Source organism: Coloeus monedula, assembly GCF_965178545.1.
Source record: "Coloeus monedula genome assembly, chromosome: 3".
NCBI classification, from domain to species: Eukaryota; Metazoa; Chordata; class Aves; order Passeriformes; family Corvidae; genus Coloeus; species Coloeus monedula.
In genome coordinates, this window is record NC_138783.1 from 58,603,929 (window position 1) to 58,676,017 (window position 72,089).

The 72,089-nt window shown below is 41.2% G+C and overlaps 1 protein-coding gene across 1 annotated transcript; it reads left to right on the forward strand.

Annotated features, from left to right (window-relative positions):
- Nucleotides 1-14,948: 14,948 nt before the first annotated feature.
- Nucleotides 14,949-37,339, forward strand: OLFM4 (olfactomedin 4; the record flags this gene model as incomplete). The annotated part of the gene is made up of 6 exons (XM_082279504.1): nucleotides 14,949-15,122; nucleotides 17,350-17,427; nucleotides 21,054-21,206; nucleotides 27,622-27,834; nucleotides 28,760-28,913; nucleotides 36,546-37,339. The coding sequence occupies exons 1-6, from the start codon at nucleotides 15,039-15,041 to the stop codon at nucleotides 37,337-37,339; spliced, it is 1,476 nt and encodes a 491-aa protein (XP_082135630.1). The 5' UTR covers nucleotides 14,949-15,038.
- Between the last annotated feature and the right edge of the window lie 34,750 nt (nucleotides 37,340-72,089).

Genomic DNA, 72,089 nt, shown 5'->3' on the forward strand with positions numbered 1-72,089 from the left:
TCTCTATGCTCTCTGTCATAGAGTTACTGTAAAAATATAATACAATTTTGGAACAATGTTTTCTGTTTGTAAGATCAGTTGTTTATCACATTGATTTTATCGTGGAGAGGATGCTTTGCCTAATCCAACACAAAATATTTGTCCTAGGCCTAGATTAGCTGGACCCAAATAATGAGATTTATGGAGATGACAGATGCAAAACTATTTTTTATGTTTGCTCCAGACCAGACCTAAGAAAAGTGATATTCACTACATCAGATTTATTCAGTCTCACTACTGCTATTTCACCCTGCTGCAAGAAGGGCCTGAGTGGGAAAGACTCTGAGGTTGTGAGAGTTTAATAATTCTCATCAAAGATGTGCAAGACAATGGAAGGAAGAGTGGGACCTCTGCCAGAGGTGTCAGTTGGAGAAAGTGGGTCATTGATGCCTTCTATCAAAATGACAACTCCCGGTAGGAGGTCCTCATCAGAGACTGCTTGGGAGCACTGGAAAGGTAGTCAATTTTTTTGGTGACAGGGGTGATCAGGAGCTGGCATTGTATCCATTGCACCCTCCCAACTGTACTGCTGTATGACCTGCTGGTGGGAAATGCACTGTACAAAGACAGGCACTGCAGGCATGGGAGGAGTCGTGCAGAAGCTGAGAGTTGTCAGGAAAGCACTGACAGCTTGTGCTTTTCAGATTTGGTAACCAGCTGATGCATGGCTTGTTTAGCTGTACTCTGAGGGTAGCAGGCCTTTACATGCTGTTTTGTGGTGGTGTACTAAGTGAGTGCTTCTGGTTTGCTCTGCTACTGCTTGAGGTTTGCTTGTAGTTTTATCACTTTCCTTGCTTCGGGAAGAAGATTATAAGAATTACTCTTGTTTCAGCAAAACATACCCTTAATATACCCTAATCTTCAACTTAAAGATGCTGTAGGCTATTTCCTGCATTGGTCTTACCTAAATATTAATGTCTAAAAATTAGGCGTCTAGCCTATAATTAGATGGCTTGGCTCTAGACTCCACTGCCAGTGGGGGGAGCGAGAGAGTTGATCTAGCTATCCTGTTTTGTACAGACTTGACCCTCTCTGAACCAGCTCATGCTTCTACCCTTTAGGAAAGGATTTGGTGGCTACATCATTGATAGTTAACAGATTCCTGAGCCTCAGCTTTGCCATATGTCCTGACTGAAAGTGCGTACTGTCCATCACTGCAACACTCCACAAGAAATAGAGTGTCACTGCTGAAGGTAGACTTAGGAGGTGGTTTGCTGCCATTGTCATCTCAGGGAGTGGTAACACGGGTGAACTTGAATCTGTAAACATTTCTTCTTATCTGTAATCCAGGTGAGCACATTTAAAGTGCTTTCCAGGTTCTGGCCTCATTACTGTCTTCACGGGAAATTTTTACATGGCAACTGTTTTGTCCCCAGACACAAAAGGAACGAGTTCTCTGTAACACATGGTGACACGTTTCACTAGAAGGATAGAAATGAAATGTTTTACTGACAAAAGGACCCCGTTAAACAACATCCATCTTCCTCTTTACAAAATGGGCAGTTATTATTAAGTTATTTATGTGAATGCCCCTGCTACAATGCATTTTCTTTTGCATTTAGTCATGTTCAGTACCTCTTCATTAGTGCTGTTAGATCCTTAGGAAGAGCAATCCATTGTACTCACTGGCTGGGGTGCCAGACTCAGAAGTTGGCACAGAGTGAAACTCAAATGGTCACTATCTGCTTACTGCACTGCCTGCCAGGAGTAGGATTCAGCAGGAAAACATGAGTGGTTTAACACATCTTTGAGAAGGAGCAGATCTTTTCTTGGTGCTCATACCTGTTCCCCTCTGTTCAAGTGAACACTTGCTTTTTGCTTTGTCAAGAGTGTGACTGCTCCCTCTGAAAAGGTTTTTTGGCACTTTTAAAGTCTCTGCTAAAATACTTCATTCTTGGCCATGAGAGATCATGAATTTTTACACAAAGCCATAGGATTTTTAAATGCTGAATGTCCCTAATTTTTGGCATCTAGCAATGCTGGGATTTTTGCATGCTTCAATCCAAAAGAAATAAATCTTTGTAAAAGAAAACCAACTTTGATGTAGGCACCAATAAAAGGATTTATTTCACCTCTGAAAGTCAGATGTCCAGTTGAAACTAGCTGTCTTCCTCTCTAATTAACAGAAGGAGAGCAATATCATAAATCTTTCCAAGATACTTAGCTTGGTGTGATGTATGCCATTCCTTGGAATTACTTTGCTGTCTACTTATTTTAGAGATGAATCCCATCCCTGTTTCCCATTGTTTATTCCTTGATATCAATGTGAAACTGGATGCTGACTAGAAATTAAGCATCTAAATATCTTAATGGATATAGGTCAAAGCTGGAAAATTTTGTTTTATGGAGTTTAAGTTCACAAGTATTATCTTACCTTTTCACAGGGCAGAGGAGAAAAATCTCTGTTTAAATCCTTTCCTTTGAAAAATAATACAATCAGCTGAACACCAGCAATTGTGTTCTAAATCTTTATAGCCTTAGTTCTAGCCTTTAAAGTATATTTAGAATAACATATTTAGCTGTATTTCTTCTCTTGCCTTTAGAATGCCAGGCACACCAATAGAACTATATGAATAATAAATTATAATGCTGTTTATCATCTAAATTGTTATCGTTTAGAATTTTTTTCTCAAGTGTTTCTTCTAGAAATCTATTCAACCCTCCCTGATGACACATTTGGATGAACATTTTTCAACTGTGAATGCCTAAAGTTAATAATCTAGGTCTATATTTAGGCACAAAAATGAGTGACCTGATTTTCAGAGTTGCTGATTACTTATTTTGACGCATTAGTATGAATTTAATAGCTTTGCTGTAGGTGCCAAAGTCTTAAGAATGTTGTTTTTTTTCCCATGCACAACTTGTCTATCAAACTGCAGAACACATGCAGAATTAGATTACTAATGAACGATGACAGTATGCCATATACAAACAATGTTACATTGATTCATTTATTTGTTTACTTGGTTGGGCAGGCTAATTTTATGTAGAAAGTTCACTATGAAAGCTGATTTATAGTGATTTGAACAGAAAAGCATGCATTTCTCCCATTTCATATTGAGACAATGGTGAATTCTATGTGAAGAAAGCGCATCCTCTGGTTGTTCTTTGTTGTATGCCAAAGAGAAATATAATCTGAACACATTTTGCTCATTCTATAGAAAAGCAAACTTAGTTTTTCCTGATGACTTTCATTATGCTAAAAATTGTGGAAAACTGGATACTGCACAATAAATTGATGCATATTGTAAAGCAAAAACCTTTCAGAAAACATTAGGAGCCATATGCTCATTTTAGAGGTACTTGGTGCCACTTTGAAATGTGGCTTCCTTGCTGTTTGAAGATGTGAATCACCAAAGCTCTTGGCTACTTACATTAAGAGGTCATAAGGATTTGCTTAAACACGTTGCTGAATAGGGGTGTAATAGCCTGATTTGCTGTATCTTGTCTGCCTGAGTTTGAGAAGGTCCCCAAACTACTTTGAGAATGCCCAGGACTCCACAGAGAGTAAGCACTGTTGAACTGCAGTGTGAGTGGCAGGATCTAGACTTCAAAGATAAAGGTAAAAAATACCCTTTGTTCAGCGTGTTATCTGTTTTTTCATTGAACTATTTCTTGATGTGCACAAGAGCGTTTTGCAAAGAAAGTGAAATGAGGACCAGATGCTAGTTTTCCTCATCTTTAAGATCTGGTCTTTGGGCCCTGATCAAACCAGTAGGGAGATTCTTACAAGTCACAGGGGAAGTGGGTGCAGGATTCCAGCTACTGCACTTAATTTGCTTGCAAAAGCCTTAAGGACAATGTCTTGAATAGAAGTAAGCTTAGTGAGAGCTGCACAGCTCCACCTGATGTTATATTGACAGCAGGTGGCAAATGTGGATGGAAGTGCCTGACTATCGCTGAATAAAACACACAGTCCCTTCAGCATCAGCAGCTGTGTGATCACTGGGGAGTTGTTTGGTTACATGTGTTTTTTTCACATCTGTCAATTTAACTAAATTGGTGGTCTAAATGAATAGTGTCATACACAGGAACATTACATGGATTTATGACAGCTGAAATGTATAGCACCTAGAGGATTTGGGGTCCGTGAAGCAGTGAATGGATTTCAGAAAAAGCATGATTTTCATCTGTGGTAGACATAAGCCTGATCCATTATTCAACATACTATGCAAAAGAGAATTGCACATTGGGTTCGCAGGGCAGTCTTCTGGCATTTCAAAAAAGAAGAAAAAGGAATTTAAGAGAAAGATTTATATGTTTATGTTGCCTCTGTTTATGATGCTAGCACAGGAAGTCCAATTTCCTCCTAATTAGATTATAACAGGTGCAAGCAAATCCAACAGAAGGGAGGCTGCTTATATAATATCTATAGCACATTTGGTGTGAGTGTAGCAGGGAAACAGGAAGCATCTCTCAGCTATGGTTTTCCCATGTTGTGGTCTGAGACCTGTCACTTGCTCTGCCATCAGATAGCAGTGTTACTGGGCTTGGAGAGGTGACCTCACCCTAGCTCAGGTTGGGCAGCTGTGTTCAGCTGAACCAGATGGGGAAGTGAGTCCCCTTCTGAGACTCGTTTCACACCATGCTTTGTTCTTCTGAGAGCTGTGTTGCCTCAGGTGCTTCCGTTCCATCTCGCACACCCTGTTTCTTGAAATCTTGGGGCCGTTGCTTTCAGCCATGTGGGAGGTGTTGCAGTCCTCGCCAGTCCTTCACTGCTGATCCTGCCTCATGTTCTCCTTTGCCCCTCCCAGCCAAAGAGACAGCAAGAAAAGGATAATACATCCTGCACGCAGACTTTGCCTCCTCCAGCCACTTAAGCTGAGGTGCTGAGGTGTGAGCAGAGAAGGCTTGGAGAGTGTCACACCTTCTGCTGCGTTACCATGTGGTACTGACAGCACAGTGGTGCGGGGGACAGTCGGAGGCAGAAACCGCTAAAAGTGCCATGCCAAGAATGGCCACAACTTGCCTCTCAGAGATTTCAGGTTGTCTTGGTGTGTAAAGATGGCAGAGTTTTTTGTCTTTCTCCTCAGACTTGCACTGAGGAAGCTCTTTTGATATGTCTCTGATAATGAGAATAGAGTCCAGATGGGCAGAAACTGAACAAGTGGTATAACAAGATGGATGGATGTTTCACTCCAGTTTTTCAGCAACCCAGGGAGCAGTGTTACTTCAATTAAAATGAAATCTAATGAGTTGAGAAAATTTAATTGCATTTTAAAGGAGGGGCAGTCTTTCTACTTTCATTTTGAGTCTATAACGTAATATATAAGAAGGGTGAAGATCTACTTTTTAATTAAACAACTGAAGAGATCAGAACTGAGATCCTAGTTGACTAGGATGCTAATGCTGTTCTTTAAAAACTGCTAATGAAAAATAGAGAGGATTAATTTATGATTATTTTAAAGGAATGCACAGAGTCATTCATGATAGAGGATTTAATAGTTTTCTTGTGGGCAAATGGAACTATTCTGATATAACATTGTGTAATTTTGAGGAAACAAGGTAAACTCTGTTTGTGTGTAAATACATTTTACCATTGCTTCAGACTCCTGGTGAGATCATAATGATAAAGCTTCACAAATACTGTCACAAACTGGCAGAAACCAGCCTGGCAGGAAATTTCAAACCCAATGGCAAACTTCCGCAGGCTATTGGAAATTAGTTGCTAAAACAGTCATTGGGAGTCTTATGAGAAGAGGACTGAGTTTTTAATACATAGACATGCAGATGGGTCCTTGTCAAGTTTATGATGTGACACTCATTTACCTTCAGGGAGAAGCTGAAATCCAGACTGTAAAGAAAAACAGGTTCCAGAGGCAGGATCTGTGGAAAAAACCCCAGCATTTTTTTTTGCAGATATTGCTCTTGACTATTCAGAAATGCATGTGAAGAAGTGCATTTCCAGAACTTAATGGCTAAATAAGTGAACATTATAATTACTTTTTACTTTTTTATTTTTTTTTAAACTTGGATTTTCTCCCTACTTCTCTTTCCTTTTGGCCATAGCTTCATCTGGTGCTACACTCTTACCTGTTTTTGATACATGTTTTCAGAATTTTTTTTGGACTTGTCTACATAGGGATCTCTTAACAGCGATTCATTTTCTCAGCAGATGCACTGATTGAGTGTCTTCTTTTTGAGTTAGCTTAACTCCAGTCGGTGTGGATTTAAACTATTTCAGACTAAGCCTATTTTGATATAAGAGAGCGTATCCAAAAATTGAGGAAAACCTTATTTTTCTTTAAAGTTGACACTATCTCAGTTTAAACACATTTTGTGGTGTAAACAAGCCCGGGAGAGCATACCATGTGTTTTGGATTACATTTGCAAGCTCTTGTGAGTACTCCAACTCATGTTCATGTGCAATTCAACCTACAGCAATTCAAGATGTTATCACTTCCCCACCTTCTCTGCTATTTATCACAGTCGGTCTGTTAGAAGTTCCTGCCAGGGTGGCAGATAGCAGACTGGAACATCAGCTCATTCAAGTTCCAGTGAGAAGTGCACCGTCTTAGCACAAACCTGGATTCACTCATGAGTTGCACTGGACTGTGAACTGGAATGTGATTAAGGGTGCAGTTCTGTTTCTTTGGCTCTTGTTATGGGGTTGCTAAGCTGTTGCAGCAGATGGAAGCAACACAGCAGTGCTGGAGTGAGATTAACAAGATGCAGTGCTTTGTCAGAAGATGCCTGAGAGGTGGTATGGCTCGGCACCTCACATGGGGTCTGGGCATTATAGACTCATGTTCTTTTCCCCATCCTTGTAGAAGTGATCTTTCACAATGTCTTTGATATTTTTGTATAAAGGAATCACGTTTTTCTTGGGGTCAACAAGCAAGGTTTTTCAGCCCCTCCTCTAGGTTCATTTGAATATCAGATTCCTCTGAATGCCAGTGAGGCTGTTCAGAATTCTGCCAAAAAAATAGCTTTCAGAAGAACTGCCTGTTCTCCTTTAACCTTGTTCTCAAAGCAACAGCAACAAAAAATTGTTCTGGTCCCCTGGAGTCTTAAAAAAACATTAAGGCCGTCACTGAGCTCAGACACTTGAAATTTGGCTGTATTACAAAGGACTGAAAATGAGACATTTGCCCTAGTAAATGTCTTAATAGAGGGGTCATTACCTGTGCTCTCTCTGTGACTGGATTAAGCCCACTGCAGCTGAGGATGGATTGGACTAATAAACTCTGGAACCTATAGAAAGTCTGCAGAAGTCAACAGTGGAGAAAGCAATCAGGGTGTGCGTTATAGTGTGAGCATTATTGGAGGAAAGCTTGCCTTGCTCAAGGGTCCCCAGGGCTGCTTGGGCAACTCTATTTACTTCAGTTGTCTGAAAAGTTGAGACCTGGTATGTTAATTTGTTCTGAGAAGCAGTCTGAGCTGCATAATAGCAGCTGCAGGTGATGCAGTGCCTATCCCATCCTGAGGTTTGCAGAAATCTGGCATGCCACTATATTTACAGTTCAGGTCAATCAGCTGCAGAGAATGTCTCTGAGCATGACTCCCCTCTCTGCTGCCCAATAAGCACATTCTTGTGTGGTCCATCTATTTATTTGTGGGAGACCAGGGCTGCTTTGGCATTGCTGGCAGTTACCATTATGCAAATTATGTATCTGGTCAGAATGGATCATTGTGTCCATTGCAAAGCCCAAAGCACACCTGTCCATGTCTACAGATACTGCAAAATAAAACATTTGAATAGGTTATAAAACCAGATGATGACTTTCTTTTCCAGGGTCAAGTGTTATCTGGGTGTGAGTTTTCTTTTCCCTGAGTGATGAATGTGGCTGAAATGAAGGGACTACTCAAGTGAATAGCTGCTGGTCTGGTCTATTTGATCACAGCCAAGCCCTTGTACAGCCTGTGTGACATGAGTGGATCAGGCCTGTGCCACACAGTGTTGGGCAGTTCAAAGATACAATGGCCACACTTTGATCCTGGATGTAATAATGCTGTGATGATGCAATGCTCCAAGGAGGCTGAGTGAGTAGGTGTAGGATAGGTTTAACTTTTGTGTGCATGCCATAGGAAAGGGACGAGAATATTCTCCTTGCCTGGGATCAATGAGGCCTTTGAAATACAGGCTACAGGCCTCTTTAGGGATATCTAATATTAATGTGAAAATATTCACAATGCTGAAGGCTAAATAAAGCTGCAGCTGTATCCTGCTGATAGTCTATAGGTTTCCTCATCTCTTATTCCAGCTCAGAGCTTTTCCATGTGCTCTTCACTGTGACATATGGTTGAAGATGAACACCTGAAGGAGGACCTTTTTTTGCATCTGTGCCAAGCCCAGAAAATTTTGTCAATTGAAGAGAAAGTGGTCATCAGTGTTTTTGGTGTGATTGAACACTTTGCATTGTTTGGCCCACAAAGAGGGAAGAGATTCTCTTTGCATCTGTGAGAAAGAAAGTATTCATAAAACTATAATGAAAACACATTTCTCTCATTACCTCCTTATGCTGGTCAAGACAACCCTGATCTGAGATTCAAAACATGTAGAAAGAGGAAGAAGGAGAGGGCCACAACTTTCCAACGTGGCATTATTGTGGGGAAGAAGATCCTTTTTCTTTCTTGTCCCTTAACTCTGCAGATCGAGGTGTGTGCACTTTTAATCAAGGGATTAGTAAACACTTGCTATCTATAGGCTCGGCTAGCCACATTCTTTGTTCACAGAGCAGCCAGCACTGCTGGTGCATAAGGCTGCTTCTCTGCAACTTGAGAGAGGCAGCAAGCAGTTTGTCTGCAATGTACAAAGCCATGAAAAGCATCTGGGAGCCTTTTCCCTCTGGCCAAGTGGCTGCATTTATATTCACCAGCCACGGGCATGTGCAGGCATTAGAGAAATGGTTTTTGCTATTTTAATAAAGATCTTATTTTTGTTGGGAGTTGTGATATGGTGGTATGTGGAACAGATGTTTCAAGGACCTTTTCGTATTGTTTATTATACAGGTGTCTGTAAGTGTTTGTGTTCATATTAATGACTCAGACCATATCCAGGCCATGTTCCTCTGTTCCTTGGGACTGGGACATGTGTATGAAGGACAAGTTTTTCTGAGGGAGTAAGTATTCTCATCATTGGATACACTTTTAGGGGGAAATGACAGAAATAAATGCAAGACTCTGAGAGTTCAAACTGCAGTGTACTGAAGTGCTAAACAAACAGCTGCTCAGATGAGAAGACACCCATTATTAGTTTGAGGTCTTTCCTAATTGTGCATCAACTTTTACTTCTGAAAATTATTTATCCACAATATAGTACCAAAGTAAATAATTTCTTTCAGTGTCATGCTGGCTTGGTTTCCAAGATGCCTTTTGAAGGAGAAGTTTTCTCTTGTTAGCAATGACATGTCCCCTGCCTTGTCATTGCCCCAGGTTATTGTTAAGCAATTATTCCTTCTTCTTTAAAAAAATTTGCATGCAGGTTTCTCCTGCCTTTATACATGTGGCTAGCTGTCCATGAAAATCTGTCATAATCCCAAGGCAGCAGTGTACTTCTTTCGTAACCAAACTGTCCTCTAACGCTCCTTCTCCTGGATGTTTTCTTCTGCCTTCCTTTGCCATGCTGTATGAATATACACTGTTCTCTGTGTTTGCTCTTGTTTCTTTTAAGGAAGTAGTTATTTCTTAAGTGTCCTTGAATGGGAATTGATTCTCACTCACCACCCCAGCATATTTTCATAGTGCTGTCAGTGTTTCATATATACACCCTTGTGCTTCTCTTCTAGATCTTGCTTTTTGTGCATTTTTGATGTTCTCTAACAAAATGTTCCAGTTTTCATGTATGCTCTTATAATTTTGCCATCCACTCTCCCTTCCACCTGTTTTCTTCCTGTTCTTCCAGACCAGGACTATTCTTTCTTGATATCTCTTGGCTTTGAACTCAGGCAGATTACAGTTAGACTCAATTCATTTATCCAAGAGTCTCTGGATTGCTTTGTTTCAGGGTAACAAGCTCTTCTGCCAAGCCATGGAATATGTGACTAATAATCTCTCATCCTTCTGGCTGGTGGTACCTCAGCTGCTGTCGTCTTGGTCTTATGTCTTCCTTAGTGAAGGTCTTTCTTTTCTGACATTACAGATAATTTTTTTTTCTTTCATTTTTGGTGGCTGAATCAGTCGAGTTAGTGGCATTTTTAAAGGTGTAAAGGAAATTTCACCCTTTCTGCAAATTCTACTCAGTTTCTCATTCTGCTCCAGGAAGATGCCGCTTTCCTACAGTATCAGAAAATTGAAGCTCACCCTTACTAACATAATTTTTAAACTAGGTGTTAATATTTCCCATACACTTTCTTATTTTGAACATGGCCCAGAGGGATGTTTTTTAAAACACTAACCTGACATTCTACTGATAAAGGGATTAAATGAAAGTATTTGCATAATATCTTCCAAATAGATGAGCTTTATGATAGATGACACCAAAATGTATTGCATAAGAATGTGAATCACTTGGAGAGGGAAAAAGTGCAAGCAATTTGTAAAGGGATTAGCAGAGTAGAACAGGTCTATGTTGAACATTGGTATCATGAAATAGATGGATTTCATGATGACAGTTGTTCCACAGCACCTTACCAAAGAAAGCTGACCCTCCTAACCTCCTTATTTCACTACAGGATGATCCTATAATCAAAGAAGACCAGACTCATTATTTTCAGAAAGAAACATCTTCAGAAAATAAAAAGGAATATTAGCTGCTATGTTCTTGTATCGTAGGATGAATATGAATTAATGTTTTCTCCATATTTTTGGCTTTACTTCAGGAATATGTAGTTTGGTGGGAGGAGGGATTTAACAAGCTTTAGGCAAGCTTTGCTAAATCCACAGTATAGAGGGTACTGGACGACATGCACTGAAATGCTGATTCCACCAGGCTCGGAGTCTTATCGCGTCTGCAGGCAAACAGCAGAAATGCTTTTACATTAGACTTGCAAAATGTAGTGTGCAGTGCAGTACTTTCTGTCTGAACCATTCTGTCAAGTTAGCATGGTGAGGTACTATATCCTACTTTGGATCCACTGATTTTTATTTTCTTCTTGTAAGAAAGTGCAGGTTATACACCTGTCTTGGGACTGTATGGAACAATTCAGAGAGAATTTGAGATTGTGACATCAGCTAGGATAAATATATTTGTGTATGATTACTTGATAGATAGAACCACATAACCTACATTCATCCTGTTGTTCGCCTACTAAACTGAGACAAGTTCTATATTTTTTCTTGTTTGTATTTTTGCACGTTTAATGTGGTCCCTGTTCTCCCATAGTTGAATGCCTCTTATTCTTGTTAATGCATACAATTGCAAAACATGGCTCTGAGGCAGTGCAATACTATATTTTCCAAATGTTGGTGGGAAACTGAGATGTAAAAGGTTATGTTCATACCACCATGCATGATCAAGTTATATTTGACTCCCGTGACTTTGGATCAAACCACCAGCTTTAGAGAGCAGATTATATGAATCACCTATCTCTCTGTTGAATAATAATCATGATAATCTCTGCTGTGATAAAACCAGTCATTAAGTTAGGCTGGGTTTGAGAAGGGCTCTGCTGAACAGGTGTCTGAGAGACATTAGTGTGCTTTTTGCAAAGGCACTTTGTTGTATAGGTCCCACTGAAATCAAAGACAAGGTCTGTTGCAAAAGAAGGGACTTTGCCCTGAATTGCCCACTAGGACTGCTGCAAACGAGGAAGTACTGATGAAAGTGAAGCTCTACAAAAAGAATCCTTGTATTTCCCTGTTTTCCCAAGAGGAAATTCTTAAATAAGTGCAACTTTCCTGTATGACATATAAATAAAGTTTCTCGCCTCTAAAATGTAGAAAATGCATCTATTTTATTTTTTCAGATTAAGAGTTCTACATAGATCCAGAGAAAGTACTTTTATTTAGCATTAATTACGCTTCGATTAGGAAAAATATAGATCCCCATTGTCTCTGTGAGGTCATGTGCAAACACAAATACTGCGGAAAATGCCAAAGCAACTGATCAACTATGATTACTGAGCTATGCCAAAGCAAGTGATTAACTATCGTTACTTGGCTAATATTTGCTTCCTATCTCGGAACTGCTTTTTAAACATAAAAGAAAAACCGTTGAGAAACTTTTATGCTTCGTGGGTGATTTGCAAACCCAGCCTCTGGAAGGAACAGAGACTCACTGTTATGCTCAGAAAACAGGTTTTTCTTCTGATTAGACATCAGGCTCCAAACTCAGAGGCTGTCTGTGCTGACAGCACAAAGCTGCCTACAAAATTTCACTTTCTTGCTACACAGGGGAGCATGTGAGTGTGGCCACATGTGCTGCAGAGTTGCCCTCTCTGTAGCCAGCAGGACTTGTGGTGCCTTAGCAAGGCCAGTGGGTCTGTAGGTGCCCTGGGCAGCTGCCTTCTGGCAGTTTTCAGGCTGCCAAGGAGTGGTTGCATGCATGGGGCATGGAGCATGCTACTCATCTGGAGTCTTCATATATACAGATGCATCTGTGCTATCAGCTCAATTTACCTGTATCTCTGTGTCATGCTTTCCCTTGCTGCTTCATCCATCCAGCTAAATGCATTCCCCTTGCGAATAATGCCTGGTCCTCAGGAAAAGTGGCCTGTTTGTATGCTGCTCGGAGCTTGTTCCCTTAAAACAGCCTGGTGGTTTCCCATGTATTCACATGATGAAACACTTGTCCTTTTAGATCTTTTCTGGGGCCTTTGATGCTAAGATGTGACCATTACTTTTCTATGTGAGTTTGTGTAGGTCTTTTTGGTGTTCGGCTTTCTTTTTGTTTGGAGCATCAGAAATAACCTGAGGCATGGATTGAAGCCTACCAGGGTGGTATTTCCATAACAAGAGATGTGATAGAAGGGCTTATGTCTGGAATTGGAGGGCTAGTTAGGACTAGGCTGGGCTGATAAGGAACAAACCTTCATCCATGACACATTTTGGGAGTGATTTGTTTCCAGGATTTCCCTCAGTTTTGTATGGAGATCATTTGGTTCACTCAAAAAAAAAAAAAAAAAAAAAAAAAGTCTGGGAAGGAAGTGACAATTATGCAATATCAGGATATCACAGTCTGAGAGTAGAGATCACTTGGCCAGCATAGGCTTACCAGTTGTCTGCAACATGTATGTGCTGGTTTGTACCTGAAGTCTGCTCTGGTGTGGCCAAAGAGTTTTTCTTATACTGCAAAGGATATTTCACAGCTGTCAGCTGCTCTGACAGGGGCCAGTCTGCTTCTCTTGGAGCTCAGGGCTTTAGCCCTGGCTGTACTTAACAGCATCAGTCTCTCCATTCCCTTGACAGCACTGTGGTTTACCTGGGAAAGCACACCACTGTAACCTGAGAGGAAGAAGCCTGGATTCATTTTCTTGCTGTACCAGCATGGCTCTGGTTCTTTTTGCTTACACATTATCACATGCCTTCCAGGTCTTGTCTATCTTACATTGAATTATTAGCCATGAAATCCTCCAGTAGAGATGCAGCTTCTGCTGTGAAAAAATATCTTTGCAAGAAAGTATTATATCCTTACCCTGCAAGATGCTGCTGCCAGCCTTGTGAATATGTCTGGAAGCTTATGCTTATGCAAAGCTGTGGTTAAAAACATGTTACCCCAATGGACATGACTTCTCTCAAGAGTTTTCTAGTTTGGATTTGCCCTAAGCCTCGGCTTTCCCTTTGCCACCTGGAGCTGACAGTGCTATGGTAATACAAGGAAGCCTTAAGAGTTCCTCACCAGGGAGATGAGTTTCATATGCGGCAGCACTGCTGCTCAGAAGTACTGCTGCTCCTGCCCTGACCTCTGCCCACCAACACCAGAAAGGAATAAGGGTCTCCTGACCGCTTTCTTCACTTAGGCACAGCGACAGCCTTTTGTTGCTGACTCAGTAGAAGAATTAAGCCTGACAGAATGAAGGAGAAAAAGGAAAAGAATGTTTTCATCATGGTCATGTTTTGGTCTAGGGACTTCTTGACTTTTACAAGTGCATAGATATAGCCATTCCCTTAGTCCCTACTAGAACCTTCCTTCCAAACACCAAGCTCATTTTCCCAGTGATCCAAAGAACTTGGGAGAGAATTTAAATTTCTTCTGTACAAGTGGAGGCTTGCAGCTGACTCTACCAAGGCAGTAGCTTGTTGGGAGTAGAGAATTCCCATGGTGGGTTGGGTGCTGTGGGAACTGCAGGCAGCTCACTGCCTCTCACACGGTGGTGTGGCACAGCTGGGGAGTGTGGGGGCCACACTAATTACATGTGACCTTTTTTCATTTCTCTGGATCAGTGCTCTAGAGACAGGACAGTCAATCATTGTGGTCAGGTGGAATGCAGCTCCATGAAAAGAGAGCAGGTGAGTAAGCCTTGATGGGTACACAGTGTTAATGCAACAGTAAGCATTAATGGGCACATAGTATTAATATATGACACACAAAGCTGCTGGGAATGAAATGGGAGGTAGTCTGTGTCCCACCTGTGCTATGTGAGAATCAAGGGAACTGAAAAACTGTAGAGACCTCTGTGTATTTTTCTCACTGGCAAAGGTCCACTGGCCTTTGGGAAAAGGGAAACGTGGTTCTGGTGTGTGAGCAGTCTAGCCTCATCTGCTCTTCTCTGTATGTATAAGAAGTAATAAATACCACAAAGACCTGTATTGTCTGCATAACTTTGATGGAATCTTCAAAGAATCTACAAGAATTTTTATGATTGAGTCACTGTAAGAAAAATGCCTGTTTGCCTCTCATAGCAAATAAGCACCTGATGTTCTGTAGAAGATTAAGATCAGACACTGTACCCCATGGGAAAGGTTTCCTGTTAGAAAACTGGACACAGTTAATTTATGATGGTAACTTATGTTTTCTTTGTGTGTTAGTAATTTGGTTATTATATGAGTTTATGACATCACTTACCCAAAACCTGTAAAAATATCATGCAAGTTCCTTAAGGGTTGGTTGGGGAAATCCCCAGACTCTACTATAAAATACATCCTTTCTCCCTTTGCTGTCACATCTGCTGGCTGAGAAGATGAAGCACACACAGGTGGCTGTGCTTCTCCTCATGCAGAGCATGAGTGCTGTGGCTGGGACGACGACAGCAGCTGTAGAAGAGGTAAGATGGGGGTCTCATAACCTGAGCTTTGGTGCCTTCTTGTCATCTCACATAGTTTAGATTGCTGAAAATTCTTTTAAGGTTACTGGAAAATGATTAGACAAATGTTGAGATCTCTGCATGGAGAAAGTTTAAAGAATTCCTCCATCCTCCCCCCAACCAATGTATAGGGACTGGGTAATAAATGTAAAATTGAGGCACAGGTTTAAAGTCAGAGTCAAATTCTGCCTTTGGTTAGATGAGTGCAACTCCCAGTGAGGATCTGAGTAGATATTAAATGCTCTGTGTAGCTTCTAATTAATTAGCAAGGGCTTATAGCAGGAACAGATCCACATCTTTGATGTGGAAGGAGTTGGGAGGCGGGAGCTTTCCCAGCTGCGTGATTGCTGTCATACTCTGTGACCAGGCACATGAAAGCCATATTGGTTGGTTATTGGTGGATGCTCTCCCTCTTCCCTAAAAAACTGTATCTGGCTGGGCAAGAGAGAAATTCAAAGCAAAACAAATCAATCAGAAGAAAACCCACAATAACCCCCAAACGAAAGCTACATCAAATTCAGGGGGGAAGGGAGAAAACTTTGAAAAATACTTCTTTTAAGCAAAAAATTTTATTAGTAAAAGATAGTTTTGATTTTGTACTGTCTTTTAAAATTTTTTTTTAATTAAAAATGGGGGTTCAAATTTTTAGAAAAAAAGTTTGTTAATAGGTTAAGAGCTTTTTCAAATGAAGCAAAGCATTTTGGTTTTGTTTGACTGAAAATGACTGCCTTTTGGTATTTATTAATTAAAATTTGGGAAAAAACCATTTTGGCTCCCAATAATACTTTCTGATTTATCTGGTTTAGTCACCAACCAGAGAATTCCTGTGTGCCCTTAGTTACATTTTTTGGAGTTTAGGAGTGTTGTGGATACAGGCAGTGAAGTTAACACCTCCTGGGAAGCTGCCTTTATCTGCTCAAGGAATGAAAAGTTGCAAAATTCAAGATGGAGGTGTAAATATATATTGATAAGCTGAGGGTAGAAAGCTCAATAGGGGAGAAATTCCTCCTTAGTCTGCTTAGCTTTAAGCTAGTCTCTTCAGTCTGTGTAATTTGCACAATTTGTGATGCTCTCTGCCCTAACACTGTTAATTGCTACCAGCTGCCCATCACGATCAGTGTAATTGTATGAGCACACAAGTGCCTGTTCAAGAGGGTTTATTTGACAAATTGTCCCACAAAGCTTGTTTATACTGTGCCACTTAACAGACCTGCCCTTTGCTGGCCATTTGGATTTCCCCACCATTCCCTGGCTCAGGAATAGGATTCCAGCTGGGATTTGGGAAATGCAGGAAGACCCAGCTGTGAGTGTCCTGTTGCAGGGGAAGTCCATTTGATGCTCCGTCTGTTGCACCATTTGACATTGAGGGTGTCTTGCTCCAGTTCCCAGTTTGCCACTGGTTTTGGTGAGATCCCATTATGGGTGACTGTGCTGCATCATGGGAAAGCACCGTGCTCTTCACACTGTGTGGGAATGTGGTAACCCCCAGTACAGTGCCAGGGTTACAGTCACTGTCCTTGCTGTGGCAGGAAGGCACAGTCACTGTAACAGTGCAGCCACAGATGAAAGTTAAAGGGGTGTATATAGTCTTACTACATAAAAGGCTCCCGCGGTGGATCTGGCTGTATCCTTGGCAGTGTGGTGTCTTCTCCCAGTGCTCCCTCTCCACAGTTGGATGCTGTCACTTCCATGGTGCTAGTAGCAGAGTGGGACATGTTCCCCAGCCATCACAGCTCACAGCCTGACAGCTTGGTGTGAAAGGGGCAGCAAGTCCTCTGCTTAGAGGCTGGAGCATGAGCTGGGTGGTGAGGAGGGGACATCCCTGCTGGGAGGGCAGTATTCTCTGGATTTAGGGCAGAGGGGCATGGCACTGTCCTTTTAGAATGCCGTGTAATCTGCCAGGGCTGCCTGTCACAGCCTCAGCTCACACCTCCTGGACAGGCTGAGTGTCCCCTGCCTTGCTCTGGTCACACAGAGCCTTTCTTCAACAAGAGGTGTCTGTGAAGTGACATTGTGCCCAGGGAAACTGTCACCTCAGCAGCAGACCAGAAATTTTACAGTTGCTCAGGATTGCACCCATAATAAAATCAAAGTGCTTTGGAGCTGCAGGATGGGGGCTAACTGGTGGGGAAGGGATGGTGCCTTATGCAGGAAATCACACTAAAAAAGTCTTTCCTTTGCTTTTCAGACTGCTCATCTCAGTACAATGCTTCCGTATCTGACACAACCTAGGAATACGAATGGCAAACTGCAGACTACTCCAAAGGTATAAACATTACTAGCCTTCAATATTGTCCAGAAAAGATCAAATTTAGGAACTTCTGTCCCATTCTTTAGATGCTACACAATCACTTAGTGACTTGACTCTGACACAGGTAAACCAGTTGTGCTCCCTGGAAAAAGCATTTATGTGTTGTGTATCCGGTACTTTAGGAAGTAGTGAATTTCCAAATTCATCACTACTGTTACCATGTCATTCAGTGCCTTAAGTCAGATCCAAAACTTTAGGATTAACCTTGTAACTACTGAACTGGACCCCAGACATGAAACAGATGGGACCCTGGGGATTTGTTGCCAGTATGACAAACAGTTTGGTGATTCCAGCCTTCCTGGAGGAAGTCTTCTGTCATAAACTATAACAGGGCCTTGAAAGTATCTTCTGAGGAGAGTCCACTTGTGGTTGCTGGGAGTGAGAATATCTTGATTCTCCCTGTTCTACCTAGTTAAAACATTATCAGCTATTTGATGGTAGAAGGACATGAATCTTATTTCTGTGCCTTCTGGTAGAGTGCTTAAGTCCATAGTCTGCAGATTTTAGGGTTTGGTTTCCTTCCCTCTCTCTATCAGTGACTGTTTAATAACATATTTGCTTTGGAGCAGATTCAACGGGTCACACTTGCTCTGTATGGTCTTCCAAATTATAGTCAAAAACAGAGTTCATCCAAAGCACAGGTCCAGATTAGGTTGGCAGTGGTAGACAGCTTCACAGCAGACCTTTTGTGTGTCCAGGCAAGCCCAGTGGGGCATATGGGATGTGTGAAGGGACCTCTTCTGAGACGGAGTTGAGTCTCTGGCTCCAGTAGAGCATTTCAAAAGTGAAATGGAGTCAAGATTCTTTCTGAGAGTCTGATGAGGAGGACCCAAACTTTATCCATCTCCTTGCCCAGCTGAGGTGGCTTCTGCCCCTGCTGTGGCCCTGTCGTGTGCCTTCTGTGGATCTCTGTCTTAGGATGAGCAAATAGCTGATTCAGACCTGTGAATGTCACTAGGCTACAGTGACAAATTTCCTGGTTTTCAGAAAATTGAGTAACTGCTCGCTCCTATTCCCTTTCTTAATTTGAAGGGATGTGGAAAAAGAGCATTTCTCATAGCTTCAAATATGTATATGTAACAGCTTAATTTTGCAGAGTGAAATGTTGCTGTCAAGTCCTTGCTGTAGGCTAGGACAATTTGCTCTCTTTTAAGCATTCTGTATAAATTATTAAACTTTAAGAACCATACAACTCCATCAAAAGTAGCAGTCCATCTCATGCATTTTTCTACAGGATGACAGAAGACATTTTTGTAACATGGTTGTAATTTGGCTGGTATTATATTTTGATTGAAGCACTTATTGACCCAAGGGGCTTTTAACTAAACAATGCTTATTGGTCTTGTCAACATCCTGATCCCAATATTTGTAATGTCAATGGAAGAATGGAAGCAGTCCTGTCTGCCCAGGCTGTCTACTCTTTTGGGGAAACTGTCTGTTGGCTTCAATATCAGCTGTCTTACTGCAGTGAATCTCTTCCTTCAACTCAAAGCTCCTTCCTAACTCAAATGTTAAAATATAATGATTGTTTTTCATAGGGAGGTTAAAAGCACAAGTTGCAGGTTTTTTGGGAGATACCTGAATACATTTATGAATTTTTTTTAGCACAATAGGCATGGTAAGTCTAGAAAACTGATTGGTATATACAGTCAAGACTGTAGCTTACAGCAGAGTGTATAATGCATACAAAGGTATAGCAGACACTATGCTGTACAATGTATAGCATACTCTCTCTTGTATACATGCACTCATATTTGTGTTATGCACAGAAAGAGCAGAACACAATACCTTCCACACAAAAATTAGCATGCCAGTGTGCAACAGTCTCAGAGAAGCTCCCATATACTCATTAAGCCACATTTATTTATTCTTTTGGTCTCTCCCATCCATTTGTATTTTATTGCTGAGCAACTTGACTTGCCATCCCAACCATGCCCATGTGCTGAGGACTCGGAGGTGTAGAAAATATCTAAGTGACTTAGGAACTTATTTTTCATAGTAATTTACGTACTGATAGCCATATCTTCAAAAATACTTGGAAACTTAGACATAATGTGTTCTCAGTGGGATTTTCAAAAGTGCTTTGGTAACCTGCCTGGCAGAGAAATCAATGGAAGTTATGTGCTGGGACGTTCTGGAATGCCATGAGATACTTCTCTGCTTCCTTTCATGTTAAATGTCTTCAGCAGTCTGAGTGAAGTTTTAAGGCCCATGGTACTTGAACAACACAGATAAAATGACTTTCCACGCTTTCTTCCAAAATGAGATGCATGCTGTTTGTTGTGGCTGCAGTAAAGAGGTTGCCAGAAGTGTGAACTGGGATCATTCCTGCTTGCTGCTCCTTTTTTTGGGCTCACAGATCAAGACAGTTTTGCTGCTGGCCATCACTGTGTGTCCTGGGCTGGTTTTTCAGTGAGGACATTAGTTGAATCCACTGTGGAAAAGCAAGGGAAGAAGTGCTGAAATGCCAGCTCTCAGGACATTGTTTTGTTGTTTGCTTGTTTATTTTCAAGAGGGGGAGAAAAAGAGATAACACATGAATAACACTGGGATTTCTGCAAGGCAGGAAAAGAGATTATAGAAAGAAGTGAGTTTAAAGAGCAAGTCTGCAGTTTTAAAATATGCAGCTGCATTGAAGTGTGTGCCAGAATATTTTAAAGTAACACCAAATATCTTTATTAATAAATTCCTGATAGGTTTATGAATTGGAAACATTTTGTGTACAAACAGAAAAGAACTGCTCCGAACACACTCAGTATTCAGCCTGGTGTTTATAGAATGCAGTGTGCCTTGGCTGTAAATTATGGTGAGATCAGGAGGTGCCAGCCCTGACCTTTCTGTACCTCATGCACATTGCTCAGTGATGGTGCTGTGAGCATGCAGACAACTGGGACAGGCAATTCATGGGCAAGAGCTTTGCCAAATATCCACAAGGATGGATGGGCGGGCTGTTATGTGTGGGTCTTATGAGCAATATTTTGTAGCAAAATAAGAATCTCTACCCTAGGCCAAACCTGCCTATTTAATTTATCACCTTTCAGTGGTGTATAATTAAATGCACATGTCTGTTTGCTGTGGCTGGCTGCAAATCTTCAAATGAAAGATTTTTCTTTTCAAAACCTTCCCTGTTACTAGTTCTATTTCAGTGCTTTCCTCTCTTTGGATGTAAATGACTAAATGATTTGACCAATTTAGATGAACAGAATAGTAGCTGTAAGACCTAACTTACTACATTATTATTTTCCTGCTATTGCCTGCTTTTCTATCTGCTGGAAAAGCTATTTCATTATCTTAGGAACATTGTCCACAAGACTGGGAAAGTAAGGACTATTATATGCCTCTGTTTTTCCAATGGTAAAATCTTTAAAGCAATATTTAACTATTTTTAGAGAGATTTGTAAGGATGAGTCATAGAAATTGCTAGATATTTTGACTTCCTTGGAAGAAGAAGGTGGAAGATGACTAGTAAAGAAATTGTTGATTTTGTGATTGGCACAACTCCTATTATTTCCAGAAATTATTAGGTGCTGATTCTAGAGAAGAATGTTAACACTTTTTTTCTTACCAATTTATTTTTGCAGCTGTTTGCCAATGTGTCTGGCTCTGTGAATGATGAGGGAACCTGTCAGTGCTCCGTGTACTTGCCGGATACCACCTTTCCAGTGCAGAAGGCTGAGCAATTGGAAATTCTAGTGACAACTCTCTCGGAGAAGTTTGAGACAGAGCTTTCTAAAGTAAGGTGTTCTTTTGTCTTATAAACAACACTTGCATCTTTTCGGATAAATGGTTGCCTATGAAAAAGTGCAGCAATTAGCATTTATCTGTGGTCTCTCTTTCAAACTGTTGGAAAGAGGGCTCTGTAAGAACAAGGAGAAAGGTGATTAAATCTCTGATCTTTGACATTGTAATAGCATATCATACATTTGAATATTCTCAGGTCTCTTTTCTAGGCCTTTTCAGCTAGAGGCATATGGTATGTTTTGGAAGAATGGTTATGGTTTTCCTCTTTTGGCTCAGTTTTATTAGTTTGGGATTGCTACATGATGCTACAGGAAGCCAAGCCTCCTGCTCTTTCATGTGTTATTATTTGTATCAAACCAGTCAGATTGTGAGAAGGCAGTGAAGGGAAAGAGGAGAAAGGTCACCAAAGCCCAGAGTGAAGAAGTAGGTGAATATTTGCCCCTTCACTGCTTCTGCTCTCACAGAGGAAAAATAAATAAATAATAATAAAAAAATCTTTCTTGACAACATCTGAAGCTGTGGCAGTGAGACTGCTGAATTATGCATTTCTGTTGAAGACAAACACACCTTACATTGCTTTGGCTGCTTGTTGCATGAATTGAGCTCCATTTTTTAAGGAACTGGGGAAAACCTACACATGCTGAAGTGCACTGGGTGAAGCTGCTTGTGAAGACAGGAATCTGCCTTTGACTTTTTATAGTGGATAAATATTCAGGATTCAGATTTGGTGTCCAGCAGAAAGTGTTTTCTTTGGAAACCAAGCATCTTAAGAAATGAAGTGTCCTTGAATTAATCAGCAGAAAAGGCAAAGCATTAAATTATAAATTGTAATCATAAATATTCATAGCCCTCCTCTGGTATAATCAAGAACAGATAAGAAGTTGTGCATAAAACCCACAACAACAGGCGTAGGATCTTGTGGCAAGATCTCTCAGTTCAAATAGTTTGTTTTGAAAGAACTGGAGTTAACAGTGAAACACATTCAGCTGTCAGCAGGCATATGAAAGGCAAACTGACATAAATCCTGCTGCCTCCAAGCACAGGAGTTACCTGATCCCTTGGAGCATGGAAGTGCAGCTCAGGGTTAGTGAGCCATGAAAATCACTGAGATTTCAGGTCCCCATGCTGTTCCCACTGTGGTCAGTGCCAGCATTTGAAGGTCACTGCACTGGGACAGGATGAGGGGCATGAGTCCCAGCCAAAAATTGGCATGATTCTTCAAGGTGTTTGTGTATCACCTTTCCCAGTCACTTGCCCTGGCACAACCTATCTCTTACTGGTGTTTTCCTTAGAATGGTGCATGTTTCCTTTAAGCTAGTGCCAGGCAGATGTGTGGAGCATCTCAAGTGCTGCTTGACCTGTCTGTGTGGACAACCTCTGATCTCCAATGAGTTCAGACATCTTGCTCATATAAAGACACAGGTTACTATAAATACCTAAAATTAGGTGTCCAGATTTGTACCTGAAACTCACCTCTAAATTCAGGGCAAGCTGAGTCCCCACCCTAGACTTTAATGTCTAGGTTGCCAGCTGGTGTGAGCCGCTGTGACTGTTGTCACCCGTGCCCAGCAGTGTACCACAGTGTAGACACTGACCTCGACTTGCAACTCTTGCTTCAGACAGTGAAAATTCTTGACCTAACTCAGGCTTCACTGAATTTCATCCTGTTGAGACCAATCAGCCAAGCAGTGTTACAATGCATCTAGTTGAAGTGTGACACATACTTTGGTGTGATATGGGAAAAGAGACACTTTAGGTCAGAAATTGAAATGAACAGATTGAATTTTGGTGTAAATGTATGTGTGAAAGATTTCTCATTTCTAATGTTCTATTTTTTTTTTTTTTGTAGAAAGAACAGAGTTATTGAGCATTTCTCTATTGATTCTGAACTTAAGTAGTCTGAGATCCTGTGATGCATAAATCTCCATGCTCAAAAATTCTTTACCTTTCCAATTGTGGAAAAAATCCTAATGCAATCCTGTATATTACTTCAGTCATAATGATACTTGCAGAGACAAGGAAATAATGAAGTGGAGGAAACCCAAGCTTTCAATACTGATCATTACTAGAGAGCAAATTCCTAGGTAATTGCATTCAGACATAACCTAATCTCACCATGGAAGTAGGAATTTCTACTGAATGCTTCCTTTTTTGACTCTTGGAATCCATGCTTTTGTTGTTCTTCTAAAACACCCTTTGAAGATCATGGGAACTATTCCTGGATAAGAGCTGCAGGATTGGACCCTCTTAAGGATGCTTTCCATGTGCTAGAAGTGCCAGATAAACAACCTGATTGAATCATTAACCTTTTGCCTGATTGTTGGCTAATTCAAAAAGCAAGGGGGTCCTTTTATAGAATCAGCAGGCAAGGAAGCTTGCAGATAAAGAGATGCTCTCATGTGCCAACTGAGTACAAACTGTAGGCTGAAAATACCAGACTAATTTTTCCTCTGTCACATCAACCTTTGCCAGCATAATTATGACTACAGAAGAAAATTAACCTTTTAAAGCAAAGTGGGAATTGGCTGTTCCTATCAGTAGGAAAGGGGAGAGGACACTTCCATGGCGGGGGTGGATCAGCACATGATCACAAGGAGAGAAAGTGCCTTTCAGAACATGGCTCACGATGGCCACAACATTCTCATGTAACAGAAACAGGAGTGAAAAAGCCCACTGGTTTTCAAAACAGGTTAACCTGTAATGTAATTCTTCTCCATCTCAGAAGGCAGACGGCCAGCCTTGCTCCTTATGGCTCTGTAGAGGTCAAGCCTGCCCAAAGCCAGTGCCCTGGCTTTGTGATTTTATAAAGTTGCTGGTTTGTAATTTCTTTCTTATCTTCCCTCACTCCTCCCATATTTTTTATTTTGCATCTTCATCTTGCACCTTTGTTCCCCCTTTTGTACTCTCCAAATGTGTGCTGGAGAAGTGTCTGCTTGCATGCTGCAAAACCTGTTTTGGTAAATACCAGCTGCAGGTAAACGACACAATAAATGAGCATTGCATATTTTTCCTGCCCTTTTCATTAAACAAAGGTGACAATGCTTGGAAAGGAGGAAAAACTGAAACTGAGGATTTTTTCCTTACATATACCTCACGTGGTTCCATTTTCTTCCCATAAAGGGCTAATCCAGGCCCTATGCACTCATGATACCCTACATCAGGCTTTTATGAAAAATGCAGCAGCAATCAGTACTAGTTACTGGTCTGTATCTCTAAATACAGGATATGCACAGAATTTCTGTGCCAGCCTGTCAAAAGACTACAGCGAGTCCCTAGCAGGTAGATGCAGTAGAAGAGCAGGGATTACAAGCTGCTTAAATCTATCTGCCAATCAACAGAGCAACATCGTGTTCTTTCAACTGATATTTCTAATCCACAGAAACTCCTAAACCAGAACTGAGCAGGTGGGAATCTTCACACAGAGCATTGCAATGCTTAACATGTGTACTGGATTTATCTGCAAGAGCAGTATAGGCCTGTTAGTGCAGTACTGCTGAGAAAATTTTATTTGTCCAATAATTCGCCTGGGGAGCTATTAGCTTAAGTTCACTGCGATGCTGGTGTGGCTGTGCAGAGCACTGCAGAGTGATGGTGCTAGTTCAGGCTCAGCTATGCTCTGCTGGATGGTGTTGACATGTCCTTAAATGACCTAGATGGTTGACTGAGTGAAAATCCTCTAATATGGGAGGAGAATTTCAGGGCTGTGTCTTGCAGCATTCTGCAGTCAGGGCTGGAATAACTATGCATGCCTTGTTCCAGCCCTCAGCATTTTGTCCAGGCTCTGAAAACCCTGGAGAAAACTTCAAATTCACAGGTTTCTTGCTAATGAGTAGCCATCACTAATTCCAGCAGCCTGTTTATTTCTACCAAATCTGTAGATTTGGTCTGTATTGCATTATTATTACCAGTATTACTGTGAGAAAGATTATTAATAAGTAGACAGATTTCCAGATACCTCTGTGATAGACATAGCTTCACACAGCAGTGCAATTTTGCTCAAAAATGGACTTGCTTCATACTTCTCAGGCTGTAATCACATATTCTTTCTTTTTTTGTTGTTGTGCCAACTCTAGACACACGGTTTAAACATCTACCTTTGAATAATTTTTCCAGATGGGTTTTTTTTTGAGATTCTCTTTCAACTCCAAACTGATTTTGGTGATCAGTGTAAGTGTGAGGTCCATCTACCTCTGGCTTTTCCAAAAGCACTGTTTGGTTCTTCCTACTATTCCCTAGCAGATGGTGGTGGCAGTTAGGACTGGCGCCTTGAGAGGCCACCTAAAAACACGGACTAGACAGGAGTAAGGGAATAAAGGTAGGTATTTATTCGAAGGGCCTTCAAAGGTACACCCTTGGGAGCCAGAGGCTACTGCCAAGATGGACCCCAAGATGGACGACAGGTCACGAGTTCTTCACACTTCTATAGGTTCTGTTCATTTGCATATCAGGGTTAATTCTCCAATTAAAGCTTCAGTTAATGATGTAATTTCCCCTCAGCTGACCCCCCTCTCAAAGGCTTTTGGTTTATACTTTTTGGGCCTAGGATGGTCTGGGTGTCCTTGAAGACAAAGCCTGGAGAGGCTCTGTTATGTCTGCCTAGCATGAGAGAGCAGAAGTTAACAGGCTACAAGAAACTTCAGAGATATACACCAAGCAGGACAGGATTCGAAAAAATACAAAAGTTAAAACCTAAGGCATCAGGGCAAGGGATCCCAGCAATCACTGTTGCCAGCCAGTTACAAGGAACTAGGTCTAAGTCTTTGTAGGCTGTTATTTTTTGATTCTTAATTGTAATCAATAACTTGAAGTTATCCTGGCTTGACCTGGGAGATCTAGAGCATCCAGTGCTGTGAGCCAGGGTGCTTCTGCTACAGCTTGTGGAAACTTGACAGTCTCGAGCAGCTCGAAGCCTGGCTGCACACATTTAGAACAGAAGATCTGTTTTATACTCAGATTTATACACATGGCACTGAGCATCCTGGTTTTGGTGTATATTATGTATATCCATGCAGGGTTTTTGTAGTGGGTTAAGATTTACAGTGTACTTGTGCCATTATTGATAATTATACTTCTGAACAGAGGATCTACTCTTATGCTTCTCCTCCTTAATCCACATCACTAAATAACTTATGATCTTAAAGGATCCTCTTCATGAATTTCCATGCCATGAGCTCCCACACCTCTTCTTTAGTACACAAGGGATTCAATCAAGATTGAATTATTTGATAAATGTGGGGTGTTGTTAGGTCCCTGTCTCAAGGGCTGCTGTCAAAACAGAGAACAGGGAGTCCATGGTCTTCAAACCATGGCAGGATTTCAGACACAATGGGAAAAAGTACTGACTTTTATTTAATGTTAAGATAATGCAAGGGTGCTTGAGAAGATGTAGGCTAAGACTTTCAGCTGAAGAAGTAATAGTTATGAAAATTACAGTGCTGCAGATAGAGGCACAAATACCATCTGAGGGTATAAATATGAAGTTAATAGTGCAACAAACTATTTATATTTATTCCTACTTATCTTTTGTGATATAATGATATTGATTTAAGGGAAAAGAGACATGACTTCTATGAAGCATATGGGAGAGAAATTATGCCCCTTTACCAAAGCATTAAATTTCAAGGAACTAACATTTCTAAGGGAAGTCCCAAATCCTTATAATATTCTTAACATTCAGCATCACAGTGCTTGTGCTGTGACCTTTACCTCAGCAGATATATGTGTGAAAATATATTTATCTGGACAACTATTTAATGGCTCAAAGACTGAAAAGGCTGGTATATAAATTACTCCAGCTAAAGCCTGCCATCTATTTAATACTTTCACTTAAACCAGATTTCATTTTTAACACTCTGTTTAAATATTTTCCCCCTGCCCAAAGACAAATATCAAATCACTTCTGCCAACATTTGACACAATTCAAATGTACACAGGGTAAAGTCCTATTTGGATTCAGAGTTAGTAGGAAATGAAGTTGAAAAACTTGGGAATTCTTTATTGCATTTTGCAGCCTTCTCTGGTTGCTTTTGAGAGATATTATACTGCAGATTTCCTAATACAATTTTCACCAATGTAAGTTCTTGGCATACTGAGGATAAAATTAGCTCACAGAGACAATATTAGAAAAGAATGAAAAAATGGATGACTGTGAGTAAAATTCTGCCTTCAGTTATCCCCAGGCATTCCTGAGGGGATTTTGCAAAACTGCTAACAATAAATGAAGGTTAAATTTCATATTTTTAATGTATGTGATGAGAATTTCATTTATGCTGTTTATGTGAAGAATATATATGGCAAGTATGTGGAAGCTATGCATAGGGTACTCAGAAATATAACAAGGATGTCAAACAGGCTTGTCTTATTTGCTAACCTGGACTTGAATATGTATTTCTTTTTTCTTTCTTTCAGGTTAGGGAGTACTCAAAAAGAATCGAACTGTATCAGCAGCAAATCCTCAATCTAACCATCAGAGTGCAGCAAGTGGAGACGGGTGGTGTATCTTACACGGAATTGGACTTCCAGTTACTGAAAGTGGAAATCCGTGACCTAGAGAAACTGGTCACTCAGCTGAAACCCAGCCTTGTTGGAAGCAATGCCATCGTTGAGCAAATATATTTGGAGGTATTGCCAAGGTCTTAATTAGCCACAGAGGGTTCAAATACACAGATAGTCTATTCTCTCTTTAGTGTTTAGGCTGAGGAAATGCAGTCTGTCTCTACTGCAGCCAGTGGAACTATTTTAGCATTTCATCAGCATAAATTAAAAGAAAGTTTGACCTTAAATGCATTAACAACTTATTCCTTGATATAGAGCACAGAAAAGCAAAGAAACCCCAAAGCAAATGGAGACCACTCTGGTTTTGACAAATATCTGCCTGAAAGTTAAAAGTTTTTCATAGTGTTAAACACACAAGCTGATTAAATTATTATAATAAATATTAATTTACAGACCCCCATGCTTGAAAGCCTCCATGCTTTAATTTAGATAATTAAAAAATTAGCTGCTGGTTGCTAAGGCAGTGGCCCAATCAATATGAAATCAAGAAGTAGGAAAGATTATCACCTTCCCAGCAGACTATAAATCACATTTTCAAAATTGTAGTTAATCACTCACCTAGAGAGAATAATTACTTCAGATGGAACCTGAAATATCATTTGCTCCATTGTCCTCTAGATCATCAAGCAGGTGATTAGAAACACTCTTTATCTTTACAAATAAAATTTGCAGATACTTTTGTAAGGCTGGAATAAGTACATTTTGTATTTAACAGTTAGTACTTGCCTAAGACCTACTGGATATTTTTACACTATGTATGAAATAACACTGTATTTTTTGCATCCTGTTATACGACTTAGTCTTAAAACATATCCTTGTGGTCACATACTCTGCTGGAAATGTCAAGCTGAGGCCAGGAAGATAAGGCCTACTCTTAGGGATATTTCTTAGAACCTCCTCTGTAGTGTCTTCTGTGACCTGATCAAGCTGCCTGCAAATATCTGTAAAACAACATTGACATTAAAACTTGCTGTCTTTTTTTCCCCTCTAGATTACCAATCTGACCATATTGGTAAATGAACTGGAATCACTGGACAAAAACAATGTCCTTGCAATTCGTCGACAAATTGTGTCTCTGCAGAATCGATTGAAAGAGTGTGAAGAGAATGCAACCAAAACTACACCACCCCCTTATTTCTCACCAGGTAAGTATTTCTGTTGGATAACACATAAGAAATAATACAATACATTGTTAGAACTGTAAATGCAGAGATTTCCTTTTGTTACTATTAAATACAACTGTAATGATACTCCTTAGCTCTTGAAAAATTGAGCAGACAGCTCCTAAAGTTTCATCAATGATTCAAAAGGAAAAGGAAGGCAGGAATCAAATTCTTGCAAAAACAGTAGCTGTTTTCAGCTGGAAGAAGTCGCAGTCTTCCTCTTACCTATAGTGTGAAAAGTGAATCTCTATCCCTCTTCTCTTTTTTTTTTTTCATAACAATGAAATATGGGAAAGTATGTTTTTTTACTGACTAGCTTCGATTTTTAGTAGTTCCTGTGAAAGTGACCTGTGTCATGGCAATATTGCTCTAATGCTGCTTGAAAAATGTATGAGCAACTGTTGATGTACTAAAGCTGTTGATATGCAAGCTCCAGAAGGGATTTTTGTGTGAAGATTACTTTTGCTTCACAGGCAAAAGATGCTTCTAAAACAGGTGGTCAAGAGACTTGGGGAAAAATTCTGGTCTCAGGGAAATAAGGGGAAGCTGTATTACTGATTTCAGTGGAACTAAGATTTTATAGTTTTCTTAACTGGGAAAGGTTATATTCTGGTGCCTGGATCAGTGGCTCCCAGAGTGCAGTTCATATAATGGTGATAAGAGTTATGGGGTGTGTGGTAATTAGTTTATAACTGAAAGATCTTTTGTCTTTGTGTTCAGTTTGAAAAATCATATTGTGAGTGAATCATAGTCTGAGAAATTCTGAGAGTCAGATATGATATACTGGAGCAAAACATTTAGAAAACACTAGACTAGATATGCCCAGGTCAAGAATCCTACTTGCTAACAGACAGGAGGATTTCTAAAACCATGTTGGTCCCCTGAGTGTTTTATACACAGGGGGTTCCTTTAGGCAGAGTATTGCAAGAGCAAAAGTGCTGTGTTGTACACAATACCCAGGGGAAGAATCTTACTTTTTCACATAAGCTGGTTAACAATCAGCTAGAGGAGCCTATAATAAAGGAGGAGTGGTGTCCTGCTTTCAAGGACCACAAATTTGCACCTACCAGTGTTTACCTCTCATCACCTTGGGGTCAGCTAATTCAAACATCTCATTGGAAAGGTGAGCTGAAGAAACACAAACTTCCCTTAGGGTGAGCAGTCCCTCCTTAGGGCTTCATGGCAGTGCAAGCAATTGCTGTGTTTCTCTGACAGAATGAATGAGTAACACCTTGTCTGGGAATCAGACAGGAGAGAAATCTGAAACAAAAACCTGCAGTAAAAAATCTCAAGGCCTTTCTCTGCTGCTTAAGGAAAGGCTTAAAATGTTTCAATGAAAAAAACTGCACAATGTTTTAGAAGTAGTTGATGGGCATCTCACTGATTTATTGAGGGCAATGGTGTGTGGAAAGGAGCAATCTCGTTCTCTTCAAACCTACAGCAAGCTTTTGTTTTGGTGAGAAAGTACTGAGCTCCAGAACAAGTACTGTGTCCTTCCATGAGGGATGGAGGAGAGGGCTGCTTTTACATCTGGGTGGCTGGTGTGTCTGTGTGACATAGCAGCTTTCAGTGTGTAGGAAAGGGGAGACTACACAGTGCAGCTCTGTGCAGGGATAGGCAAGTCATGTCTAGAGCAGGATGGTAGCTCTGGGATGGGTAAACGTAATTGCATGGAATTGTGACTGTAATAGACTTATTCAGCATTGTTTCTCAGGGCACAGTAAGGAGACGGATAGACTTTATCTGGTACCAAAATGGTATTGCTTTAGCATTGCCTTATTCCAGACTGGTATGCCAGCTAGCTCAGGCACCTTTGCATATGGCAACACTGCACTGTAGCAGAAAGGAATGGAGCAGGTCAAAACCCTACCTGATATAACAACTTCCAGAGAGTTACCAGCACTGATATCAGCTGAGGACAACCTCTTGTGTTTGTGAGTTTTTCTGTCCAGAGGTAGGAACGTGGGAGGGGTTGGAGGATGTCTGTGAGTGTATTATCACATGGTCTCCTTCAGGGTGAATGTGGTCTCTGAGGAAGGCACAAAGGACTGGCAGAGAAACTGTTGTGTTGGGAGATGCCAGCTCTACAGATAACACAAGTGTTACTTAGGCTCTGGACTAGCATATTGTGACTTTGCGTGACTGGTGGGGAGCAACTATCCCCTGTGCAGAGGATTTTGTAGAGCAATTAGACGTCCTGCAGACTGTACCTGAAAACACACAGAAGCAGTAAGATGGAGCAATATTTGCTTGGGAAAATGGAGCAAGTATTTGAGAGAGCTGCATTTCCTAGCTGGTCATTTTGGAGGTGCTGCATGGACGCTCACACCTAGGCCTCTGGAGCTTTCTAGCACCCATTTGTGTGTTTGAATACAATTTCCGTATGTTTTCTCTGCAAGCTTGAATGCCTTGAATTCCTGCCAAACCTCTTGGCCTTGCCCTAATTTTAGTTCATATTATATTTATAATGTTTGTATTAAACTGACTCTTTGTCCTGTTTTCAGATTGCTTTTTCTTTCCCCCTTCATCCTCTCTCCTGAATATTTTGGGTAGGCAGCATGAACTAGAGAGGGCTTGGCTAATCCCCAAGCTGTCTAAGATCATGAGTCTAAATGCAAGTTTAATTAAAGCTTCTTGCTTTGCACTGCCGTAGTATGCAGCCCCTCTGACTCTGTCCCCCAAGGCTTTTGCTGCTGTATTTCTCAGAGTGAGCAGGCCTGTTCTCAAACAACATAGCAGAAAGAAATCACTGGTTTCCATTTCCTCTGACTGGAGAGGTGGGTGTCTGAGTGTCTGATATATAGGTAGTCATTCCCATCATTGTCACTGGCTTTCCTATCTGCAGTGGTTCATGGCATCTCTTTCCTTACCACTCCAGTGGGAAGAAATATTTACTCATTCATTTTCTTTTGGGCTGATCTCATGTGGCTGCATAGGGTAGGTATAGAGAAAAAAGACCTTAGGATGGTCCTTTGAGGTTTCTGCAGCAGATTCTGTGTTGCATCTCACTGAAATGATCTGTGAGAGGAAGCAGGGAGAAGTGAGTCTGATGAAATTCAAAGGCAAAATAGAAAGGAAGAAAAAAGGGAGCAATGTCGTTTTTTTTTTTTTTTCCCTGGATTTTATACACTCAGAAATTAAGAATTTCAAGCTACTGGTGAGTAGGTCTCAGCAGGAGGAATACCTGGAGTAGCCTAATTCTGAAACTCAGGCAATCTTATTGGAGTCTTATAGTGATTTCACTCCCAGCCTATATTTTACCTCCTATGGATCCAAGGTGTCTGTGTTTTCTGAATATTTTGGGTTGTGTTTTGAACTGAATGCATCCATACACAAGGAGAGAGATATATCTAGAGGCACCTGAAAAGAACTGTCCAGTTGTCCTCCCCAGGACTTCCTGAACTGCCCCTGGAGACACATGCATCTATTTAGTGGCATTGGAGGGAGCTGAGCTGAAGGACCTCAGTGGCTTAGTTGCCTTAAGGCATGTCAGATGAAAACCAGCCCTCCCTCCACCTCATCCCCTGTTAAATGTTGCCAGCATAGGTCGTCTTTTATGCTGCTCTAAGCCTGTTTCAGTCCCCCATGATACTGGTGGAAGACTGGAGTGTCTTTGTGGGTCTTCCTGTGTCAGTGAGATAGTAGAAGCCAGGATGAGCTTTCCTTTAAAGCTCTGTCTTCGGTATCTCAAGCCCTAGTAAGGCTGGTAACAGCTCCCACATCTGGATGGGAGGGGAAGATGCACATCTGGTGCTTGGGAGCACGTGTGAGAATGTAGCACCAGCCTGCTTCTGGCATCTGTGCCCCTCGTGGGAGTTCCTTTCAGTGTGGGTCCCACCTTGTCTTGTGACCTTTGGCTGCATAGGCCAAGGGTGGTCCCTTGTCTTCTGCAATCAGATGCAGCTGCTTGGTGGGAGGAGGCTGCTGGAATGTTTCTTTTTATTGTTGGAATAAGAAGCTGATGTGCTCTGCCAGTGCTTCAGAGTGAAGTGGGTAAAGGGAGATCCAGCAGGATGTGTCTCATGCTCAGTTCTGCAGCCCGTTAGCAGAGCAAGTCCGGTTCCTTTCAGTCCTGACAATTAGGTGTCAGCTCTTTTTCTGGTGAATCAGAAGGATTAGTATACAATTGAGCTGAGATACTGATTCTTTATGTGGGGACAAGTATGTGTGTATGGACCTGTGCTAGACCTTCCCTTGTCTGTTTGCTACATAAGCACGAGACAAAGGAAGGCAGAAATACCAGGACGTCATTTATCAGTGGCCCAAAACAATGGAGAAAGGAGTTAAAAACTTGAAAGTTTGAATAATGCATTTGGATTTATTTCAAGTACCTTCTAATATTTACAAAATTACATGACACTTTGCTTCCTTCGTGAATTCTTTTTCCCACAAGATCTAGACAGGGAGGCAAGTTTAGATTAAATAAACAACAATGAATTCTTCTGAACCTGTGCAAAAGACAGATCACCCCCGACTACCACAGAGGGTTTTTTGTAAAAAAAAATAATAATTATGGGAGAGTTTTCAAGGAAATAAAAATCAAGCACATACTCTATAGAAACCTCAGACAATTTTTGATGTCATTAAAACGGAACACGCTTGTAACTTTATTTTAATAATTCATTGTTTCATAAATAAAAACCAAACAAGTGTTCAGCAGAGAGATCTCTTTAAGGGAAGAAATAATAATTTATTATTTCTTTTGTAAAAAAAGGTCTCTCTGCTGAACACACGTTTGTTTTTTATTTATGAAACAATGTATGAATTATTAAAATAAATCTGGAATTGTGTTCTGCTTAATGACATGAAAAATTATTTGAGGTCGCATATAGATGAGCTTAGCAGTGCTTCACTACCTGCAAGCTTTGGTGCTGTATTTTTTTAAACAAATGAAGAGTTTTAGAGCATTTAATAACCATTTAATTCTGAGATAAGTTTATTGTGATTTAAGCACAGTAATATATCCAATATGTCACCAGCTTTAAAGAAGTCCTCATGCCATAGGTAGCAATACATAATAGAGATATGTGAAAAAACCAGTTCAAATTGATTTATGAAGTTGGCAGGCTGCAAGCCATTTTGCACTGGCTGTCTTAGCTTTCTTCCTTTGCATGAGCTGAGGTGTAAGCACCTCCAAATACTGGTAGCTGTGCCAAGTGCTGAGGCCATGTTACTAGACATGCTACATGCCATTTCCAGAGATGCAGCCTGGCCAGCCATACAGCAGTGCCTGCCTTGTGTGCTATATTTGGAAATGAGGTTTCTGCTCCGGGGCCTCGTCCTTTGTAAAGCACTTAAGTGCATGCTTAAATGCTCATCTGCTCCGAGCCAGGAATGCTGATTCGAATGGATTCTTGGTGGCACGAAGGAAAGCAGCATTCAACCACGGTCATGCCATGTTTCAGTGGCAAGAAACCCAGGCCACAAAAAGGTCTGGGGGAGGAGATGGGATTGTTTACAATTCGTGCCAACTTGTCTGCCATCAGATGGAGACTCAGTGATGAGGAGCTGCTGCCATGGGCAATACTGACCTCAAGGAAGTCGCCAACATGGCCTGGGGACATAGGGATTTATCTCAGTGTAGTGATTTATATTAAATATAAAACTGCTCCCCGCCTTCCTCACATATGTTGAGAGGAGGCTGCAGGTGAATCACATGTCCCTCAGGTCACAGTCACCAGTGTAAGACACTGCAAAACTCTGAGGAGTGAAGCTGTGGTGCAGTAGAAGCAGAGAAATAATACATTTTGAGAAAGGGGGAGACATGCAGAGCTTCACTGTCCAAATTGACTTTAGACATTGGCACAAATGTCAGTGCTTGTACACTACTATCATTCAGGACACAGGTTTCTAGCCCCACACGTACTGCACCTTTCTCCTGGGCAAAGCAGATCAGAAAAAGATTTCTCTGCATTTTCAACAGTGCATTTTTTGCACCAATTATCTTTTTTCCCCAGTCTTTTTCCAAATACAATACTTCAGATTGGTCTGCCTCTAATTTTCCTTCTTTCTGTGGGATAGACTGCAAAGCCTTTGAGAACAAAATGTCTCCTAGACTTTTCTGTCAGTGGTTTCAGGAGTTTCCAATTCATGTCCATAAGTACTGTCTGCCTATGCTTAGGGATGGCCAACTTTGAGGGCAAAAGATAAATTCCTTCTCTGTTTTTTCCTTTCTTCTTTGTGCTAAGACAGAGGTTATTTATATGCCAGACATCCTTTCATATGACTGAGCATATGATCCATTCTTGTCACAGAAGCTGCAAGAAATCATGACATGGTTCCCACTCAAATTATTAAAACCTCGAAAGATAATCTTGACATTCATCAGCACCATAGCTGTCAGTGCATGGAGTTCCTGTGTTGAGGGAGGCATTATTAGCAACCAACTTTTGTGGCCATTAATTTATTCACTAATCAATGTATGAGACTTGGGTCTATTCATACTATACTCCATCTTTAATAAGGAAGACTATCCAGTGGCTAGAACACCCCAGTGAACTGGGAAGCACTGGAGTACCACTAAGCTTCTGAGCTGGTGCCAGCCACTTGGTATCTCTGTCTCCATTACCTCAGGTGAAGATAACCCTACAGAAAAAAATCTGGGACACTTTGTGGCAGTAATACAAAAAGCTCATGTTAACACTTAGAAAAGTGCATGCTGGTTTTTGCTAGTGGCAGCTTCAGACTCATCAGAAGCCCAGGGACATTTTTGAGTGAAAGTTTTTCCTACCAGTGACTTACAATATTGAGAATTTATCAGGAAACAGGAATGTCACTAATTCAGCATGAGTAAAAGGGAACTGTTTATTGTATTTAAATTATTTTTTCCATGATACTAAAAATGGTTTTGCTGTGGATATGTGTAAAACAGATATGTTCTGATTCAGCTTGAAGTCATATTTTCAAAAGAGTCATCCCACATGAAAAGTCAGAGTAATATCAGTCTACATTTCTTGGGCTGTGATTGTTACTGTCTGCAGATTTCTTTGATGGCCAGAGGTGGAAGGCACCATGTTGCTGTGACACACAGTTGTAAAGCTGTGATTCTGACAGCAGAATGCTAATCTGAAATGTGACTCTGGAATTACTGCTGCTGCTGCTCCTTTCTTCCCCTCCACAGTGAAATACACAGAAATCAGATGCTCCTCGTTCTTTTTTCCCCCATGTCCCATGCTTTCAGTTCCACTGAGGTAGAAAATAACCTAAAATGCTTCTGAAATTGTGTTTTCCAAGGGATTTCCTAATGCATTAGGCTGGCCTGCCTCAAATGGGTAGAAACAGAAATCTGCCCCTTGTATGGAACAGAACAATGAGTACTTATTTTCTGTGAATTAATCCCCCACCTCCCCTTTCAAATAACTGTAATAATATGTATCCTATTTTTTTTTTTTTTGCTATGTTTTTGAGTCAGCTTGGACCACTTGGTGCCATCCAGTTGCTAGCCTTAGCCCTAAATGAGCCTTTTACACTTGAAGCTGTGCATTTATGTCTGTGCTTGGTCACGAAGCTGTTCCTCACTAAATACAGCCTAGAGGCTACAGTCTGCAAAACTTCTCTCCTAGTAATGACATCTGGAAAACCTGTTTGTTTTGGTTTTTTTCTCTTTAATTACAGGTACCTGCATTCACCGTGGACTGATGAATGTTAGCCAGCCCTATGTTGCCAAGCTGAATTGGAGAGGATTTTCCTTCAAATATGGTTCCTGGGGTAGAGATTACTATCCCTCTAACCCAGAGAAGGAAGTCTATTGGGTTGCACCATTGAACACAGATGGGAGATACTTAGAATACTTCAGAATTTATAGTTCCTTTGATGATTTGCTGCTGTTTAAATACAAGTATGAAAGGAGGATAACATATGGGGAAGGAGGTGGTGCTGCCCTTTATAAAAATTATTTGTACTATCATGCTTATGGTTCGAGATATATGGTGAAGCACGATATAAACACAAACACGGGGGTTTTGAGGAAGGAGCTTCCAGGTGCTGCTATTGGTAACCGCTTCTCTTACGCGGGCGTAGCATGGCAGGACATCGATTTTGCCGTGGATGAAAGTGGGTTATGGGTAATATATTCAACTGAAAATAACGTGGGCAACATTGTGATTAGCAAACTCAATGAGACCACACTTGATGTGCTAAATACTTGGCAGACAAGACAGTACAAGCCATCTGTTTCCAATGCTTTCATGTTATGTGGTGTTCTTTACGCCACAAGGCCATTGAACACTAAGAAAGAGGAGATCTTCTACATGTATGACACAAGTACTGGCCAAGAAGGTAGGATCAGTATCATTATGGATAAAAAGTTAGATACAATCCAGAGTATTGATTATAGCCCCACAGATCAAAAACTGTATGTTTACAGTGATAGTTACCTTGTAAGATATGATGTGATCTTTCAGCCTTAGTACCTCAGGGACATATGGATATGATAAAACTGGCAGCAGCCAATAAGAGTGATTCAATAGGCCTTGAGACAGTGCTTCTGCCAGTTCAGAGTTCATCTGGTCTGATGTACTATATGTGGGGCTGTCATACAGATACTTACACTCTTCAAAGGGATTGCCCACTCTGACCACTAATGTTGCTGGCAGCAGTTGGCACTATGGGTTTTTTTTAGGTTTTGCTTGGTGTTTATTGGTGCTCAATGCTTTACAGTTGTCCTGTCTCTGGGGGTAGATTCAGTGCATAGATTTAGTGCATTTTGTTTGCAGAAATAGCTGGGCACAGACTATCTAGTGACTGAGAAGCTAATTACCCACTGATTTGCATTTGTCAGAGTAACACAGGCAAGGCACTCAGAAACAGAATGAATTTCCACTGATCTTCATCAGAGTGAAATGAGGCCTCAGAGAAATTAATTCAAGGATTAAAATAGATTAGGAAGTAGACTTGGTTGGAAGACAGCAATCCATTTGTTAGTTGGAAACAGTGGTATCTGGCTCAAGGCTTCAGGAGGAAGAGTAAAAATGCACTTTGCTGCGTAAGTCCTACCACAGGAAGGGAAGAGAAGGCGTTGTGGAAGGGAGAGGGTTCACTGCCCTCGACAGCAGTGATCCAGTGGGACAGTGGCCCCTGGTCCCCACCTGTAGCTGCCTCTAATCAGTTCAACCGTCTCCCAAGCTGCCACAGTACCAGGCTGCCTTACTGGAGTGCCTGCGGGGGCAAAACTGGCAGTATGGTTTTCATCAATTTTCCCTGCTGTCCCACTCTGCTTCCCCTATTAATTCTGTGTGCCTAAGCCTGGCCTTATGAATGGTCTTACTACTATCTAGCTAGGTGCTCCATTTTCCAGCCAGTGCAGTGCAAAGAACACTGTTTTCCTTTTCTTTATGCTCTTCTAAGTTTATGCAAATCCTCCCATTGACTTTTTTGGCTACGAGTGGCTCTTGGTGTATATAATGCATAGCCATAGAATAACAGACCTGTTATTTGATGTGCCTCTTTTCAACATTTTTGCCATCCTGTAATTAGATTCCTGGGAGCCTTGTTAGTCTAGGCTCCAATTTGTTCCTTGGGTAATTCTGTCTTACAGCAAGGTAAGAGGTCTTGTGGAAAACATGAGTCTGGTCAGACTACTTGAATATATGATATGGTTTTGATTTTTTTTTAATGGGTATTATGTGATAGTTTCTGAATATGTACACTGTAACAATGCCTTATTTTCATCATGCCAGAAAGCAAGCTAAACCACTGAAATTCAGAGCTCTGAAATGACAAAGAAAGCAGTTCATGTGGTTCATTTTCTTCTGTTACATATGCAACTGTGTCTGTGTCCTCTGATAATCAAAATCAACATGTATGCAAATGATTGCTTTTGTTTTAATAAAAAAGTTTGAAAGAATCTCAGCTGTTCTATAGAGCCATTTAAAGCTACTTGTGTCAAATAGGTAACTTCTGGGATGCAATGGGAAGCCTGGGCACCAAATATTTGAAACAGGATCACTGCACTCACTTGGACTCTGTGTGCTTAAGTAGGAACAACACAAAGGTGTGAATCTGTATGTCAACAAGTACAGAAGGGGAGCTTTATTTCCCTGCACGGAAATGTGTTAGCTGGTTAGGGCAACACTTCTCCACCAAGCTGAGATGCTACTCAAGATATTGGAGGCAGATGAACTGATAACATGTTTTGAATCCAGGTGCTGCCACTTATCAGGTATCAGCATCTGTTTCTTGGAAACCTGTGAAATGAATTTGAAAGCCATGGAGGTGTTGGTGCAGTAATCAGATCTAGCAGTACAGGCAGGGCTGTTGTGTGAATAATTTGCAACAGACCAAATAAGGATTTGGCTGAGAAAGGAAGAAGAAAACACTGCAAAAGTTTTTTTCCCCTCTTCATCTGTGTGTGTGTCAAGGAAGGTGAGCAGCTCTCCACTTGTTATCAAGAAATGCCATCAGCATGGGCCTTGAGGCTCCTCAGCTCACCACCTTTTAGGGAGGGAGTTGATGTTAGCATGAAAGTAACAGATTCTGGTGAATTGCCTGCGGTTCTTGAGTCCTTCCTTCAGCGTCTTTAATGTTTCAATGGCTTTAAGCTGATGAAGCATAGATTGAGGTTAGGTATTAGGAAGAAATTCTTTAAGTGAGGGTGGTGAGACACTGGTACAGGTTGTTGAGAGAAGCTGTGGATGCCCCATCCGTGGCAGTGTTCCAGGCCAGGTTGGATGGGGCTTTGAGCAACCTTGTCCAGTAGAAGGTGTCCTTGCCCTTGGCAGGGGGGTTGGAACTAGAGGATCTTAATGTCCCTTCCAACCCAAACCATTCTATGGTTCTACAGTTCTATGATTCCTGGGGACAGATTTCTCCCCTTTGGAAACCACATTTGTCCTGGACTGGAGGCTTCTATGGTGAAGGGGAGGTGGGGATGCTCTGGCTGCCCACCATGTTCAATTGTGGTGTGGCCCAGACCCTGTGTCGCTTGGCACCAGGCTCCAGCTGTGACTACTGAGGTGGGAAGATCGCGACAGCAGCCATCTCTTCAGTCAATGACTCAATGCCACTGCAGAGAAGATAAAGCACAACCGGTTTGGACCTTGGTAGCTCAGTACCAGAAGGAAAGCAGAAACATCTCCGCAGTTTCAAGGCTTTTAAATATCTTGTGTAGAGGGGCTGGATCAGGATGTTTCAGTGCTGGCAAGGCTGAGCTTGTCCTTTGATTTTTATCCTGTGCTAATACTTCTCAGGCAGCAGATGCCAGAGCGCAGGGGGGACTCCCCATGGATCTGTCAGGGCAGGCCTGGCAGCCAGAGACCATCCCACTGCCCCTGCTGGGATCAGGGCAGCTGGGGGGCACCAGGGCAGCCCCAGGCATTGGGCACACCCCTAGGGACAGTCCAAGGCTGGGTTGGGACATGGCCCCATGAGTGGGCCAGGTTCCATGGGGTTCATGGCTGGTCAGGGCAGGGCTGTGGGGAGTTGGATGTGGCATCACTGGTTAGGGGCTGATGGCCCTGGGGGCTGACATGGGGTCCTGGGCAGAATGGGGGGAGCCACAGCAGGTGGGCACAGTGGGCAATGAGGTACATAAATGCCCCTGGGGCACTGGCAGTTCTGTTAATAAGAGGTTGCAGAGCTGTAAAAAAGATCACTGTCCTTTTAAAAGCAGAAAAAATAAAGGCACAAAATGACTTTATTTCAGCTCTTAGCCTATTGACTTGGCATCTCCCCATGGAGGTTTTGGGGTCTATAAACAATATTGAACATAAATAGTTCCTGCCACAGAGGTAGGTGGAGAGGACATCTGTCTGCGTGGTGACACAGGGAACTGCAGTACAGGGACTTTGAGGCAATTTTGCTGATGAGTGGTTTTCACACCACCTATCTCAAGACACCTAAGGTGGGAGACTTGGCTCTGATCCATGCATTGATGGCATGTAGGGAGAGAGGGATCTTCTGCAAAGGAGCACTTCAAGAAGTGGGAGTAATACATCTTTTCACTTCTCAGACTTGTCCTTTCAGGCCTTTGCTGAAGGTGGTTCAGTAGAGCTGTCTGTTAAAATTAAAGCATGTTCTTGAGCTGGCCATGGCACACAACCTTGGGCAGGCTTCACTTGCTGTCCCTGCTGCCCCCTCTCCTATTGCTGGTGCTACCTCTGCTTTGTCTGGGGAGTGTTCCCTCCTTTCCTTCCTCCTTGGATGTGGAGAAGACCTTACCCTACACTTCCCAGCATGGACTCTTACTAGTTTGGTGGCTCTACACTGTTTCTTGAGAGGGCTTTTGCCTGCAGTGACATAAGTTGCGCTCTGACTCTTTTCACTCAGACATTCTTTTCACTCACACATTGACCTTGTTCTGCCTGGTCTATTCAAAGTGCAGTGACATCCTCTTTCACCTTTTGCAGTTCTCCTTGGTCCCACTATTTCCTCGATAAGTTAGATATAAACCCTCTATTCTTTGATCCAGGACTTTCACATCCTTTCCTCTCAGCAACCAAGTTACCCAAGCCTCCTTGCTTTGCTGCCTAAACAACGCAACAATGCCAACCTACTTCATCCTCCTGCTGCCTTGTTACATGCCCTTCTATTTATCCCACCTGACACTTTTCTCTGGGATGCCCTTCCCTGGACTCCTTCAGATTTCTCACTAATTTCTCTGTGAAGCTCCTGATAAATTGCTAGCTGGCTACAGTTAAGTTGTTGCCTTCAGTAGGAGACTGGTATTTATATTCTTCGTGTATTCAATTAGCTGGCACATGAGCACATGAAGCTGGCACACATAAACTCTCTTATTATTCATTCCCGTATGTCACTCCCTCACTCTCTGTTACATTCACTTGTTATATCTTGTCTTAAACAGAGACTGCATGTTCCTCAAGTGAAATACCTGTCTTTAAGTTTAGGGTAGTACAGCACCCAGCATAATGGGCTGCTGTCTTCCTCCTCTTTCCTAGGTACTTCTGAGAAACAAACAATAAGGAACAACAAGAGCTGGCCACGGATTGTTGCATGCATCTGTGTTTTTGTCTGAATTTTCGTGCATGCTGCGATGTGTGCTGCATATAAATTGGCTTTGAAAAGTAGGCAAACAATATGCTTCCAGACAACAGTGTAAACATTCTGTTGGAAACTGTTTCAGTAGCTATACGCACATAATGTAGCTACAATGCATCCCTAAATTTGTACCATGTGGGGTAGAATCACTTTTTCTCCTGTAAATATTTGGTTTCTTTCCCTTCTTTCTTTGCGTTTTTGTCACTGCAGAACAGTTGCTCCCTGAAAGCCACAGACCAATGGCACAAATGCGAGCCATGTGTACAGTCTGCGGCCACAACCTGTTTCATGCTGCCAAACAACCTGTCATCCTGAAGGACTAGGAGTTCTCCTAATAGTACAAAATGCTTGCTTTGTTGGTGAGTTGGGTTTGGAGAGATGAGAATTAAGGACTCACAACATGACGGTTTGTAAAAGCGAGCACGTGCGAGGGTGAATGTGCGTCTTCCCCTCTGCTGTCTGGGTTGCTGCCAGTTTGCAAGCTGTCAGCCATGTACAGGGAAGCAAATGAAGTGAAGGAAGCTGCATGGGCAACCCTTCTTTCAGGCCTTCAGGGAATGGGTCCTTCCACTGGCCTACATTCTCCAGTATGTTCGGCCAGGTCAGCTGTACTTGTCCTTGGAACATATGTGAAGGCAAATCTGGCTTTAAACCATTGCTCTTCCTCAGCAATGAGGCTGGAAATTGGTGGCCCAGTATTCAGCTCAGCAGCTCCTAAACTTCTTTAACTTCATCCTGCTGAGTGTGATTGCTACAGAGTGACTGGACACGGCCATATCCCACATACACTCTCTGCCTTGGGTCATGTGTTATGCTGGAGGGAGGCATTGGACAGCAGTGCTATACAGCTGGTGGATCCACCAATGATGGGAACTCTCACTGGAAGAAGATATCCAAGCATACTGCTTTTGGCTGGAGCTGTGTAAAAGAGGGGTAGAATCCTAGACTCAGATTCCAGGAGGTCTCCTTGTCCACCCCTCTGCTTGAAGGCAGGAATATGTATGTCTGAGCTGCCTTTGACAGCTGTTAGTGTAATCTGTTCTTTAAAATCTTTAATGATGGAGATTTCACTGTCTCCCTAGTGGCCTCTTTTGGCACTTAACTACCCCCACAAGTAGAAAATTTTTCATAAACCTTCTCTGCTGAAAATTAAGTGGATTTAAGAAGATAAGCATGACTATGTTGCTGAGACCAAAGGCTCAGCTGCCCCAGCATCTCTACATAGCTGTGGCCGATAGCGGAGGCTTCACAGAAACACATAGCAGCAGGACAACAATGTAGTGATAATCCTGCCACTGCACTTCTGTAACTTTAAGTTTGGGAATGTTTTGTTGGTCTGTCTGCAAGGGACTCAAAGCACAGTTAACTCTCTCCTGTGTAAGAACCATTTGTGTAGTGGATAATGCTTTTCATACAGCTACAATGCCTTCTCTTTTCTAGATAAAGAAAGTTCATATTCCTGCCCCTTCCTCCTTGGTCAGGTTTTCTAATCCTTATAAAATTTGTGTTGATCTCTCATTTCAGTTGACCTACAACTCCTTTAATCATCTTTCAGGAGGATGGACTGGTTAGCTGTAAATCTCATAGTGTATAACACTTTGAACTGGCACAATCTTTTCTATTGCTGATGAGTTTTAGCCCAATCTGGTTTGAAAGGAAAGGACTAAGGAGCCATGAAGAGAAGAAACAAGAAGTTAGGGCTAACAGCCTAGCCCAAGCAACATCCTGAATGTGGAGAGTCCCATGGCCTGCCTCCTGCACTGGATGCTCATGAATGGTGTGCATGAGATACACAGAAGCTGCCCTGTAGAGGAACCAGCCCTAGCACTTCTGCCTCAGAGAAGTGCAGAGGAATTGGGCAGTCATGCTCCCTTAGGGCCCAGGGATATTGCACTCCTGCTTGCATGGTTATACAGTTTTCAGAGGGGGAATGGAGAATTTGCACCCAAACCCAAGCCCCTATATTATTCCCTGCTGTGCTGTGATGAGAGTTGAAGGATATGTGGATTTGCATGGGGTTTGGCTCTGGCTCCTAGTGTTGCAGTGCCAGCTTACTGGGAGATTTCATTCTTTGGCATTTCCTTCTGGCTGGCTCAGTGTGCTGGTTGTTCTGCATCCTCCTCTGAGAAGCTCAGGTCTCTCACAGTATTACGTGGGGAACTGTGGATCTGTCTGTACCCTGCAGTGCAAGTCCTTACAGTGACACTTGAGTCACTAAGCTGTGATGATGCAAAGTGCCAGTGCTTCTTGGACCAAGGACAGAATCCTCTTTGCTGTCTTTCACTTGGCAGTATAGACATATTCTTGAAGCTGAAAAACAGGATAGCTGTTTTAGCAGATGCTAACATGAGCACTTGGCTAGCAGGCTATGCTAATGTGGCTAACTGGCTTCCAGAGTGCAAGCACTCTGCCACGGAAATGACCCAGCTTGTTTAGAAATTCCTGACGAGCCCCTCAGTGCAGTGTGCCATGGGTACATTGACAGGAGGCTTCTTCAGTCTCAGACTCTCTGCAACTGGGTGTGGGAATGGATTTTGTACCTTTACCTAGCGAGCTGTAGTTTTGTCAACCTACTGGGTTCTTGGCTAATTTTACATGCATCTATGTGAATTAATTAGCTCCTGATCTGTAATCAGGAAGGGCCAAAGAATACTCTGGAAAGACCAAGGTGATGGAAGATTGCTGCCATTGCCCATGTGATGGAAGATCATTGTTGGAAAGATTGACAAAAAGAACTCAGGTTCTTGATGTTTATGTGGGAAGCACATACACGAGCTGCTCAAATCATTACCATCTGTATTATGAATAGACCCCAGAGCATTAACCTGTTCTATTAGTTGCCTATGCTGGAAATACTTTTTTATGTTAGCAAAGCTGAGGTACAAATCCTTCTTATGCATAATGCAGGACATTTTATACATTTGACAGGAATGCAATTTGAAACATTTTGAATGGAAACATTCTCTGCTGAATTGTTTTATTGTGATGAAAAATACCCCCAAGAAACAGTGACGTTAAAGATGCCGAGTCTTTGGAACTCAGGAAAGTTTGGAGTGATAAAATGCGCCTTGATTTAAGATTTTCTGCATCTCCATTTTGGTCTATTTTAAAGATTAGGAAAAAGGAAAATATTAGTTTGGATTTTTAAATGGGAATAATAATGGTTAGCTCTTTATATAGTGGTTTTTCTCTGTGGGCCACCCAGTCTTTCACTAACAGTAATTTAACTTGGAAACCTCAATGTGAGGAAGGGAAGATATAATAATAATCCTCATATTAATTCAAAATTCCATGCCTTTAAAAATGGGGAAGGAGGGAATAGTCAGCTGGAAGTTGTGAAAGATCTCTTTATCTGAAAAACATTCCTTTTATAGCTTTTCTTCCTTTGAAGAATCTGCAGCTTCTGAGAATGGAGGATAGCCAGGTTTCTGCAGGACAAAAGAAGTGGGTGCACCTGGGCTTTTGTCTGCAGACAACTGAGATTTTTTTCCCTTCGACCAATATGACTCCCTTAAAAACTTGGGGGTGCAGACTGTGCAGCTTCACACTATGTTCTGCCACGCAGGACAGGAACCAGGATGGGGAATGGTACTGTTTCTGGCATCACCAGCTCCTTCAGGGATTTCTTAGTGCAAATCTTTGGCAACCAGATTATGTTTTGGAAGTGATTCTTTGATGTCTTCTTATTGAGGGCCCGGGGGCTTTAACTGTGTGTCTGTTCTCTGCTGGAGATGGGAAGTATTTTCTCTTTTCCGTAGCTCAGAATAATTCCTGCTTTTCCCTTTGTATCAGCTGTAAGAGAAGTGGCCCAGAGAGATTCAGATGTGCGTCTGTAGCACAGAAAAAAGCTCAAGGAGGTTGGCAATAGTTTTTCTTATTCTGATCCCTGGAGTGATGTCTGGAATCTGGAGTGATGGTCCAGATAAGAGCCTCAAGACAAAAGAATCATCTCTTGATTTTTATTTTTATTTTTATCCAGTGTTAGTCCTTCATGTTTCTATATGGAGAAATATGAGCAAGGAACTTCGTTGTGTTGCAAAGCCACCTTCCTAAAAGCATTTGAGTATAGTTATATTCATAAATAGATGGCTTTTTAAGTGCACTTAATCCTCCTGGGAATGGAGGTGGATTCATAGGCAGATCACAGAAATCCATTTTTGCAACCCTCAGAAAAAAAATTGGCACTATGTATATTGCAAGAAGAATAGGGCTGAATCCCAGTGACACAGACTGATATACTGGTGAGAGATCCCAACTCTTTCATAGCTAATTTTTGAAGAAGTCTGCTTGGAGAGCAGAGACAGTGAATGAGGAAACACTGTGTAGATAATCAGCCGTGCAGCACGGTTCCTCATCCTTGGATAGAGTACAGATTTTCTGTTAGTGCATAGCTTCAGCTTCCAGCATTGGGAGTTCTATGACTCACAGGATATCATATGGATACATTTTTTTTCTTTTTTTTTTCTTTTTTTTCCCTTTTTTTCTTTTTTTTTTCCCCCCAGCTTGGGATACAGAGTTCCATATGAAATGTGTCTGTAAAACATGAGCAAGAAATTTTTCCACTGCCAGCCTGTGGTGGGGTTTGGGCTGAGTGTCCTAAGTGGTGTGTCCAAGGTAGCCTGAAAATGATATTTGCAGGACAAAAGTGAAAGTGGAAGATACAGGTTTGTTATCAAAATGGGAAGAAGGGCTTTGAATGATTTGGCTTTGAAAAAGTTTTGGGGGTGAACAAATTACAAGAACAGACCACAGGGTTTCTGGACTTTCAGTTTTCAAGAGAATGCTTAACCAAAATTTCCTGGCAGTTAAGTACTTTATCAAGTAGGTCTTCACATATTTCACCTTTAAATAGTGTGTGGTTATAGCTTGTTCACAACATTCACAATGTACTTTTGGCCAAGAATTATTTTGTATCCACAAATCGCACAAGTTTATTTCATAAAGTGAAAAATCCTGTTTGTTAATTAAGCAGTGCACTAAACAGGATTAGGCAGTAGCACCTGTGGAGCATTCCCAGGAGTTAATCCTTCATGTATCTTGGTAAGGAATTATTAGCAGACTGCAACCAGTTGAAAAGCATCCTGCATCAATCCACATAGTAAAATTCCTTCTACTTTGGGGAACAAATTACAAGATAGGTGTTACCATAGGTACTAGTGGCTGTATTGACAAGGTCTCAGTTTTACTGCTGAAATAGGTCACTCTAAAGAGCAGCGCTTGGTTTAGACATGATCAGCAGAAAAGTGGTTAATGTGCTGAGAGCTGGAAAAGAGATTATGGTTAAATGGAGCAAAAATTGCCATTTTGTACCTGACTCTTCTCAATCCTGCCTTCGTTTGCAACTGTATTGTGTCATCAAACCATGAGCAATCCATGGGGTTTCAGCTGCATGACTCCCATTAATTTTCATCAGAGTCAGGAGAATAAACTGCTGAGCAAAGCACTCTGAAAATGTACCCCTCCGTTCTTAACAATTATATTACTCTGCTTTGTGTGGTGGGCAATCTTTAGGAGGGAGAGCCTGAATGCTGCATCATTTCAACACCTGCTCTTTGTGCATAATGAAATCAGCACCGTTTGCAGCCTACTTCCCTACTACAGTAGACAAATGATTTCACTACACAAATGATCAAATGATTGACTTCAGCATTTCTCTCCATGAAACAGATACAAATCTTTCAGGGATATATCAGCTGTGTTTTACAGGATGGAAAGACTGTTTAGGAATATTTGGTGATGTACTTTAATTAAAACTGTTGCCAGGATACTATCAAGTTACAGAGGATAACTGTGACTGTGGCAGTTCTAGTGTTAAAGAGATGAACAAATACCAGCATTCAGAACCAGTGCCATGTGTTTAAAGCTAGAGCAGAAGTCCAGGTGCAAGCTGATATATCCCCACTGCCATATTTCCATGAACTGTAGCAGGCATGCAAACCCTGGAATGGTCCATGCAAACAGCCCTGGAGCAGTCAGAGCCTGTGAGATGCTGAAAATCCTCATCCCTTATTAGTGTCACTGACTGAGAGATACTCAGTGCTGCTCAGAACCACAGTGAGCACATAGAGCTGGCATCTAGCCCTCTCACTGTATATGTGCTTCCTGGCTTTTATGCCCAGGCTCAATTGTTCTGAGTAAATAACCACCCTCGTTTACAAATCTGCATTCTAAATAATTTCTTCAGCATTCAAACATGCCCCAACCTTTTACATGACCCTCAAAGTGCAGATAAAACCGCAGAGATTTCCTGTGGGAACTTTAAAAAAACAATAACCACAAACTCCTCTGAAGGACAAATAGAAATGTGGTGAAAGTTTCATTAGCAACAAACTCTAGCCCTTTTAGCTGCGCTAGCAGCCATATTTTTTGTTTGGCGGGACAGTTTTTGCACAGATGTCAAGTTTTGCTACTTGAGGAATGTGAAAATGAGAACAGTTTTCAATGCATTTGGATCAGTAGGCATAATCAGGTCTTAAGACTACCCTTCCTTATCCAGATAAACAGTAATTCTTTACAATGATTTCTGAAGTGTACCATGTTCTCATTTACTCAGACACGCAGTGCTTATAGTGGGAACCATTGAAAAGCGTTGTCCTGCATTATCGGAGGGATTTTGAAGGAAATGAAGCAGATCTGCTTTACAATACATTGTTCCTGCAAGGAAGGATCTCACAGAATCTAATCTTTTTTCATTCATTTTTAAGTGTAGCCTGCACAAGAGGCAGCTCCTCAGCATCATTTGTATGATAATAGCGTTGTTTTGTCCCAAATATGGTGCACATCTCAAGGACCTCCATAGTTACATCACGGGGATTGTTCAGCCCAGACAAGGGGGAGGCAATTGTGGAGGGAACAAGTCTAAACACAGTGAAGTGAATTTCAAATATTACCGTTAAATCGTTACATTTACTTTTTCATCTGCCACCAAAGGGCCTTTTCAGCAAGAGGGACATTTGGCTTTCCATAGAATTTCTGCCAGACCAGTATACACTGAGCTTTTCCAAGAGACTTAGTCTCCTGGATGTCACCTGTCTGCCTAATCCTGGACTGCAATAGAACTTTAGGCAGTCAATAAATACTTAGTCTCATAACAGAGTTCCTTTTTAGTGTGCATGGGTAATTAAGGATAAACTTCTTGGAATTTTGAGGTGAAGTGGGAAGTCACTTAGACTTTAATGTAGTTTAGGTCTAGAGCTCTCTGAGGTGCTGTGCCTGGCCCCCACAGCCATTCCAGAGGGGTCTGTGCTTCCTATCTGAGAGCCATGACACCCCAGAGTATGTTGCAAGGTCCTAAATACCCACGTGAGAGCAACCACAAACTAATTTATTAATGATTTTAATCATCTATAGGGCTAGGAGGGCTCTAAAGCCTGCAGAATGGATTGGTGTTTGAGACTGAGGTCCTACAGGGAGATTGGTTCCATTTGTTTTTTTCTCTGTGGATTATGCAAGGAGCCCAGGGAAACTGGCCTCCTAATTTAGGTGCTTCATTGGGATGCCTAAAGCTGGCAATATGAATCCCCCAAGTGCCACTTAGAACAGTGCCTAGGCTTCCACAAATGAAACTAAGTGCTGTTATGACTCTATAATGAGTAGTTTTCTTACAATACAGCAAATGGTTTGGCATGGATGCTTTAATTATAAAACCGAACCCACTTTTCCTCTTTGCAAAATATTAATGAATAGATCATGAAGTGCTTGTTGTGACCAGTAGAGCAACATTCATGGTCCTCTCAGTGTGATGAGTTTGCTGTGAATATTCCAAGTTCACACTTGTTATTGTACTGCAAAGCCACATGAATCGAATGGAATGAAATTTATTTTATACACCTTTATCAATCTAAAACATGTATTGCTCTAAGCTAGTTGAATAGGCCCTATCCATAGAAAGAGTTAGACATTGCCCAACTGATTGACCTTCTCCTTGAGGAAAACATGAAATAGCCAAAATAGGCAGGCCAGATAACACTCTGGAGTGTTTTTCCATGTTAGGTGGGTTAGATTGAACATGTGGGGTTTAATTCTGTGTCCCACCCTGTTATTTTTAGGCCTGTTTGAAGTGCCCTAGGGTATATTGCCTTGCCTCTATCTGGCCTAGTGAGATGCATTTCCCATAGGCCCTGTCACAGATGCCTCTTTCAGGGCACCTCAAACTACCCTAGGTGCTTACAGGGTGGGGCAACTGAACACCTGAACAAATGTCCCTCAGCTGTCATGGTCAATGAAGTTGGAGATTTCCTTCCTAGCCAGGTGTACATGTTTACTCTGGGTTGTGCTCAGTACCTTCATGGTTTCTGTTGGTTCTACTCTCCTTAGCTCTTGGATGAAACTCATCTCATATGCAGAGACCTGCACCCTGGACACCTACATGTAAATATCTGCATTCCACTCTTGCATTTGGGGGAAATTAAGTTGAATGAGATGAATATGACCCAAGCTTGAGACAAAAAAACTGTGAGAAAAAAAAAGCTAGCTCAACTCACATGAAACTGGAGCATGTCTCCTTTTTTTTTGGGGGGGGAGATGCAGGACCCAAAACCAGTATGATTTGCTTCATAGTGGCATAACGAAAATGTGTAGCTAACTAAAACCACCAACTTCCTATATAGTTGAATCCTCTTATTTTTAAATGAGGTCAATTTTGATACGAAAAAGCCATTTTGAAATAAAAAATGCAAAAGATTCCTTTTGAAAGTGTTGAAATGAAATGTGCCATTTTGAAAGTTTGATTCTTGTTTTTTTCAAATGAAATGTCAAATAAATGCAAATCAAATTTACACAGTTTCTATCATGTGAAAACAACATATTTTATCAAATCTATTATTCACCTATATTTTCAGGATAGATTCATGTCTGATGTGTGAGCAGGCAACTTAAAAACTAGCACAGTGTGAATTCACTTGTAAGAGGAAGATGACAACTTATTCCCTGTGACTCTCTATGCTGTAAAAGAATGACTGAAAATTCAACTCCCATGGTATTTGTGTTAAAAAGGTTGGCTATATAATGATTTTTACTGAATAGATTATGAATGGAAAATAATTTTGATTTCTAAGGAAATAATTTTGACTTCTAAGGAAATAATTTTTGTCTGTCTTTTTGCTTGAATTGGAAACAAAAACAAACTGAACTTCTCATACAAGATGAAGATAAGGTCTAGTTTTCCTACTTTATGTATTTAACTTAAGATTATATTTTAAGATGCTGTAGTATTTATAAGGCTGTCTTCTACGTAGATGTTTGGGAATGATAAATGCTTTTGAAAAACTCTAAAAAGTTGTGTAGTCCATCTGTATTTGGTCACTTGATTTGGGAACAAAACCTCTCTATTGAAGTCTTCACTTTTCCATATTTGCTATTTAGGGACTGAAACAATTAAGTTAGGAGATCTGCCTCATCATAAGCTTCATAAAGCTCAACATAGGAGCCAAGATCATTGAGCTGGATTCTGTTCTAATTGTCGAATGACATTATTTCCAGACCACTGGTGAGGGTTAGGGATAGAAGGACTATAGACACCTACAGGAGGAAAAGAAACTGGAATGACGTTTCTGCTGATGTGCACATCACTTTCTTAAGTGTGGCCTAAAACTTCAGCAGGCAGGGACCTGTGCAGGAATTAGGTTCTTATTTTTAGCAGTGATTCCTTACATTATGACACCATAAGGCTCAGATTTTGTGTCTCTTCTTCAAAAGCAGCCTGACTCCCAAAAAGGTCAGATTATCTGGGGAGTAGCACTGCAAGACTGGAGACTCAGATGGAGTGAATCCACATCTCCTGCTCAGAGAGCTGGTCTCACTGCACGTACAGAGAGTGTCTCTGATGCACATGCTCACAGTACCCATGGCCTCCAGCATCCTTAAGACACCACGGATTTCTGGAGTGAGTTTCCTATATGACTTTGGACAAGTCACGCTTTAGTTTCCTCATCTGTAGGCTGGGGATTATATCGCTGGATGGAGGCTAAAATCACTGATGTTTGTAATTTGTGTTGATATTCTCTGAGGGGAGGCAGGCACAATAGAAGTGCAAATAAATTGTTGTGACTGTTTAGTATTTCAGTAAATGGAAAAACTCTTCAAAGCAGAGTTCAGAGCAAGTACAATAGAGTGGAAAATTACATGTGCAGAGATAAGAAAGACGACAGAAGACGTGAGGAAGTAATTTCATTTCACTCATTCTAGAATCAATGAGATGTGTACATTTATTTGCCAGTGTGAATTATAATATTAGCAATGAGTCTTTCAAGAAAAACAGTACTGCATGTGGGCAGGCAAGGCAAATTTGAAACAGGTCCAAGTTTGCTCACAAAAGTTTCCACTTCCCTTTCCATGCCTGTTATTCATAATCAGGAAGCAGAGCTATACATTTCTCTGGGAGGGCACAGCTGAGCAGGCTCCTGACTTTAAGATGGGCCTGCACCTTCCTCATGAGTATGGCTACAGTGGGACCAGGCATATGACAGCTTGGAGAAATAAGGGATGCTTGGATTTGGGTGCTGGTGGACATGCTGAGCTGAGACCATCTCTGTGTGTGGGGGTGGAGGGCACACGGATCACGGAGCTTGTGATCAGGTCTGCCCATCTCGAGGTGGGTAAACACAAGCTTTGTAGACACTGGAGGGGTGAGCATAACTCTGTTGAATGTGAAGAGGGAGGCAGCTTCTGCTTGGGCAGTGACGTTGAAAGTCATTGCCCTTTGGTGAGGAGGGACTGATCTGGTGACAGTGCAGGAGGCAGGTTCAAGGAGTGAATTATGAGAACTAATTCCTTGTGGGCAGGTTACTCACATTTGTTGTCATCATCATTATTCCTCTCCTTAAGAGAGTATGTATTTCTAACAGGGCTGAGCAGGATGTCTGTAAGGGCAGATTGAATACAGAAGCCTCCATCTACATACCATGGGCTGTGACTGTAGAAAAGGCCATTTGGCAGCTTATGGGAAATGAATTATTTTTCAGCCTGGCTCTTAGAAGAAAGGTTATCTCCACATCAGCATTGTCCCTGTAATGCTTTGCACTGTTGGGCACACTAGCAAACACATCAGGGAAGAGCGAATGTCTATTACTCCTATGGGTATGTTTCCTCAAACTCAGTGTTGACACACACCATGAACTAAAGTCCTTGTCCTGTTCTTACTTATGCTACGTCATTTCTGTCCCTGAGCAAGCCTCCTAAATCCCCAGATTGTCATTCTTGCAATTCTAGTGAGCAGTTACTCCCCTTACAGAGAGAGATGGCACTGAACCAGACCCCAGATAGGAGTGTAAGCATACAGGACCTTAGAGCTTGCAATTGGGTCTATATATCTGGCAAGCTCCCCTTCCCCAGTTCAAGTGCTCCTGACCTTTGATCTGGAAGAAATATCAGTTAGAAGCAACAACTGAAAACTGAAGTCTCTCTTATATAAAAGACATAAGAAAATATTCTAATCTGGGGTAGGTTACCACAGCTCTAGGGCAGTTGGGAAGATGATGGTGCACAGCAGGTCATGCACTAATTTTTAACACCTATGTATCACAAATGACAGGAGAGAGAAACCTTGAGTGAAGAAAAGACGTAAAGAATGGAAAGAATAAAGCAAATCCTAAACCCCTAAAAGGCTCATACCTGAAAACTATATGAAATAATAGAGGAGGTTAGCTGTGCTGAAGAATAAGGACAGAAATAATCTGAGCTGTGATAATACAGTATTAGGTTATTTAAATAATCTGTTTAATTCTTTTTAATTTGTGGGATCTTTTTCTTGGAAACTGGGGTCCTTTTGACACTAAAGGAGTGCTAGCCATCCTTAAAAAGCGCTGACCCTGCCACAAAAGGGACTGCTAAGAAAAATTGAAAACAGCTCCTTAACAATGGATGCTTCAGTTATAGTGTGGAAGTGTTGGAAAAGCATGTCTCAGGACTTCCAGAGAGCTGCTGCATAGAGCTGAAAAGCGATTAAGGCTGGCAGATCACTGTATAGTTTTGCACTGCCAGTCTTGAGACTGCCTCAGTAATGGTGTGACTTACTCAATTCAACATAGCCTTGAAAAGGGACCTCTTGAGCTCAGAAATGCTGTTGTGTAGACCACTCACTTGCCTTGAGGGGATTGTCACAACATTTCCATGGCAATTGCTCTTGTAAGCTGAGAAACGTTTAGGAGGCTGCCATAATATAGAAGCTGGATAGTATGTCCTGACTTGCGTGCATGTATGTGTGAGAGAGAGAATGACTGTCTAATGGAAGATCTATCCATCTGATAGATGGCTGAGGGGTTTCTCCCTGTGCTGTAAAGATCTGTTTTTAGACCACTTGCTAAGCTTCGAGTGGGTATATTTGCAGAAATCTGGATTGTTTTGTGAAGTATTTGTCAGCAGAAAAAGCGATCAAAATGCATGAGATAATGTATTCATAATGCATTATTTGACTATTTTAGAAGCAATTATGCATTTGAAGCCATCAGTGTAAGCTTAATGCAGACAAAATGGAGCTCTTAGTGTCACCCTTAAAGCCCTCTTCCCTTCCTCTGCCACTGGGCATCAGACTTTTCTCACCTGGATCCTTTCTCCAAATCCCAATATACAGGTCATTTTAAAATCTTCTGCTTCTTTCTGTAAAGTAATAGTGGTCCTTTCCCCTCCTCCCTGACACTAATTATTTCCCACCCATGCCCTAGTCACCTCTCATTTCACAAACCATCATTGTGCTTAGACACCTCAGGATGATTTCTGAAAATTTAGTGTAAAATAGTCACTGGATTGGAATTTTGGGTCACATTTTCAGGAAAACCTTAGCCATGGTCCCAGTCTGCAGCTGTGCACATCGAATTAGCAGCATTTCTGGAATGCTGTAGGACTTGGCTTCTGCCCACCAACTGACCTGAATTGGAATCAGCAACAGTTTGTGGCTGCAGAGAGGTGAGGCAACGTGGACATTGCTACATCCTGAATACACCAGCCAGGTCCTTGGAGCAGGCTCCTGCAGCAGTACAAAAGGAGTCTGGTCTAGTTTGTGGCTGCACTTCATCTACAAAGGCAGGGAAAAGAATGAAATCTTATCCAGTGGTGTTATCTGTTTCTCTGGTGCTTTTTATTGTGTGTACAATATACTTGTTACCTTATTGCTGCTATTGCCATGTGCAAAGGCTGTTGTCACCTGGCTGTGGTTTGTGGCATATCAAATCCCTTTCCTTTTAAACTGATGACCAGTTGTATGTTTGGAAAGAAAAAAGTATCTGGGGTGTTTGGCTATCTTTGAGAAACTGCTTTGCTATTATTTTCTTAGCTCTATGCTTGGTGCTTGTTTCCACTTCACCACGCAAAAGCGCTGCTTATCATGGCCCACCTGGCCAGCTTCAGAATGACTTAACTGTGAAAATGCGTGAAACCCCCCTCTTCTATCAGTGCTTTTCTTTCTGGTGATGGTGCTGAGAAGAGAAATAAGTAGGCAAAGGGCTCTGCCAAGGAAAGGAATGAGATGTTTTACATGTCAGCAGGACATAGGACAAGAAGCCGCAGCCTCCAGTTACAGCAAGTGAACAGTAGGATCAAGATTTAGAAAGATTTTCTAACTGGAAGGACAGACAAACACCTAAGAGAATGACTGGGGATAAAAGCATCTTTAAGGCTGGACAAATATTGTGAAGAATAACACAAACTTGGTTGGTTGTGCTGTCCTGCTGGTTCTAGTCTGAACAGCCTCTTGTCATGCCAGTGGTCCTGTTCTTGTCCTGTTTGTGAGTCCATCTTATGTCTTGTAGCTCAGCAAAAAGTTTTTCCTTTTTCTAACTTACATCAATTCCAGAATTAGATTTAACACTGAGCTCCATCTTCGTTCCTGAATTTTGCTAATTGCAACTTACTGTGTTACATATGTTCACAAGACATCTTGGTTTGCTTTTTTCATCAGTTTATACCTCTCAAGGATCTAAACAGTAGTAGCCTGAATAGTTATGATGCTTTTTACAGTGACCTACCTCGGTGTTCTGTATTTCTATCCTTGAATCCATCCCAACTGACTTTAGATGCAGTTTCCCAAGGCTTTTCAGGGTATTTCAAAATTGACCTAAGCAATCAGGTGTGTCATGTAGAGCTCAAATTGTTAACAGCACATTGACAGGTGAAAGGTATTTCACCTCTCCTTGATGACTGCAAAGAAAATTCTTCAGAAAGGGAGTCCTGAAATATTTGTAAAACTCTTTAGGAAAACAGTGTGTTCCTATTATTTAACCAGTCGCTGTCAGATGACCTGATATCCCACATCAGGGAGCAGCACAGAATTTCTGCTTTCTCTGTTGACATTTGAAGAAGCTCATCAAAGGCAGTTCATTTCTGCTTTCTCTGCTGTGACCAGATGAAAACCTTCTCATATTGAATATCACAGACCAACCAGTCTGGATTTGCGTGGTGTTTCAGGGTGTATTGACTTTTCACTGTGACTTCCAAACCACCTTCTGAGATTTATTTTCTGTAAGTGGCTCGGACACAGTCCTCTGGCTGCACCCTGAACCTCACTGTAACATACAGAGTATATTCATTTAAATTGTCTTTTTTATCTTTCTGATTGAAAAATGCAGTCCAGCAATTCTGTTTCTCAAAAGTGTTACAGGGATTTGTTGTTATCTAGTTCTTTTAATATTCTTTGTGGGGTTCTCAGTCACAGTGACCACTGCAAGAACAATTTTGCATGCTTTCTGCTTTGAAAAGCATGCCCATCTCTTGTAGGTGTGTCTGTCTATGTATGAATGCATGTGTATATTTATTTCCTACTGGAATCAAGACAGTGTAAGGAATGAAAATCTTACATGACAAGCTCTCAGTTGCAGTAATGAACACAGAATACAAAATCAAATTAAAACACCGTATGCTAGAAGATAGCATTAGGAACAATTTGACATTTATTGAACAACAGATGGTGATTAAAAGAATAAACCTTGATTGTCTTGCTAAAAGCCAAACCTCATAGTTCTGTCTGAGGAATGTCTAACATTTCAAATAAAACACTCAAGGCGTCAGTGAAATCAGGAAGATCAGTCTAAAAGGGGTTTTTATATATGTTCCTATCAGAAGTGCAGTTAATATCTCCCCTTCAAAAGTATCATATTTTTAGCTAGGTAGTTTTCTGGAAGTGAATCTTCTGCAGGAGAAGATACAGATAGTAAACAAAAGAGAGACAGAATGTGTGTTAAACTGTATTAAATGAGGGGCAAATGGAATACTTTCTTTCCCTTTTACTCTGTTCTTTCAGTGCAGTCCAGTTTTCCATATAAAAGGATGCAGGGTACAGTCCTGCCCTTCAGAGTAGGAACTCCATGGCAGTGGGGAGGTGCCTTTGTGAATCACACTGGAGTGAGTGGGGGTGCAAGAGACAAACTTTCCAAAATTATTTGTTAGCCTATTCTGTCCTCTTTCTCTCGCACCATGCAATTAAGTGCTGCTCTCCAGGGGGTGCCTGTGAGCTACCTAATAAAGGTGTTTAATCTGTAGCTTTGTGTCCCAGATCCCAGAGGTTTGTATCCTGCCTGTGAAGGAATGCATGAAAGGTGAGAAGCAGTCTATTGCCAGCAGATTTATATTCACTTTCGTGTGGAAAGTGGGTGGATGCACATTGTACCAGGCAGTGGTCTTGGGCAGGTGGTCCCATTTTACCTCCAACCAGTGTATCTCGCCTGTCTGATGGCACTTGGAGATTGTCTGCACTGAATGCATCTTCTGGCTGAGTCTGTCAGTGGACACAGACTGAGACATGCTGAATTTATATTTACAGGATCAGTTATGAATATTTTTGCTTCATCTCTTTCCCTTTGTGCTAAACAATTTAACACATTTTTGTGTGCAACCACTCTGGTGCTCTTAGGAGTGATATACTGATAATTAGCAATAATTGCTAGACATATTCAGCTTAATTTTTTCATTGTTCTGGCTGTGCATCCTTCTCTCCATGTGTAGTTGTCATGTCATCTGTTGATGGATGAGTTTGTTTTATTCTTTCTATCTAAAGCCGCTCTGCACACTTCAGACTTCTTTGTTGCCATGTTTTTCTTTGATCAGATCATTCTGCTTTTCTTGTATCAACTATACTTCTCTTTTGCCTTCAGCATTTTCACCTTTCCTTTCTCTCCTGTCTTGGCCTTGATTCTGTCTTCTCTATGTTTCAGTGACTGGGCATAATGAATTTTCAGTCGTCATTCACAGATATTTGCTCCGCCAAACCAGTTTCACAGATTGCATTTGCTGTGTCTAGGAACTATAGCCAACAGCACGGTCCAAGGGAATTGATGATACAAAATATTTCTTGTTAGAAATACCCTCTCAACATCTTTGGAAGTAAATGACTATTAAACTCAAAGTACAGGGACAGACAGTAGCATCTTGAAAAGGGTGGAGATCCCCATGGGTTGAGACAAGGAGAGAAAAGCTTATGCAGTAATAGTACCTTGGGACAGGCATCATGGTAAAATGGCTGGATAGCTCTCTGGAGCAATTATACCTTTCTATTAACTATCAGGGTTGGCTAAATAGCTGTCTCAAAGTACATGTTTATGTAAGGAGAAGTAGAGTGTGGCTGTGAACTGGAGCACAAGACATTGGGGTTTTAAATTCCAAGTGCCAGCATCACTCAGTTTCACCAAAATATTTACATTTTTTTGGTTAACAGTATTCAGGGTTTGTTTCTTTAGCCAGAAAGTTTGGGGTTTCTTGTGTTTGTTTTCTTTTTTTTTTCATAACATCATAGGAATTTTAAATCAACATCTAATTGCAAATTAGAATGTAACTTTGAGTTTAAGAAAGGCTGATATAAATATGTGGTACTTTAACAACAGAAGAGGACTCCAATAACATCTGAATACAGAATAGAAGTATGCTGATCTTGGTCTAAAGGGTGTGAAAGATGTTGGAAAACCATTACTTCTAGTTAAGGAAATTGTAATACTATCTACTTATAAGTGATACAGAAAGCAAGAAACGAACGGTGAAATTTGGAGGGGGAATACTGTGATGAGAGAAAGGTGAGCTGGAAGTGCTGGTGAATGGAACATTTGAAGAGGCTGGGCACTTGAATGCTCTGGGTCTGCCTCAGAAGGTGCAGGATAGCTAGTGAAAGCCATCAAAGGAAGACTGAGAGAATACACAGAGAAAGGCAGAGAGGGTGAAATTCTTGCAATGCTACATGGGAACTTGAGGATTCTCTGTTTTTGGAGGTGTTCAGATCTCAAGCCCTGAGAAAATCTCAAGCCCTGAGCTAGGTCAACCCTGGCTTCATCAGGGTGTCACATGAGATTATTTCAGAGGTGCCTTCCAACTTCAGCTGCTCTAGTATTTTGTACCATTTCCCCCAACTTCAGTTATAGAAACATGTGGTTTTTTCTTTAATTTTTCCATCAATAAGGGGCACAAATTCTTTTCATTGGCATTAAGTGCACAAAGGCCTCCTGCTATTATCCTGTAAAATACCATACTGAAGGCAAACTACAGAAATCTTTACTGTAGGGTTAACATTCATGCGTTAGTAGAGAATAGTAAAAGAAGACAGTACAAAAAAGGAAAACATTTTATTTTGCTGATGTTTGCAGTAGGTAATGACAATATCAGCCTTAAGATCCTATTAAGCTACTTCAAATTAGTATCTGATCTGCTTTAAAAAGACACTCATTATCAGTTAATTCATTAAGGGTGTTTGTTGAGGTTTAAAGCATAGGAAACAAAAATACCTCATTTGCAAGCAATTAATACAGAATTACTTAAGCAATACAGTTTCGCAAATGAAATACTTATATTTGAATTTCTTTTAATCCACTTGAAAGAGATACTTAGATCTTTAATCATCATCTAAATTAGATATGTTTTGTTAATTACCTATCAATCAATATTCCAGTTCGGCATCTATGCTGCTCGAGAGACAGGCACACAGTTGAGACAAAAGCTTTTATTTTCATGAAAAATAGTTCTTCATTTATTTTCTTTGTTCAGCTGGCATTGAGGGTATTAACCAATTCAATTGTTCAATAATTCAAGGGAGAATTACAGTGTTTATTTATTTATTTCTTGCTGTGTTTTAAGTAAAAGTCCCAGAAGATCTGGTCATTTATTCCTATGCAGTGAAACCTTCACAAGCAATGTACTTTTATTTAAAAATATTGTCATTAAGACAACATTGCATTTAATCTCTGATTTCAAGCCTGCAACTGAACAGTGTGGCAACCATGTGGATCTACTGATGCTGCAGAGACAACTCCCCGTCCTACGAAAGCACAGTCTTGAGTCTGAGTGATCCACTAGATCCCCAGTTTGTGTAAGGTGCACTCAGCACCTGCAATGGTCAGACTTTATCATTCACTAGACTTTTGGCATACTTTGGAGGAGAACTGGGAAGAAGAGATCCTGGAAAGTTAAACCGCCATGTTCGGTGAGAAATCACCTTTGCTGTTGTTTGAGCTCCAGCACTCAGTAGAAATCCTGCTTTGTTTCCCTGTTAAGAAGAAAAAATGGAGATCTTCAAATAAAAAGTGGGCCAGAATGTTTCTTTAAAAATTATTCCAAATAATTCTCACCTAAGCTTTAAATATCTACCAGTCTAAAGCCAGGGATGAGAATTATGTTAATGTCTGACTTGAAAAGCACTGAAAAGCCAGTGTTAATAATGAAATGCTGACACAACTTTATCTATAGCCCTTCTAGCAGAGCAGTTATAATATGAAAAAGTAAGGTTCAATAATATGCAAGGCAGAAATAGCAAATTATATTAGATGTGACATATTCGCCATAAGGCCTTTTCTAAACTACACTGAAAAAATTAGGACAAGGGTATGGTAGTATATTTCTCCCCAAAGCATGAGAAAGGCCTAACCCCCAGAGCATTCCCTCTGAATTTGTATTCTATTTCTAGCATGTGTTTTATTAACTTTTATTTTTGTTTTGCAGGCTAGATGCACAGCACCAACCTTAATGTCAAATTAGATAATGAAAAGCAATAGTCAACTTAAGAAAAATCATTCAAATAACTGTCATGTCGCATTATAGTTTTTGCTGCTAGCAAAAGCCTTAATTAAGTCTGCAGAATGGTTTCTTTTCTCATCTTCTGATTTCAGAAACTCTGAGCTTCCTAGGCAATTTTTCTGTTGGAGCTGCATCTTTACATTCCTACAGAAATTGTCCTATGCACAGAATAGAGACATATCTAAAAAAATTAATAAATCTAGGAGGGGAGAATTTCACACAGGGTTGTGACATTTATCAAGCTGTAGGGAAAAAGTGAAAACTAAATTTAGAGTGTTGCTAGATTTAATCTGGAATGATGAACACAAGCCTAATACCTGCTGCTGATATACAGTGATTAACAAATCAGAACAACAGCAAGCTACATATTATGTATGATAATCTGGAAATATGCTCTCGAACTGATCCTGTCCTCCTCATGCTGCTGTGAGGTTGCCCAAGCTGGGAGTAATCCCTGGCTGGTGCAGAACCAACCTTACCCCAAGATAAATTTTCCTAAAGGAAAGAGCACTGGTGGATCATTGCTGCTTTGAGCAATCTCTGACTGAATCAGTAATTCCCAACAGGGAATCTAATTATGCCAGGGGCTGAAATGATGAGCACAGGCACCGGAAAGTGCAAGGAAAATTATGCTGCACCCAGGTGCTGAATCAAGCAGAGCACAGCCAGATCTGGAGGAATGGGCCTAATGAATGCATGCATAACAAATTGCAATTAATACAACTGAAGGAGTCATCGGTGTGATAGGCACTACCTACTATAAGTGCATTATTGGAATTAGTAAGTTGAATGTGTTTCTACTGCTTATGAACCTCCAACAATTCTCCATAACCTTAAAAGCTAACTCTCCATCACATGCTGTGCTTTGATTTCTATCATGAAGTGATCTCAGCATTCATGATCAATTCATGATTCTTTTAGGCTGGAACTGAAATGGAAGTGATGACTGAGGATATTATACATGAGCTGCAGACAGGCACTTAGTCCATATAACCAGAGTAGAACTGTTTGCAAGTGAAGCACTCAGAAATATGCTTATTGGGGTGCCAGAACCCCTCTGTACCAACCCCTGAGGCCTGTAGATCCACTTCTAGTGGTCCAAAAGGCTTGCTAAAGCCCTTGGAGAGGCCCTCTGGACCTGAACACAAACTTTGGCCATGCAGGAGCCACGGTCTCTTCTGTCTGACATTTACATAATGTGAGTAAAAAATGTTTCTGGGTCAGAACATTCCATTGCCACATGTTCCTATTTACAGAATGTCCTGTAGAAACGACAATGATTACACGAGGTAGCAAGCTGCAGTGAGCCAAGCTCACATTTTTTTTCCACTGAATCTCCAGACTGAGTTTTCTCTGACTTTGTTAACTCCTGAATTCAGCTTTATCTACTGCTCGTTGCATCAGTGAAACCAACAGAAGTATTGCTGTCTTAAGGCTTGACTGTGAAGCCAAGTATTGCACTTTTCTTCACGCTACTAAAACAGAGTATGATATTCTAAGATGATATTTAATACTGGCCTAAATTCCCCTTCTGCAAGATTGAAACAGTAAAATTACATTTCCCCTCTACTTTGCCCCTTTACCTCAGTGGTAAGCACTCTGTAACATAAGAACATAAAATTATTGGGCCAGTCCATCCTTGTGGGATCATGCACACCAGGGGAAATACATAGCCTCTTCCTGGAAATACATTGAGATTTTGACAAAAGGCCTGATTACCTTAGTCTGCCAAGAGGAAAACCAACTTGAAGTGCAAAAGCTTTCCACAGAAAATGAAAATGTGGTCAAATGGAGAAGGAAAGAAGAAAAGAAAAGCAAACAAAGAAAGTACTTTTAAGAAATTTTCATGCTGTTTTCTGAACTTGGGTGCTATAAAATTGGGTGCTATGTTTTGACCAGCTCTACAAAGTCACAGCAGAGCTGGCAGGAAGAATAAAGGGTCAGAGCACGCCAAGCTGAAACTGGAGTAGACATTCCTAAATGTACTTGTCCTTGCTGCACCCAATAAATGGTTTGTTCATAAAGACCTGAAGCTAATGCCATCTAGTTCTTCAGACTTATGACCAGTTGGCATGGGAAGAACAAGCCAAATTTAAACCTTTTGGGGACAAGTGGGCATATTTTCAAATTCCTTCCTTCCTTCCTTCCTTCCTTCCTTCCTTCCTTCCTTCCTTCCTTCCTTCCTTCCTTCCTTCCTTCCTTCCTTCCTTCCTTCCTTCCTTCCTTCCTTCCTTCCTTCCTTCCTTCCTTCCTTCCTTCCTTCCTTCCTTCCTTCCTTCCTTCCTTCCTTCCTTCCTTCCTTCCTTCCTTCCTTCCTTCCTTCCTTCCTTCCTTCCTTCCTTCCTTCCTTCCTTCCTTCCTTCCTTCCTTCCTTCCTTCCTTCCTTCCTTCCTTCCTTCCTTCCTTCCTTCCTTCCTTCCTTCCTTCCTTCCCTCCATCCCTCCATCCCTCCATCCCTCCATCCCTCCATCCCTCCATCCCTCCATCCCTCCATCCCTCCATCCCTCCATCCATCCCCTCCTAAATCAAACCCCAAACGATCCCCTGTACATAGATATGCTATAACAGCAAAAACAACTCTGTCACTTATCACTACATACATGTAATAAGTGTCTTGGATGCCTCCATATTTTACTGTGCTATTTAAGAACATTTGTGTCTGGAATGCAGGCGCTGATTTCTAATCTGGAAATGAGAAAGTAAGGAAAAGTGTATGAGAAAGATTTTCACACTGAATGGAAGAAAAACTTTGCTAAGCAGGATCTTGTAGGGCTTTTTTGTTTTGATTTTTAGTTTAGTTTGTTTATAGGTCCTGCGAAAATCCATCAGATTAAAACACATCAGAAAATCCCCAGGAACAGGCTAAAAGTGAACGAGAATTTAATCTTTCTTCATCACTGTCAACAGAAATTCTTTCCTCCTGATAAATATAAGTAGATGCTGTTTCTGCTTCTTTATTGATGTTGGTGATCTCAATCCAATAGTGCAGAAGAAAGTGGAAGATTAAGATGTATTGTAAAGCAGGATTGCAAGATTATTGCAATAAAATGGAAAAAACTGTCAGTCACATATTGCCTTAAGATGGAATTTTACAACGCTTTTGTGGTTAAGAAAGGTTAAAACTCTTCCAAGAAATCTTTCTTACTGAAAGACTTTCCCTGGAGAAGATCTTCTAGTCATTTAAGTCCTTAGTGACCTGACTATAAATCTGATATCAAGAGCATAAAAATAAACTGACTCACTAAAGGCTCTTCAACTGGTGAAACTGTAAGTGCTGTGAGTTCCATGAAAGAGGAAATTAGAGTCTAGGTAAAAATCAGACTCTATAATGTTTTCTGGGCTAATCCCAGAATTTCAATAATATTAAATTAACTAGATAGTAGGAGTTATTGAATAACAAGGTCTGTGTGCTGACCAAGGAAATCAGCTGGAATGAGATGGAAAGTAACTGAAGCCAGTATCCCAAAGGGAGGGCCAAGGTTATTTGGAAAAATCGTAATTGCTCAGGAGATTTTAGCAAGACTCTAAAAGAACCTGCTCTTTCACAATTTCATATTTAAAATAATAAAAATTAAAGTAGCATACAAAGCACTGGGAGTTGTACTAACACTCAGATTATCACCTGAAGAGAGAGTGTGGTGTGAGTGCTGCAGCAGAGGATTCTGTGCAGGGAAAATCTTAGTTATCTGGTGAAGGCATGCAGTTGCCTTTACAGGGTCTGGAAACGTGCTGTATGCACAGGCAAATCTCATCACCACAGGAGAACTTGAGCAGAGCCCTTTCCCAGCACAAGTGTGCTAACACTGAAACCTTACAATAACATCAGGCTTGTCTGTGTTTTTTCACACACTCTCTGTTTGTATGGCTTGGATGATTTGTATTGTGAGAAGGACTGGACAGAGTATCACTCCCATTCTAGTACCCTTTGACACTGAGTTGAAAATATTTAAGCCTGCAGGGAGATTGGTGAATGACCCTTTTGAATATGTTTCCATCTAAATCATTAAGCACATGGGTAGTGAGGGGAAGAATCCCTGACAATGTTGCATGGCATATGTCTTAACATTTCTTAACTTCTGAGAAAAAAGTGACCACAGAAAAAGTCGGTCTAAGGGCCCAGTATGTCAAAGCATTTCCAAAATGCTTGTGCTCCCTATTTACATCCTTCTATTTGCATGTGAAAGGCCTGTATTTGCAGATGTCAAGATTTCACCAAGGGTCAGACTGAGCCGAAACCCTGAGATTCAAACATTTCAGAAGGCCTAAGAAAGCTTGTTTTCATGGCTCTGGTTTATGTCATTGTTGGAGATAAGCAAGTGAGATGATTCAGTGCAGAAATAAATTCCTCCAGGGTTAGTGTGTGCTTTGGTTTTGGTCACTTCTGTCAGATGGCATTGTCTGATTGTCTTGCTTGGCTGCTAAAGCCTCATGCTTACACATTTTGCTCTCATCTGAAGTGGAGCTTACTGTAGTCTTGATCAAGATGCTTTGGTATGCCAGAGAGCTGTTCTACACAACTGCTCTGGGGCACTTTTCAGCATGATCAGACATGTCCAGGACTGGCATGGCAGCCAAAAAATCATGCCAGGAAAGCAAGGGAAAGAATGAGAAGGATGTTCTTGGTATCATAATGGCTATTGCACTGCTGAACTCAGCTTATACTGGCTCACCTGAGGCAGGGCAGATTTCTCCTGTTGGTATAGTCCTTCCCGAGCAACTCAGAGTGCCATGACTGGTGGACCTCCATGTCCCCATCAGTGGCTAGCCATGATCCCACTGCTGCATGGCCACCCCTACTATCAACCCTCCACTGTGCCAGCTCCCTTGCATCCTCAGCAACTGGCTGCAGCAGGGTGGAGCTCGGAGCTACTGTGACACTGCATTTCCCTATCCAGTACTGAGACTGCAAGAATTTGTCCTCATTCTTGGGACAGTAAAATTTGACTTTGTCTGTGCTGCTATGAATCCTTGATCTTCCCCTGAGAACTGTTCTTACAGATTTCAGAATGAGACTATTATTACATTACCATTCAGGGAGGGCTTGCCAACAAAGTTATTCCTATTAGAAGTGCCTGCATCGTTGCAATTTCCGAATATTGAATTTGCATTACACAAAACTCTTGGTCAAGATCTTAGTTGATGTAAACCTCCTAAACTTGCTGAAAGCATTTCTAGTAGGTATGAATCTGGCTATATGCATGTTCATGCCTGTATACATAGATCCAACAGAGAAGTATTATAGAATACACGACATTGGTAGGAAAAATTCTGCTTTATATTCACTTTGATGCTTCTGTGATAGAGACCACTCTGGAGAACAAGTTTGACTTTTCACACAAAGATTGGAAATTGGTCAGTTTTGCCTTTTACTAGAATTAAATCTTGAATTATGTGCTGTAAGTCTTCAAACAAAACACTGCAATTACCTGTATATTCACTTTTCTGTTGAGAGTTTTTGTGTCAGGGAGTATGTATGCAGAAGGGGAAGGAAAATAATAGTCAAATTTAAATGAAACTAAAAGACATTTTCTCAGCTGGAGGTTAGAAAAAAAAAGATTCCATAAATGCAGAATTTTGTGAGAAGTCCTTGATGATGTCTGGAATAACATTACATACAGCATAACATAATAATGATAAAACAAAAACCCCGACCCCTGCTTTAAACTTATTTCATTCAATGCCTGTACATTTTTCATTTTGGCATTGTTTTTGTTCTACACAAAGTGTATTTTAAAGAGGACTTAGATGTTTAACTGCATTGAGATCATGCATTATACTCTTTGTCCTTTACAAAAGCAAGCATACCTGCCAGGAGCACATAATTTAATAAAGAAAATATCATTATAACTAGATTTTAGTGACAGCATAATCAGGAAACACAGGCGAGAGGTCAGCCAGCCAAATTGTTTTTACCAGGTATTTGAGAACTGTGGGTTGCTGTTATTTTCAGCTACACCATAATTTCATTTTATTGTGGGGAATAAATCAATGTTTTAAAAGGAGGCTATTTTTTTTTCATATCTAAAAGATACAGATGTTGGCACAAGAATTGCTTGTCTCTGAAACTAGCTGTAAGCATATTTAGCCCAAGAGAAAATGATCAGGTTGATAGTTTAGAGGTCAAAAAAACACCCTTATGACAATCATGTTCTGTTTGGCATCATCACAGCTTCTCCTATGCAATCCTGTCCTTGCTCCTTCATTCTCCTTTACATTATTTTCTTGTTATTGTGTTCTTTAGGGTACGGGCTTTGCAGGCTGTTCAGTCTCTGAAAGGGTTCAGTCCTTCACTTCCACGGAGGCTGCTGAGAAGGGTGTCACTTGTGAAGGCAGTTTTGTGAAGAGGCAACTCACTAATAAGACCCACACTCAGCCAGGCAGCCTGCTCAGTGCAGGCCTCCGAGCAGCTATCAGAAGCTAATTGTAATGCTCATTAAAGACAGCTTAGCAGGGATGTGAAAATGGCAGGCAGAGCTTTGCTATTATCTACACCAGCGCCCAGTCCTCTTACTCAGCAGCTCTGCTCTCTGGGTCTATTCAGGGACAGAGATGCTGCTTTTCTAAAAGCAAGGAAAAAAAAAAAAAGATTCCAAAGCCATGTAACTTGGCAGCTCTGAAAAACTGGGAAGGCTGACAGAGGCTCTTTAGGTTGCATTTGCATCATGTGCCCTCTTTTTTGATAGAAAGCTGTTTGCAGGGCCTCTAAAAGCTGTACCTGCTTCACAGTCAGCAGGTGAGCATGACATAGGTGTTTCTGAGGATGTACAGATGTGCCTAATATCCTTTATTAGTGGAGATAATAAAGCAAATGGAGAGCCAGAAAACTAGTTTGACTTAAGCAGCCCAGTTTAAGCTTTTGAGTGTCATCTCTTATCATTTGCAACATCTCCTTTCCACTTCCTCCCACCTCCTTCAGTTTTTCCTGTGAAAACTAAGCAAGTATGGTATGGAAATCCAGGACACAATGTGTGTTAAACCCGACATGCTATATCCCTAAACTCCCTGTCAGAGTAAAAATACAGTTTGAGGCTTTGCATCCTGTTATTCCTCATGCAAACTGCCACTGCAGACAAGCACTTTGCCTGTGGTAAATGCTCTTGTTCAGAGCAGATGTTTCCCTCAATTAGCATTTATTCAACTATTTAGTAAGTAGATTATATTAAAATATTTTAATTTATGCAGAAATTATGTTATTAAATTTACAAATTCTTTTTATAAGACACATCCTGTAGTTTCAAGCTAATAATTTTCGATCAGTAACAGTCATCATGGACCAGAGAGTATTCCTGTAAAAGAAATCTTGGCATTATTTTCTCCAACAGTGAGATATTCTCTCCTTTCATGTATTCCCCATAGCGTGATGATTGCATTTTTTATATTTTCCTCATAAAGATAATTAATGTTTGAGACACTTGACAGGTTTTCGAAAACATGGGGATACAGATTTTTGAAAGTTCTGCACATATGTAATAACCCTTTTGTTCTTATTCTATTAACTTTCCTTCTTTCAAAGCCATGGATAGACAAGACAGTCTTTTTCTTCTTGTCTTTCCATCTGTTCAGAACATTTTCACGCACTCTGACAACGCAGTTCTGCCCCAGTGTTCCTTTCCCCTTGAATATTGACATAAGTGAACAGTGCAGCTTAAGAAGCCCACATATAGGTCAGCATTATTTCTGCAAACGTTTTCCCCTATCAACTACAGCAAAGGCTATTTGCTGTGAGACTGAGCGGCTCATGCGGTTGACAGTGGAAGGCGGAGTGTTTCTGCATGCTGGCTGTGGCAGGAATCCAGCTCAGGTTAGCAGTGACCGACAGCTGCTACCATCTACTGGCTGCTCGCAACTCTCTGTCAAACAGCGGGGCACCGGCTGCCTTCCCGGGGCTGCTTCCTGCCTTGCTGCCGCTGCCACTGAGCCTCTTGGGGCTGGCAGCTCACAGGAGGGGTAGCACCGTCACAAGTCCCTTTGGCAGGCCTTTTGCTCGAATATAATTTAATTTCTTTCTCGCTATGTAACGCAATGCTCATTGTTTGCTTCAGCTGGCAACAATGCAGTGCTTAGGTGTGTGCCGGCTAATCGCTGCTGAGCTGCGAGTGGATGCAAGACAATCCCTGTCTACCTTGGATTTTGACATGCAGTGCCCCATCAGTTAACCTGTGTTTATCTGTACATTTGTGATGGCCTTTCTCAGTGCTGGCAAACTCCCAGGCTTTTGTGGGAAAAACCCCAGTGTCTTTTATCAAGGTTAGTCCTGAAAGACGTTCAGCTAACTCTGAAGGTCCTAAAGTTCCAAGACAGTAAGGCAGATAATGTCTTCTTGTAAATAATAAATATACTCATTTAATAATGAACAAAGAGTGAAAAAAGTTTACTGACACAGCAATGTCTGTTTCTGGTTTTTCAGAATATTCAGTGCAAGTAAAGTTCATTTTTTTTAGTTCCTTTATAGTAATATGCACAGCTTAGCTACTTTAAAAGAATTGGTCTAATCTGGATAGATGCATATTTATTCTTCATGCTTATGATTTTGGGAATAAACATTAGTTATAAATAATAACAACAACAACACAATTACTGCACTAATTCCAACTGTTTCTTCTTTTTTGCTTTCCTTCCTTTCCTGGCCCTCTTAATACTAGAGTTTAACACAATTTGGCTTTTCCTTTCACATCTCCTAGGCATAGCCTTCCTGGTCCCCAAAGGGGAATGGCTTTGACTAGTTGCCCAGTCCTTGTCAGCTACTGTTGAAAGAAAGGTTTCTAAAGTAGACTAGCGAGTGCCAGCGTACTGGCAGTTTATTTGCAGAATGTAATAGATTATAGATCTAACATCACCTAAAGGGGATGCATAGAGGCAACAGTGACAGAATGACAGTAGAGTCTGCAGAAGCCAGAGTTCCACATAGCAATGAAACATTTAATGTTCCCAAAAGCAGTGAACTCCAACAAGATGAAAATTAACCTCAGACTTCTTGTAAATTTAGGTCACAAGGAAGAACAACACAAAACTTAAAAATAACTAGAGTGTTACTGTTGGTTTGATGCTATGAATGGTGATGTTTCCCTATATATACCTGACCATGGGCAGTTTGTTAGTCATGTAAAAACTCTAGTACAGCTGTAGTAGTGCTCTCTTGCCCCTGCTGATATTCACTATATTCACTGCCATAATGGAAGAACTTCTCTCTTCTTGACAAAAAAGTATCAGGTGGAATTCTCTGGTTTTCCCTCTTGTAGAGGTCAGCCTAAATATTTGACATATTGTATTTTGACCTGAATCTCAGTAGAATCTATGAAAAGTAAGCAGACCTAGTATCTTCTCTGATTAGTCTGTTCCATCTCTCCAAGATTAAAACCACACCTGCAGGTCATGGTGGGGACTATTATAGAATGCAGGCATTCATTACCCATTTAGTGACTTCCAATTTATGCAGTTTAATAGTAAAATGAGAACAGGAAAGGAAACTATGTTCTCCTGGTAGTTTGGTGACAAACTGAATCTTTTTTAAACAGTAGAGATGGAAATGATAGTGAACCAGTTACTTTTACCCCCAGAAACTATGGAATAATTTGATTTATTAGTTACTCTCAACTGTGTGGTCAGCTGAGGTAAGTGATGTGGCCACCACATAGGTGGTAAGAACAATGCAATTGCTAGGATCATTTTAATTACTAGCTCTGTATAAAGCTATTTCAGTGAGTGGGACTTCAGTGTCTGTATCCACACCACTTTGACAGATGTAGTTTTGGAAGTACTATCATCCTAGTATTTCCTTTTTACGATGATTTTACAGCTGTCCAAGTGTTCTGAGTGATGTAGCGACCCAGAATTTCTCCTGCCATTCTGAACCAAGGCTTGCAGACTTGGTGTTAAATGGTTGACAAGCTTGATCCTGTGTCTGCACTGGCGGCATCTGTCTGATCAGTAAGATGGGATTCAGCTCCAGATAGAGTTGCTTAAATGTTAGGTGTCTAAATGAAGGTATTTACTATAATCTTACCAAAGCCCTGTTGCAGGTTTTCAGCATTTTCTGAGTCACTTTCTAGGCCCTGCTGAATGTGCTGACTGGCAACTGAATTCAGATGCCTACAAGTGGACTCCTTGATTTTTTAGATTCTCTGAGATACCCTCCCTGGTTTTCACTTGCTGCTATGGAAAGTTATTGCTTGTTGTAGGCCTCCTGTCATATCCATCCTCCTCACATGACTGTCTTCCACATTACAGGACATCTTAAATGTAACTCCAAGTGTATGTGTGTGCAACTGGCTTGAGTCAGGATCTGCATTGACAATAACGGGAATTATACAGGTCACAAGTAAACATCTGAGCTACCTCAATGATAGAGTCTCCTGCCACTAGAGGCGCCTCAGGATGCTCCACCCGACTGTCCTAGATACTGAATGGCTTTGTTTAGTCAGCTGAATATTGCTCCTAAATTTAGATGTCTTAGACTGAGTATTATGCCAAGGGAGTGGTACAGGTGCCTGAAACATGGTTTTTTTTCTGTATCAGATACATGAATGCACCTCTGACACCTGCAAAGGTATAAGAGATATGCTGCTGGATTTATAGACTTGCGTGGTGTTGGAGTGGCAGCTGGAGAGGTGCCCTCAATATCTCGTGGAGAATAAGGACAGTGCTGCCCTGCTGGGTACAGCTTCCACACAGGCTGGGTAAGATGTGCACCCTGCTCACAACCCAGGCAGAGCCAGGGTGGCTGGAGGAACACGACCATCTGCCAATGCAGACTGTGTAGGTACATGTGTCTGTGTGTACAGGTGTTTTATCTGGGTCACTTGCTCCTCTTCAAAGGGAATATTCTCCTTCTTAGACTCTGGAAGGTCAGATGTGTTTCATTCCCTTGAGAGACTTAGCTGGTCCACCACGTTAGGCTGTGAGCCATCAGGGATGGCAGCACTGCTAATGGAAGTGCTGTTTTGGTTTTTTATTTTGTTGTAGAATTTCATGTTTCCTGACACTAGCTGACTAGGATGGACGGATTTGGCAAGATAAAAAAGGTTATGGAAGAATCAGGAAAGATGGATAATGTTGGTGTCTAAATTGTCTGTTGGAGTAATTTTCTTCCTATTTACAATGTGGTCATCAGTTAAAAGCCATACTTGACCCATCACTCTGTGTCCATTTCCAGACAAAACTGGTATCTTATTGTGTCTTTTGAAATCT